The following is a 51,235-nucleotide window of genomic DNA, read 5'->3' on the forward strand; positions in this document are numbered from 1 at the left end:
TCGGGTCCTCCCGGGAACTTAATTTTATTTTATAAAACGATTTCAATAAATTTAGTAATAAATTTACATGAACAGAATATTAATATTCTTTTCACACAAAACATAGAGTAAAAATTTTGACAATAAAAAGGTCAATTTTTCATTATCTTCTCAGGAATGATACAAAGATTTAGAGTCTAAAAACGCAAAACTGGCAGGGGTATATGTTTTAATTTTTCATTTGCTAGGAAACTAAATTTCGATCTGTTTATACAAAAAAATCGATTATTTTAAACATTTTTGTTTTACCCAGCTTTTGGGACCGGGTAATTTCCCAATATTGTTTGTTTATCCGTGGGTTTTCTACGAAATTGGAAACCACGAGGGGGCCATAGCGACAGGAGAATGTTTCAATTTTCTGTAACAGCACGGATGAATACTAAATTTAAAGGGGTAAAAGCTTATTTGGCCTCATTATCATTCACTTTTTTTCGTCACTATGCGTTCTATGAAGTACTATGAAAAAAGAAATCGACTATGAGGGGAATTTCGATTAGATCGCCTTTTGTTCGTCTTAAAATTTAACGCACAGAAAAATACAGCTGTTTTTTGGATGACAAAAAAAATTTGGGAACTAATAAAACAGAGTGTAGATTGGCTTTGAAAGGGAGGGTTTTTCAAGTTTCCTCTAAAAGCAACATTAAATATATAAACGTATTGACCTGTTCATGCTTTATTGGACAAATGTGTTGAGTACTTAAAACATCAAATATAAAGTCTCCATTTTCGTACGTAATTACACTGGTTTGATTTTAAAGTGATCAAAAAAGAAAAGAAACTTACAAGATAAGTCCATGTTTTTCTTATATCGACGTACAAGTTATTGATTGCGGCAGTATTTTATAACTTAAGAAGAGTTAATTTAATAATAGGTATAATAAGAACATTTATATTCTTCCTTAGCTGGATTTAAAATTTGGGGGTTAAAAGGGCCCAAAAATATGTTCCGTGATAATATGATGGGGATAAAAATAGGGGACTCGGGGTTATTTACGGCGCCAAATAATGTTAAAATTTATTTGAATGAACATTTGCTGATAGGAAAAGGCTACAGCAGGGGCCCTAAGAAAGGGTTTGAAAACACGTATTGGGAGGTGATATATAATTTTCTAAATAAAAATTTACATATAAACCCTGAAAAAAAAAAAAAAAATGAGCAAATACTTTAAAAAAATACAAAATTGGGGGCTGTCAGTAGCCCCAAAGCTTAAAAACCCTAACCCAATTAAGAAATAAAAAAATGGCGTTAGTTTATTTTTTGCCATTTTTTGAAATTTAACTAAACGTTTTTACTTCAGTTTAAAAATAAAAAAAACTTCTGATCCGTGCAAAAGAAAAACTTTGCTTCTTTCCAATTAAATGCACACTCATTTAATTGGGGAGGGAAGTGAGATAGCAGTTTTTTTTAATTTCCGTAAAAAATGTATTTTGAGAGACAAAAACACCACTTATACCTTTTTCCATCTGAAGCAATAAGATTTGAGTTTTAAGGTTTAGCAGTTAGAGACACCATATCTCTTAGACAGGTAAACATGTATTATGAGGGACGATCTGGCTTGTCAACAGTTTAATGGTCCACAGCTTTAAATAAATTGATATCGAATCCCCGCAAGATGGTGGCAAGAAACAGACCAACAGCTGTAAGAGCCACATAGGTAAATCACTACTGACTGAGAAGTAAATGTAAATAATTAAGATTAGAACCAGTTTTCTAAACTCCTTGGTATGTTTGGCTATCATATAAATGGTTTAATCAATCATATGTTATAGAATACTATCGCAACACCCTTAGATTTATCATTTTGATTTTTTACTCACATCAGATTAACATAAATGTGTCACATTTACTTGAGAAAGTTACAGTATATTTGCCAACAATTACAATCACTGCAAATATCAAAGTAAAACTATTTCACTTCGTATGTTTATTTGGTAAGCTGTGATATAGCTTTAAGCAGCTATATGGTTAATTTTCAGTAGTTGTCTTTTGTCTGTAATTATTTTTAGATTTCACTGAAATTCTAATGCTCATTGCATAAATGTGTTACTTTTTTGATTTACAAAATAGTAGTAATTTAACATGAATGTATATATATTAACTTAGCCATAGCTTCTGAATATTTGTATTATATGCACCGCAAACAAAATTGTCTCTTAATGTATAAAGTTGATTAAGTTCTAACAATATTAGTGTTTTAGCCATGCCACTATTGCTTTAATGGGTATGTTATCTTTATTTGTGAATAAGTTATATTATAGTATTTATATTATAATATTATAAAAAGTAATATCTTTGTACTCGCACTTAATATAGGAGCGTATGGGACAGAAGTTTATTATGGGTGACATAATAAGACGAACGTAATGCGAATTGAGTGAGCAGCACTTTATGAATACTTTTCACAAAATAAAGATGGTGTATCACCAAAAGTCATTGCCTGGGATATCAATTATTTAGGACAGGTAACTAACCTTCAATCAGAACGATAATTTCTGGGCAATGTCTATATTTGCATTATAATTAATTTTTTTATAGATTTTTTCCATTCTGATTATATCTTGTTCCTGTTTTTGGAGTAGTGGACCGAACATTTACTGTTTATTTAAAACATAAAGTATATACTGTATTTAAATTATGGTAAATACAGAAAATACACAGATTGTAATTAGTATTGAGTTATATTAATCATTTGACACAGAGTTATAATAAACACTATCATTATTAGATATTTTCAAATTACAGTCGAGGATACGAAATTCAACCCCTAACAAAAATATATTGCGCAGAAAAATGATTGTAGAAGCGTTTATATGATTTAGTTGAAGGCCGATTACTGAAACATAGTGAGCATTGATTAATAAAAATATTTTTTTTTCAACAAAAAACAGTAAAAGGGATGCGCTTGGCATCACTTCCAGTCGCTGCACATAGCATTGCTATACTAAATATCACTTTCTATTATTTACTATTATTGTATATAACACCCGGGTGAATTAATAAAGTATGATTGGAAAATACAACATTTCACATGTAGTTGCTATTTAATTCGACTATGAAACTTTAAGTTTTCTTTCTGCTATCACTAATTTTTCAAGAACACTATCCTCTCTATCAAATACACTATGTTGAGAGACGAAATCTACAGGAATAACACACTTTCCTGTTAACAACACTAATTCTAAAATCGACCGAGAAAACACTATAATAAACGAGCAATGTTTACACTTATCAAAATTGTAAATTAAAATACCTAAAATGAGTATGCGAATCATATTGAAAAGATTTTTCTGAGTAAAAACTTGTTATTTTAAGATCATACATGTATATACATCCTGATAAATATATAGGTCTGGGTCATAGGAATATTGCCAAAATTGTGTAAAACCTAATATCCAGAAACAACGAGAGAAATTAATTTTAGATTTTTACAATTCATAATTTCATAACAGGTCAGTGAAAGAACACAAGTCAGAATCTAATTGATTGGTAACTACTGACAGAATGGCGGAGAGAGTATGATAAGGTGTATTTGTGGGCTCATACTGGGAGAAAAATATGTGGCAGAATACAAGTCGAATTAAATTCTTGTTTGTCCCTAGCGGTGTCCTATTCTACTTCTACATGATTATATGATTACAATAGCGATAGATGAGCAGAGATATGAAAAAAAGGGTCTATTAATAAATATTTGCAAAAAGAATATGTATGTGTGAATGAATATTTGATTTTACATTATATAATGTTATTGCATTTGACCTCTCTTGATTTTCATGATCAATAATAGAACACTATCTTTACTTACACGAGCGAATGACATATATTATTAAATGCTATATACATATGAGTTATAAGCTGATTAATATAGACGTGTTGCTGAGCTGTCTAAAATAAAAATTATTTCTTTTTACATTTTCTTTTGTATTATTAGTCCTATTGTTTCTGTTCTTTTATTGTTGTTATTTAGATAGGATAAACCAAAACATCATATTATCGGAGCTTGTAGCAAGTGTATGTCACAGAGTTTTCTGCTTTACAGACAAAGCGATTGATAAAAAAAAACTGGGAATAAAGGAGAATTCCTAGCACGAACAATTAATCCACAACAAAGGAGTTGGTTTACAAATGAAAGCTGTAGATCTCTGTGTTGCGATTTGTGACCACTTAAACACGAAAAGCCGAAATTAGCATCCTCTGCACAAGTACAGATATATAATTCAAGTACACACCTAATTTTCTAGATGGACTGTTTCAAACTGAATGCAGGACAAATCTAAATTTCGGACTATAAGCGAAGTATTTGGGAGTATCGTCTTGGCCAACAGCACTGATCAGGGGGGACCATCCATATATGTCTCTGGACGATATTCTTGTCCTTAAGCTATCCGAGCATATAATAATCTTTATACAAAAACGTATTACACTTTCACTAATTTCCAGTTTTGAGAGAAACGATTACCTTTGTCGATCGTTGGAGTAGAAAAAACATAATTCGAGTCAGACTTTAAAAAAAAAAGTAACAATATTTCAGAGCTGCGACTTATAAATACGTGTTTACATCTACATGTATATCATTTCATCTCAGTGCAATGGTATTTTTATGTATATTTTAAAGAAAGTCATGGGAATTGAATTTGCTTTATTTATAAGTTTTTTACACATATATTTAAAATCTTTTAAAAAAGGAAACTTTCTGTCATAAGATTTTGTCTGAAAAACAAGTCATTATAACAAGCATAATAACATTGCTCAATACGTCAATCAAACACAAACATTCACGTCTTTATCTCTTGGGATAGTAATACAATCCATTTGGATTAAAATTGACACTTTCCCTCATTAACTTAATAATCCAAAAAGTAACGGTTATTTGTAAATGGAAAAAATGCCCAATCATTCCTAGTTTTCCTATACAGCAAATGCGATTATATTTGGTCTTTTTTAGTTCAGAGTACATCGGAATAAAATGTCATTAATTTAACAGTAGTCTGCCGCAGTACTATTTATTATTTGACGTCTAGGAGTAACGTATTGTTGTAATCGAGTTTTAAACGGATCGAGCGATTTGTAAGAGATAAACTACAGTCTGTTATTCGATTCACATTGTGAGGCGAGAACTAACGTGATATAATATTTAACATAATGTTTAAGTTTACTGGGCACAAAGACTACAGAAAAAGTGACAATCAATCATACAACACATTCAGGGTGGTTATTGTTTACAACCATATAATTTATATATACAAGTCGGAGGAAAAAATTTCATAGGCTAAAAAGAACTACAAATACCTTCACAGAACAATTAAGAATGGTGGAGTCACCAAGTGGTTAACCGCAGTCGGAACCAGTAATCTAAGGATTGCTTTACCGATATTGCATTATTTGGTGTTCAATACTCTTCATGTCAGAGTGGGACTAGACCGAGGTTATCGCTATTGAAACAAGAAACTTTATTATCAGTGCTAGTACTAAGAGGTATGGATTCAGGAACGAGATTCCGAGAGATGGAGTTTCTCATTCTGGGTTGCACTTGGACATGCTTCCAAACACTATCGAAACTAAAATAAATATTTTGATAATAAACTAAAGAACAGCCTAAACGCGAAAATTGAAGAAATGGTTGCACTCATGGTTTAATTCGAGTTCTGTTGCCATTATACACAGTAAATGGTAAGTGCAAGCTTTTTCGCCCACAGCTCCCTAGCACACCAACTTATAACTAAGTGTAATCAGATTATTTACACAAAAACAAGAACAAGTGGGAGAGATAAATTATTGAATTTAGCAACATTCCAGCAGGTGACTTACTCATGGATCCCAAAAATCAAGGCAAAATTCAAAACTGTTGCATGTTACATCGATGATTGGGTTGAGTATATTTACTGGACCCTAATGCGTTATAGTTGTATATGGTGTTAAAGCTAACATGAATCCCGCCCCACGAAGCCCGGGCAAATATGGTGGTGACAAGCTAGATCGTATTGCTTTATGATGTTGCCTTGTGAGGTAAAATCAATTTTTAAAACTAAAGGGTAATTTTTCAAGGATAATACCTATTAATCGTAGTCATTTTATTTCTATTATACTAGACAATTGTTATTGATGAAATACGTAATAGTAAATGTATCAAAATGAAAAAGCATTAACCAAATAGTTAGTTAATTTATTATCATCCCGTTCTACTGTTTTTTAGATGTAAGCCAACTCAAATAATCAAAATAAAATCAATAACAAAATTCAATAGATATTTAACACGGTTAATAAAAGTTATAAAAAATATTACAAATATGCATTTCAATAAACTCACTGGAGTATAAGTATGTGTCGAAACAAATCATAAATACATACATGTTTCAAAAATGATCACAAAAATATTTATCATGATGAATATACGGATGATGATATTGCTTTTATACTATTATGCTTTTGGTGATGAAATTTCGCCTATTCTTACTAATGCTTATAAAAAATAATCTGTTTGACACCGCAGAAATTATATCATATGATAAAACTTTTCCTGTTATGGATATTGCTGTAGTAATTTACAACTTATCAATTGCGTCGAGGAGAGTAAAGGTCCTACTTTTATGATAAACTAAATATAAAGAGGTACCCTGCGTTTGAACAGAGATTCAGTTGAAACTTGGCGGGCACGATTTGATATTGTTAACTATGTAAAATAAATTTTAGCATTCAACATAGATAACTCTCAGTAGAGAATCTAAATATGGCTTTTCACAGTATCTGTAAAAACACATATAACACACTAGACATGAGCTTAAGAGAACATTCTATAAACTCACAATATCTCTCGTAATCCTTGAGAATGATATTAATTATTATAATAGATACTGTTGCGTCAAACATATTCAGAAAAGGTTATAGTATTGTTGTTTATTAATCAATCATATAACTCAATGAAGGTATTTCAGATTACACTTGGCAGACTTCAATAAGCTCCTTCCCAATCTGACGCAAATATAAGTTTCTTTATCTGTCGCAGATAGTCCATCATACATTCGCATCTCTCCTCCTGTAAAAATAAATTAAAAACATATTTAAAACTGTACGTTTGTAACGTCGATTGCCATTGGATAACCGGCTACTGTCAAATTATGAACAGACTTGAAGAATTTCCATGTGTTTTTCTCTAAAAGAAGGAAGTTTGGTGTATTATAGATTCGTTTTAAAGATTCTCAACAGGTTATATGGCCTCAATATAAACGGTTACTTGCAATATAACCCTTGCCTAGCTGGTCGGGATTAATTTACAAATAGCAGTTTATATAGGGCCATATAACCAATCAAAATCTTCAAAACTTATGATATATCAGAGTTTATTACCCTTCCAGATCCTCTCCGCCTTTTTGATTGGATATTGATCACCCGAAAGAAATTGATATTACCGAGCCAGACGGTAATAATACACTAAATGTCGGCACCTAGTTGGTACCGAGTCCGACGTTTGTTAAACAACATGCGCTGTAGCGATGTGCGTACGGTTTGAGATTTTATCGATTGTCAAAATTTCTCTGATTTATCAATAGCCATTCTTTTTATATAGACTTCGAACAAATGACAGAATATTTACAAAATAGACGATATAAGTAGATATTTAATATTTCTCTAATACAAGATAATATGACTATAAAAATTACATAAGGATTAAACGAAGAATAGTTGGTGGATGACTAGAGGTATTAATGACAACGTTGTGAAAGCTGACTTAACTATTAATTCTCACAAAATAATATATAGAATGGAAAATAGGGGGCTATCTCCAAACAGACAATGGAATACTACTCCTTTTCTCTTGTTTATAACAATTCGTTAGGTTCGAAAGAAATATCTAAGAGTATGTTGATTCTATGTGATCGATCTAGTCGTTGATGGTGAAAGGAGGGTTACCATAAATAGGACGTCTTCTTATTTTTTCTGACGTGGAGACTGGGTTACTGTGGGATAAGAATAGGGCGAATGATTTGTTTAAAATAGTCTAGAACTTGGGCAGGGAGGTAAGGGAAATTAAAATTATTAATATTGTTTTGGAGTGAATATAAAACTAATTATGTGGAAAATATACCTGTCAAAGATTATCTTTATAATCACTCCGAGCCGTGACAAACATATATATCACAATCCAAAACCAAAAATAAACAATAAATAATCAAACGTGATAGCCAAAATCAGAATATAATAGACCTTTTTAACGTTATATAATCATAGACATAAAAGTTCCATGATGGATTTAAAGAACTGAGTATATATCGTTACAATTAATATACATGTAAAAACGTTGACATGTATAAAATGAAAACAGCAAAATATGGCATTCTGGTATATTTTATAATTTTAAGGAGATATTCAGTGTATCAAGAACCAATGATATTTCCTATACATACAAGTAAACGCGGTATTTTGTTACGTAAACCTTAGTGGCTGATTCTATCCTGTTTCATTAAACTATACATGTCAAAAGTTGATGTCCGGGGCTTTATTTGTGTCAACACCATCGAATATGTGAATGATTGAAAAAGCAAATGCAATCTAACTACGCTATATGATTCCCATGAACGAAATCTTTCTCACCTGTTATAAATGTAACAAAACTGTACTTTATATTTTATTCGGTATAATTTAGAGTAAATAGTTAGTGTGTGATACTCAATATACCTTTATTTAGTATATTTTCACTAAAACAGTCAATAAATTCTACTTCATCAGATGGGACTTAATAATGGTTTTTAGCTAGGTTTTTGTCATCACTTCACAAGGTAAATGGGTGAATAAAAAGACAACCTCAAAGAATGGAATAGATTGAGGAGCGCAGTTCTTCCACACTGCAAATAATTATGGATTGAATAAAAGTGTTGTGTGTCCACAGAACTACTATTCTCCATTACTATGTATCAAAAGCGAATGTTAATTATTGCTAATCTGTAATATTATTATTTTATGTCACAGAGAACTATTTTAATCATTGCTACCAGCTGAGTATTTATCGACAGAGAACCTTTAACTAATTATTACTGCTTATTTATATTTAATCACTAGCGAACTTTAATCATTGCTAAGATATTTTATCACAGGAACTCTAACATTGCTAACGATATATATTTTCTATAACAAAACAGAATAACTTGAAAATTACTCACCGAGAATATCAGAAAAACTTTCTAAGATCTTACTACACAGCAGTAGCGTATCAACTTCGTCGTCACTTTTACCACAATTCCATGTTTCTTAGTTACTATCTTCTGATAAGACCTAGACTGCTACTTCATTTATAAAGTGTGTTAGACATAGAGGTACATCTCAAACAAGTTGACCAACATATCGTCCCAGTAGAAACATATCCACTGAGTGTGATAATGTCACCCTGAAACGAAAAAAATGTAAGTCTACAGTTTAAAATAAACCCCCCCTTTGGGTCCCCAATGTTAAACGTAACAATTATGTATGGAAATCTTGAATTGCTCAGTGGGGTCCCTGTTTGCTGCGGTTCTGGTGGGGAAAAGTTGCGTCTTATGAATCCAGCCCTACCTTGGTGATATTTTTTCATATAACTGGTTTTGGTACACTAGTCGTCCAAACGTTATGCATCCATTGATATACAAGTATACGTATACGGAGGGCTATGGAAGCTAAATCGTCAACCTTAATGCAATAACGGGTTAATTTTCTAATATATTTGAATAGAAGTTAACCCGTTACTGCTCGGGAAGTGGACGAAAAATAAATTAAGGCATATGGCACACGAAACAGGAGGGATGATGTTGGCTAACCTCGGGTGTCATAGACTTAAAGCAACACCAGGGGTCAAAACAAGCACTCCAGTAATTTGAATCCATTTAGTCGCCTCGGAAGATCGCGCAGGGTGGCTGCAACCTCTTATTCTCAAGGGGAAACATATAAACTTAAAAAGATAAATTTCGATTTAATTTAATAGAAAACTTACCAATAGGTGCGGTTCTCCAGCCATTTCTGAATCTCTGTGGCTTTTTTCTGTCTCAACCATAGACAGATGTACATTCATATCTTTATTTAGAGTACTCGATAGATACTTTTTGTTATCGACGTCATTGGTTGCTGTGCTCAGCTCTTTTATCATTTTATTTCTATTCATTGTTAATGCAGGTAATCACCTATTGGGAACCCATTTTTTAGACTGGCTTGCGTCAAGCTGGAATAAGACCGATTTATATCCAGTACAAGTTTGAAAGCAAGTCATTAAAAATCGTATGTAAATATTAATTGTAGTGTTTTAATCATTAGAGGTAATAACAGTCTCCTTCTAGCTATGAACTTGAACTTCAAAAAATGATATGTCAAATTATTTATCTATCAAGCTTATTAAATATGATTGAGTATCGGAATATTATTTTTAGGTGCGACGGACACATGAGCAAAAGTGACTTGTAAACTTGAACATCTGGTTCCCATATATTTACCTATAAAGATTAAGATATAAACTAATTACCCTTATGTACGGGATGTTCTTAATTAGCTACTCAGATACGTTTTCTACCTTCAAGAGAAAGAGTCCATCTGCGGTATAGTAATTTCATCGTGCATGTGTGCACTGATAACCGTATCCGAGGAAAGTATAACCACCATTTCTACGCTGTGAAATAACAAGTAGTGATGATTATAAAATTATTATATTCTTTCCCATTCATTTTACAACATCAAATTCATTTTTTTAGACTTTATAGGATAATTTATCCGAGGTAAAAATGCATTATATACTAGAATATTTGATATTATGCTCTAATTATATGAATTTATAAATCTAAATATTCTAAAATTGAAAGTGCACCTTGATTAACTGAACAGCGCATATCGTCAACAATCAAGCAAAATTAATTTCAATAACATATAAACTTGACAAAGATCAACATACCGTATTCACTGAATGCGTTAATATCGAATATATATGCTTATCTAATTCGATCTCAGAGTGGCTGTTTTAAAATTATCTTTCTGTCTCAGATTGACACGTTTGTTAGAGTCTTTATTAGGTGTAGGCTACTAGACGTAAATATTTATAACTTAACATTATTTATTATCGATGTTTTACGTTTAAGAACTTTAAAGAGGCGACTAAATGTAATATTAATTATTGCAACTTGACAAAGGACGCATCATACGATGACACCGTAAGGACTTAAGGTACGTGACCTGGACTCATGACCCTATTTGCTTTTAACCCGATCCATCATTATTGTCTTTGTATGAGTAACCAATGTGTATGTACACTACTTCCCGAACACAAAAAATATTCTTTAGACTTCGTATAGATTCTGGAACAACAAGTATATAGTTCCTTTTGCCCTAACTAGGTCCGATAACCCCGATGAACATAATTCTAGATATATTTCATAAGCGGATTATAGTTAAACACAACCTATAGTAATATCTATGACCTTAACCTTATTCTGTGGTTTTGGGATCTGAGTGGTCCTTGGCACTTAAACTTTTTAGATATGGTACTCCATTCGTGGTGTTTTCCTTAATCAAAATTTATATTTGACTTTCTTAAACGATATTTGTTATATCTGAGTTTTTTAGAATATAGATTTAATCATATATTTCTTTTAGAATCAATGATTTTCCATACATGTAGGGAACCAATAAATTATCTGAAACATATGTATTTAAATACTGTAGTTATTTTAAAATTAAAGTCTATGCCAAGGCTAGTCCAATTGCCAATGTTCCATTTAATGACAAAAATCTTCTCACTCCCGACTTGCAAGTTAAATTTTTGTGGTCACACATCAAACCGACTACAAAGTAGTCAAGCTGAGCGAAAATAAAATATGAGACTAATATTACGGAGAGAGTGTACGGAATTCCGTAACTCATTCATTAATATACGGGTAGAAATACTTTTCGGGAATTCCCGAACCACAAATATAACATTCTATCCTTGTTGATTCCTGAAACACACAGTATTTAGTAGCCCCCTTACCTATCGGAGATCACCGCACTGCCAGTACTCTTTTGAGGTTGGTTTTAAACTCTATCACATTCATTTTCAGAATTCTAGTAGCCTATTGTAAGATTCTATTGATATTATTACACATTTAGTTTGGTAAAAATAATAATTATGAGGTACATGTATGGTTCAATGATAATAAGACTTCTCGATTGTATGAGTATATGTTATGTGAGTTTTAATTGATGTAATAGACTAATTGTAAATACTATATTATAATAATATCACTTCAATCAGCTGTATTATTACTATAAATTTGGTGTTGTTGCATAGAAGCGTTATAAGGTATATATATTATTTATGTACACCGACCAATATAGCATAAGATCGGCACCTCGATTAGTTAGCGCGAACACGTTTAATTATATAACTACTCATTTAAAGGTAGTAGAAAATACTCTATTCACCTTTACAACTATCAGGTCTAAGTATGAATATACCACACCACGTCCTACACAAGCGGTAGAAACGCTCAAATCTAAAAAGTTAAAAAATATCCAACCCTTCATGGGGCACCTTATAAATGCATTATCCACGGGGAACGGTTTATATAAGAGCATAACATAGCACACACGCCGTATAGGGTATATAATAGGTAGTCTATTTTTTAGGAGAATATTAATTAACAATTCAATGATAATACCACATCTCTTTGTAAATTATTACCCAACCTTGTACATTATCTCAGTTATTTTCGTAGACCGCTCTGAGGATCAGAGGACTGCTCAAACAGAACAAAATATAAAGTTTTTGATGTTTGGTCTAGATGCCATGTATGTATAGTTGTTAGCTGTATAATCATATTTTCCATCTTAGACAAGCTGTACTGATTGGCACTCGAGCAGCATGCTTGGTCTGGATCTCTCCTTGTCGCAGTCTGATGATAGAGAGCAATAATATATGTAGGCCAATTCCCCAACTTCATTTGTTCTATATTAATTCTGATAAAAATTCAATTAATTCCGCGCGTTAGGTAAGAGGTCCATGGTTACACATTTTTATGTTGAGTTACCCGTTTTAATAATTCTTACTAAAGATATAAGATAGATCCTAATATAAAGAGCATATTAATCAATATTGTAAGTTGCCGGTCAAGAATTATTCACTTAAAGAATACTAACCAATGAATATCACAATAGGGAAAAAATATAGTAAGATAAAATCTATGTGGTAAACAAGAAACTCTCATGTTTTAGGAGATAATAAGAGAGATTCTTTATAGTAAATAAGGTGTATACTTGAGATTACTAGACTTGGAATAAACTATTTTTTGGCGTTCAAATGCCATTGAATCCCAAGCTGTTTTTACACAACTACAGATCTCATATAAAACGCTGTTAAGTTATATAATGTTTAATTTGCGTACTTCGACTTGAAAAAGTATAAATGTTATACATATACTAACATGTAAAAGATGATGTCAATCACGTGGTGAATTGTTGTGTGTGGGTCGCTGGCTTGGTGTATTGGTTGGGTCAATTCCCTTTAAATTTAATCATAGTTGGCCGTTGCTGCGCTGGACTGAATGATACGTGCTATACTGCCCTGTGTATATATTATAGGTACACTATACTATCATGTGTAATGTACTATATAATCATGTATTTATGTGCTATGCAATCATTTGAATATGTGCTATACAATCATTTGTATATGTAATTTGGAACTGTATAATCTTTTATGTTTAAGTTGTATACTCATTTATATATGTACTATAAAATCATTTACATGTGATGTATAATCATATAATACATTATTGCTTATGTACTGTACACAGTAACCTTTTTTTTTTTTTCTCACACAATCTCAAATAAAAATTGTGATTATATACAAAAGTATACAAAAAAGCTTGGTTCAGGATACAACTATATTATAACCAGTCATCTGTTTATCACACTTATATTATGGAACACCTACAAAATTAGAATTTGATGATATTTATTTAAAAGATGTATTGGTGTTGCACATAATATCATATTATAGACTATAGAAGACAATTCTTCGCAATTCTAGTTGCAACATCATTAACTATATAACTTTTTTTTTCTTCTTTTTTTTCTCTTTAGTTTTAAATTCATTGTTTTAAAGACATTTTAAAATTTTCTTTTAATCAGTGATTAAAGTCATGTTCATATCAATTTTGGTTCAAAAATTAAAAGGTGTCATAAATAAATAACTAAAAATGCCTAACTTATATATTCTAACATAATTAACACATGAAATAAATTATCATTGACTTTCTTAAAAGCTGATTTCATTATCTTGTATGTAAAGATTTTTTCTTTATTTTTTCCCCTTTTTTGTATGAGAACTTGTCTTCTGTTCTTTTTTCCATATGTAATTTTTTGCATAATGGATGTTGTTGCAAGTTCCTTTTTTCTTTCTTTATTTTTTCTTAGTTTATTCATGCTAAACTATATTTTTACTTTATTGAGGCCATATTATTTAGAGTTGGTTCACTGGGATTATGTATTAATTTCAGTCAAGTGTAGTTATTTTGTACAATGGATATATAATGATGAATGTATTAAAATAACAATTGTCAATGAGTAATCTTAAGATTTTCTCTTATAATTGCCGAGGTTTAAATGATAGCATTAAGAGGCGTGATATTTTTAACTTATTCCATACCAAAAAAGCTGATATACTCTGTCTACAAGAAACACATTTTATTAAAGAAATTGAAAAAAAAAGTTTACTCCGATTGGGTTGGATTATGTTTTTTTAGTCATGGAAGGTCAAATGCTAAGGGTGTAGCCATTTTATGTAGGAAAAATTTAGGTATTAAAACTAATTCAGTTAAAACTGATGACTCTGGAAATTTTATAATTTTACAAGTATCAGTTGATTCAATAAATTTTCTACTAGTTAATGTATATGCTCCAAACATTGATAGTCCTAATTTCTTTAAAAATATTTTTGATGTTTTAGATTCTTTTAGTGATAATGATTCATTAATTTTTTGTGGAGACTTTAATCTTGTTCAGAATCCAGACTTAGATTACCATAATTATAAATCAAAGGTTCATAATATTAAGGCTAGAAATTTTTTATTAGAAGCTATTGAAGATAAAGACCTAATAGAACCCTTTTAGAGAATTACATGGTGATGTCAGAAAAATAATACATGGAGACGAAACTAACCCTATACAACAAGGCAGATTAGATTTTTTTCTTGTAACAAGTAATCTGTATCAGTTTGTACGTAAATGTGACATAGATGTTAGTTATAGATCTGATCATTCTATTATATATTTAGATTTTTGTTTTGTTCCTGTTAGTCATGGAAAAGGTTTATGGAAATTTAACAATGCTCTTTTACATGATATTGAGTTCCTTGATATAATAAATAAGAAAATAGATGAAATAAAATTACAATATTGTTTACCAGTTTATGAAATAGATTATATTTTAGATATACAAAATACAGAAATGGATTTTGTTATTAATGCTGAACTTTTTTTGGAGACACTTTTAATGGAAATCAGAGGTAAAACTATTTCTTATAGCTCGTTTAAGGCAAAGGAAAGAAATGTTTATGAAAAACAACTAATGGAAGAAATTATTCATATTGAACAAAATTTAACAATTGAAAATAAAGACAAACTTTTACATTTACAAAATGAATTGAATGAACTTAGATGCAATAAAATTAAAGGTGCTATGATCAGGTCTAGGTCACAGTGGATTGAATTAGGAGAAAAACCTTCTAACTATTTTTTGAATTTAGAAAAATCACATTGTTTAGCTAAAACAATTCCTTTCTTAGAACTTGATGACGGAACTTTTATATATGATCAAAAAGATATACTTACAGAAACTTGTTCTTATTATGAAAATTTGTATAAAAATGTTGTTTTGACTGATGACTCTGATATTGATAAAGAATTAGAGAATTGTGATATTACTATGTTGTCTCAGGATCAATCAGCAAAACTAGAAGGTCTCCTTTCGTACGATGAAGTCTCTTTTACATTAAAAAATATGAAAAATGATAAAAGTCCTGGATGTGATGGATTTACAGTTAACTTTTTTAAAACCTTTTGGAATAGAATTGGACATTTTGTTGTGAAAGCTATTAATTATGCATATAATGCTAATTCATTTTCTAGAAATCAGAAATTAGGAACCATAACATGTATTCCGAAAGAAAACAGGCCAAAACAATTTCTAAAAAATTGGAGACCAATTACCTTATTAAATGTAGTATATAAATTAGCTTCAGGTAGTATAGCAAATAGATTAAAAACTGTTTTAGATATTTTAGTGTCAAAATATCAAACTGGATTTGTTAAGAATAGATATATTGGTGAAAATACTAGATTATTATATGATATAATGAAATTTACTGAAGATAATAATATGCCAGGTTTAATTATGATGATAGATTTTGAAAAAGCTTTTGATACTCTGTCTTTTACATTTATTGAGAAATGTCTTTCGTTATTCTGTTTTGGTCCTATGTTTAGAAAGTGGATATCTCTGTTTTTATATAATACTGAAACTTGTGTCATATTAAATGGTTTTTTATCCATTTTTTTTAAAGTTAGACGAGGTTGTAGGTAAGGCGATCCAATTTCACCGTATATTTTCATTTTATGTGCAGAGATATTAGCAGTAAAAATAAGACAATGTAAGGATGTTAAAGGCATAATTATAGATGGGGAAGAATATAAAGTTAATCAATTTGCAGATGATACATCACTTCTATTAGATGGTTCAGAAAAATCTCTCAATACTGCTTTAAAGTTATTAAGTAAGTTTACAGAATTTTCTAGATTAAAGATAAATTTTGACAAAACTAAGGTTATTTGGATAGGCTCTCTTAAATATAGTACTAGGTCAATTAAGACAAGATGGAAATTAACTTGGGGTGATACTCAGTTCAAATTGTTAGGTTTAATATTTGATGTTGATTTAGAAAAAATGATTGACTTAAATTTTAATGAAAAACTTCAAAAAGTAAAAAATAGTATAATTCACTGGAAAAAGAGAATATTAACTCCAATAGGAAAAATTGCTGTTATTAAGTCAATATTGCTTCCTTTATTTACTCATTGTTTCACAAGCCTACCAACACCAAATACTGTATTTTTGAAAACACTTAATGACTTATTTTATGATTTCATTTGGGAAGGCAAGGCAAAAATAAAACAATCAGTACTTATTAAAACATACATAGAAGGTGGTTTAAACATGGTTGATATTTATAGTTATATACATAGTTTAAAGATAAAATGGTTTAAAAGATATTATGTTAGTAATAGCAAAAGTAAATGTTATAAGCTAGTAAACACATTGTTTAATATTGATAACATTTTTAACACTGGAAAGATGTTTTGTAATTTGATTATTAGTAAAATAACAAATTCTTTCTGGATTGATGTTTTAAAAGCTTATATGGTGTTTGTAGATAAACTTTGTATAGATAATATAGAGCAAGTATTACATATGCCACTTTTTTACAATCACAACTTTTTAGCAGGAAATAGATATATTTACATTCAGACATTATATGATAAAGGAATCAGATTTGTAAAAGATATTATAAATGAACAGGGTAACTTTGTAGATTTGATATATTTAGAACAGGTCACAGGTAAACCTGTGAACTTTTTACAGTATCATAGTTTAAAACAGGCAATAAAAATGTACATGCAAAAGTTAAATATTTCTATTAGTAACAATTTGCTTAATGTTCAATATCCTATAATAAATTGTTATGTTAAACCTATTTTAACTATGAATAACAATAAGAAATATGTTTATGAAATTATAGCTAAAAATTCAGACATACCTACAAGTCAAGAAAGGTGGAACACATGTTTTAAAGATAATAACATTAATTGGCAGTTAATATATAGTTATGTTTTCAAATGTTCTAAAGATTCATATATTCAGTGGTTCCAAACAAGAATTATTCATAGAACTTTAGCTACAAACTCACTTTTGTTTAAAATGAAAATTGTTGATAATAAAATGTGTACTTTTTGTAAATGCTGTGAAGAAACACTTTTACATTTATTTTGGGAATGTCAGAAAATTCAAAGCCTATTTCAATACCTTAGAGAAAACTTACATAATTTTGACGATGTTCTTTGTTGTAAATCATTCATATTAGGTACAGAAAATAAAGATTTTAAATATGACATATTGTTTCTAGAATTGAAAAGATATATTTATTTGTCTAAGAGAAAAAACTTTTTACCTACATGTATTGGTTTTAAAAATAGTTTGAAATTAGCATGGAATATCTATAGAAATACACATTTGACAAATGATGAAAATAATAGATGGTCAATTATAAGATCCTTAATTGCTTAAACTACACTTAATATGTGAAACAAAACTTTACCTCGTAACAGATTGTTTAATTGTTTATTAATAAGTAGTAATTTTTATTGGTAAAATATTTTTGGAAAATAAATGGGTTTATTGTATGCATGTTGTTTATATTTATATGCAAAATATATACTGTAGATGTATTTGACAATATTTACATGAATATATTTATTTTGCAACATGTATATTGTATATTAACAATGTAAAGTATGATGGAGGATGACCCCGACCCCCTCATACCTATTACGGGGTGAATAAACGGGGTTACCCAGATGGGGCCTCAAAAAAAAAAAAAAAAAAAAAAAAAAAAGATATTACCGAACTTAACATTTCATGTAAATAAAGAGAAGTAATAAAAAATCATTCTCTATAAAGTCTACGTCACCTTTTTTCAATAAGAAATGAATGCACATATTTTAATGATAACATATAATATGTACAATTATTTGCAGAACATATTTTACATATTCTTCACTTATTTTTGAAAATTGTTTTAGAAACATAATTATATGCATATATAAAATTTCACTTAATTGAGGTAACAACCTTAATTAAAACAGGACTTTAACCTAATGAAAATTTCCTTCTTATTTTAAATACCCGATATTGCTGCTGCTGCACTTACCTTATGATATCGATTTTGATGTTTTATAGAAACAGATAAATGAAGGTCAGGTCTATATTTTCTTGATTTATATTATTAAAAAATCACAATTATCATTATCTACCATAAAATGATCACTCCATGTCCTCGTGAGTATCTGTACTTGTTTAAATGAAACTGACAGCAAATATTTTGCCATGATTTTTATACAATATACAATGTAAATGTATACATTCGAGGCGTATGAACATAAATAATTTAGAACGGCGATAAGATTTCTAAAGTGCTTTAGAGTAAAGAAAGTGTACAAATTTAAGAAAATTATTATTCAATACATTCTAGCATTGATAATCTGATTTCTAAACATCGAGCTTATTATCAACTTTAGACTCCCTAGACCAAATACTGAACAATTTCTTAAGTCTTTTATTTATTCTGGATCTTGTATTTGGAACGGTCTTTCTGATTATATCAAGTCTGCTACATCTGTGAACTATTTTAAAACTTTATACTTGAGATATTATCACACGTCGATGCATTGTATACACACCGGTCTCTCAATAATCGACAGTAAGACCGGTGTACACAATGCACATCGATGTGTACAAATTGATAATCTCTTGAATATATTTACATACATGTATTTTAAAAGTTTGAATATGTTAAATTTATAGTATACCTTGTTGAAGGCCTCATGGAAGTCGTTTGTTATTATTATTATTATTATTATTATTATTATTATTATCAATGAATAACGAATAATTTACAAATGATTTTACCAATTGATGCAAAAAAAAAAAACAAAAAAAAACACTATTTTCCTCTTCAAGGAGCAGGAAATTTCCCGTTTCACAGAGATGAGACCTTTCGTTTTGGTGTATTTAATTCAAGGAATATCGCACCTTTTTGAAAGGAAAAAAATATCACATTAAAATAAAGTTAACCTTTAACCTTCTGGGACCATTAGGGATCAGGCATTGCCACCAGCATAGAACCAGGTCATCCTGCACGTCCTTGCAGTCTGGTCAGGCTCTATACTGCCCATAGCTCAATTTTTTTTATTTTGATATTAAAATCCCTTGACTTTTGAATGGACTGATTCATATTTAAAGCTGGACAGATCCATTATAGAAATATATCAAGTTAAGTGTAAACATTCAAAATAAACTCTAGGTGCGTTCTGTGTAAATCTATTGGCATATATTGAAAATAAGACTTACCATTGCCTTACCAGTGAAACAAAAATGCCATTGGTTATCGATTGGTGCTATGATAGAGCTAGTGGGTGAGTTTAGAGTACTTCCAGTGATACCAATACTTATACGAGTATACCATTGGTAACATTAATTATCATTGGTACCATTTGTTAACAATTTATTCTGAACGGATTTCATCTCGCTTGAATAGACTCGACCAATGCGAGTCTGAATTTTTTATATAATATTGTTACTTATAAACACTATCCGGAAAAAAAACTGTATATGTTTATGATGTCCTTGATTTGTTCAGTTTTTTATTGACATTTTTATTAATATTAATACATTTTAACGGGATTATTTTATTCATTTCAATGCTTCAGTTTTTCTACATTTTAAAATTGTGAAATATCATTTCAAGAAAGTTTCATGTAACAATGAAAATCAGAATCGCCAATTTGAATGACGTTTTAAGTAAGACTTGTCAACACTAATTAACATAGCACTAGTTTGTTTCTGCATATTAATCTGCCAATGGCAAATTTTGTCCGGAAATGTTAATATCATTGATATGCCAGTGGTAAATGAATTAAATGTACCATTGGATACCTATAAATTTACTCCCAGAGCACCCTCTGTCTGTAATTTTTCTAACTATGACAAATTTTGTCCATAAACATTTGTACCGTGGTGATACTATGATATTTAGGTAAACCTACCAATGGTATGGAGTGACTCTGAGAACACCCAGTTTTGGTCGTATCTGATTTTTATTGTCAGTTGCATACAATTTACATTGATTGTATTAGATTAATAATGTACATGTTGTAGCGCATACAAAGAATGTCAAAAAGTGCTGAATTTGCAAAGAAACATTTTTGGGATGGGGGATTAAAGTTTATATTACCTGTACAATAAAATCTGAGTAAATAGAGAAAATAAGAATCCCTAAAGAAAAACCCAACATGGCAAAAATGAAAATGTTGCAGGCTCGGTTTGATTGAGCCTGTTCATGGACAGTACTGTCAAGTGCAAACTACCGTCAACGCCCCCTAGCACCGGCTTAAGCAGAATTCAACATTTAACATTTTGAATTTTGAAACATCCGCAGATGTGTTCAACTTATATTTAAGAACAGATAGCTCGGAGCGCCATTGGTTATATTTGTTAGGATTAGATATTAAGCATTGGTAATAAAAAATGGTTATATAATTTTATCGATGGTATAAATTACTGGGACCATTGGGAATACTCTGAACGCACCAAATGTGTTATAAATACATGTATATAAAAAGTATCCTTTACTTCGAGTACAATAAACTGTAGATTTCATCTTGAATATTTTAACTCGCAAAGTAAAATGAGATATTGCTTATCTATGTACTTGGTGATGCAAGGGACACAACTTGTATAGTCTTGTATTACATGTCCTCTAGAGTTATCAATACAACATTACATGCGTGAATCTATAAATAACGTTAGTTACCCACCAACAAGCATCATGTTGTAAGAATGGTTAAATTCACTTTGCCGGAATAATAAACCTATGATAATATATTAGTTATTTAGTTATGTGTTCAACAAACATCTTAATTGTAAACTTGACTGATTAAACATAAATATATATGTTGTTTATAGCAGCAAAATGTTTTAAGAATTCATTGGAATTTAAACCATTAGATACTATAACTATAAACAAAACCATAATAATCTCTAACATACATCTGATCACCATTGCAAGTCAGACCATGACAAGTATGATCTGTACCAATGGATCTTATCAGTGTCATACTACGTTTAGTTTCAACAAACTGAAGTTTCGCCCCTAACAGTGCTACAACAGCTACATTATCCCCGAAATTGCAAACATCATATGGATTATCAGGAAGATCACACACACTGATTACTATATACATGCTATCAAGTTACTTTAATGTTTTATTCCATTGAGTAAGCAGAATTTCTCCTGAAGGTAGTATACAACTTCCTTTAATGAAACAATCCATAACATCACTATTGATTCTGATGAGTTTCTCTTCGACTGACAATAAACCTGACTCCCTTGCCATCGATCTCTTTACACTCAAATCGTTTTAGTCTGTATTTCCCTGAAATAGAAGTCTACATTATGGTCATAGAAACGATAAAACTTTTTCTGTTAATTGAAAAAAAAATGTAAACAGAAGTGAATGGTAAAATATTCAAATATTGACCGCTGTATTTTTTTATTTAAACAGTTTTCACTAGAAATGTTTTTATTAATGATTGTAGATTTATAAGATGATAGTGATATAAAGAGCAAATATTTAATGATTTATAGATACAACTGCACTAATTTATAACAAGAGGGCCATGATGGCCCCGAGTCGCTCAACAGAATCAACTGCTTTTCAGTGATGGAATGTCAATATATTCTAATATTAAATTTGAGCATAGAATACTTTTAAAACAATAATTTGAAGAAATGCGATGACCTGGGGTATTTATTAAGCTTTTGCTTAAATGGGGATAATCAAATTAATATGGGCAAACGTGATAAAAGACTACCTTAAGAATGCTACAAAGTTTGGTGATCATCTATGAATTATTTCAAAAGGAAATGATGTTCGAAGGTTTTCTCTATTTTTAGCTTTAGTGGCCCCTGAAAGGGGCTAATCAAATTAATATAAGCAAACTTGATAAAAGAGTACCCAAGAATGCTACAAAGTTTGGTGATCATCTATCAATTATTTCAAAAGGAAATGATGTTCGAAGGTTTTCTCTATTTCTAGCTTTAGTGGCCCCTTGAAGGGGCCAATCAAATTAATGTGAGCAAACTTGATAAAAGATTACCCAAAAATGCTACAGACAAAGTTTGGTGATCATCCATTAATTAGTTCTGTAGAAGAAGATGTTTAAACGTATTTCTATCTTTAATTCTAGCGGCCCCTAACAGGGGCAAATCAAATTAATATGAGCAAACAGGATAAAAGACTACACAATGATGCTACATACAAAGTTTGGTGATCATCCATCTATTAGTTCTGTAGGAGAATATGTTTAAAGGTTTTTCTATTTTTAGCCCTAGAGACCCCTAAAAAGGGCTAATCAAATTAATGTGAGCAAACTTGATATAAGACTACCTAAGAATTCATTTAAAATGAAGTAAATTTGCTTAGTAGTTTCAGAGAAGAAGATGATTGTTGACGCATGACGACGGACGACTGACGCTGGAGCATCCCCCTTTGATACTAATAGCTCACCCAGAGCCTTCGGCTCTGGTGAGCTAATAAATAATAGTAATTAAAACTGACGGCTTTATCATAAAACAAGAGGGCCAAGATGTCCCTAGATCGCTCACCTGACCCATCAAACTCATCTGAACAAATACCAAGACAAGCATTTTAACCAAGTTTCATGACAGGTGAGTCAAAAATGTGACCACTAGAGTGTTGGATTTTACATATTTGAGCAGTGTGACCTAGTTTTTGACCCCAGATGACCCATATTCAATCTTAACCTAGAAATCATTAAAAAAAACTTTCAGAATTATTTCCAGGATATTTGGCTTAAAGCAGTAGCCACTAGAGTGTTATAACAATATTTTTCTTTTTTTAGCTCCTGTGACCAAGTTTTTCATCCGAGATGACCCATGTTCAAACTCATCCTAGTAAATTACCTAGACAAGCATCCTCACCAAGTTTGATGACAATTGAGTCAAAAATCTGACTACTTGAGTGTTAACAAGGTTTTTCTATTTTTAGCTCCTGTGACCTAGTTTTTCATCTGAGATGACCCATGTTCGATCTTATCCAAGCCATCACCTAGTCAAGCATCCTGACAAAGTTTGATAATGATTGAGGCAAAGATGTGACCGCTTGAGTGTTAAGGAACTAATGTTGACGGACGACGGACATTCAACGATCCTTAAAGCTCACCCTGAGCTATCTCAGATGTGCTAAAAAAGGCAAGCATTGCCTTTCCTTACTCACACAATCAAAAACTGTATTGTATCAATCTTTTACCTCAAGGGCACATAACTGTTAGCATGATTTTATGATATAAGATCAAAATTTTGAGTGCTACGTGCTCAGGTGAGCTATTTATTTTCTCAAAAACTCAAAATATGATTAAGAATAATTTAAAGCTTGTTCAGCAGAAATCAAAAAAAATTTTAAAGCATGTAATCAACATTAATGAATACTCTCCAGCAGGCAGTAATTAAGGAAATCTCAGATCCAAACTTATCAAATAAATTATCAACATATTCTACAAATATTTTAATTAGTATTGTAACAAAAATATACAGGAAAACTTGCTTCAAGCTCTTGCAGAAGAAAAAATAAAACGACAACTGCATCATGGGTTATTCTCTTCAAACAATATACAATTATAATAGTGCATGTTTGTAATGTCTGTTTTCATTGGATAACTATAACAGTTATATTATCTATATACAAGACTTATTTAAATGAATAAATAAATTTTCATTTTTTTCCCAAAAAGTAGCAATTATAGTAGTATTGTAATTTTTCATCAAGATTTTTTGACTGCTTCTATGGTTACATGGTCATGACTAAATGGTTGTTTGCTTTATAATCCTTGGATAACTATAACAGTTATATTATCTAATACAAGACTTATTTAAATGAATAAATAAAGTTTCATTTTTTTCCCAAAAAGTAGCAATTGTGCTGTATTATAATTTTTCATCAAGATTTTTTGACTGCTTATATGGTTACATGGTCATGACTAAATGGTTGTTTGCTTTATAACCCTTGCCTAGTAGGTTGGGTTATATAAGTTTACAACAATATAAACAGGGCCATATAACATTTTAGTCTGGTTTACCAAAATACCAGAACTTAACATAATAACCAATATAACCCTTGCCTAGTAGGTTGGGTTATATAAGTTTACAACAATATAAACAGGGCCATATAACATTTTAGTCTGGTTTACCAAAATACCAGAACTTTACATAATAACCAATCCTTTGCCTATCAAGCTGGGTTATATGAGATCACAACAATATAAACTTGGTCATATAACTTTTACAGTTCGGTTTATCAAAATACATGTACCAGAACTTAACAAGAGCTGTCGGAGGAGCATTGTGATCCACTTTTCTCAATGCTGGATTATAAACTTAAACTTTTCTAAATAAATAGAAAACTTGAATAAGTGAATTCACATTGACATTTTGACATGAAAATGGGTGTGGCTCATGTATCCACATAATCAAGTTTCAATGTCAGAAATGAAAGTATTGACCATAAACAAAAACGTTGAAAATTATTAATTATATCTCACATTTAAATTTAACAATATCCAAGAAGTATTGTTAAATCACTATCAATCATACAATTTCACAGGTCATCGTCCCGTGAAAATTTAGATTTTAATATATGGTTACCATGGCAACAAGAGACAAAATCTGTAAATTTCTTTCTTTTTTTAAATCTGCTCACATGATATATGTATATCATTGTATGTCCTGGACAGATCATGCATAATGACTGTGTTAACTGACGTGACCCACTCCAAATCAGTTAACTAAGTCATTATGCATGATCTGTCCGTCTTACACCTGAAATCAATTTGAATAATTAAAACAAACCTGTAAATTCTTTTAACCTGCTGAAACAGCAAGTGACTAACCTTTGCCACCAGTATAGAGCCAGACCAGCCTACACATTCGTGTTGTCTGACCAGACTCTATACTTAAGACTGGCCAACTTTAATTTTTTATTATCTTTTGGGTATTGTATATTAGCAGAGACATAGATACATTATCCATATTTCTGGTATAAGCAAGTTAGTATGATTTAACTGCCTGGTAAAATTTTAATTATTAAGAATCTAACGAAAATGGTAATCATGATCAGTTATCCAGGAATATGGTTTACTTTAAAAACAAATCTTAACATATTTATTCATTTCACCATCCATTTTATGTAATATCTTATTCAATTACACAAAATTTTGGCAATTTCAATCTGGCAATCTTACAAGAGAAAGGATAAAGATCTTTATATCCCTCTATGGTTTTCTTAATCGTATCGGTATTGTCCACCGTATCCCCCAATGACGTCATCCCGTCATCCAGTCTTTTCAGATGTCCAATAGATTGAAGGTTATGTCATAGGTAGGGATGTCATGTTTATCCGTTTTAAAGACTATGATCGGTTTTCAGCTAAAAACTGACTTTAACTGAAAACCGACCAAAACCTTTAAAATTAGAAAATTCAAAAACCAGTAAGCAAGGTTAGTATTTGAATAAAAGCTGACACAGAAAGTGACAAATGCCCCCGAAGGATTCTAGTTATAAACTACCTATTTCATGCTATGTGTGGTGGTAAAAATTGACAAAATTCGTACTCCAGCAATGACCTTTAAGACAAAGAAACCTGGGTCTTGTTAACAACAAATTGTCCAGCATGGTGACTTAATATTTTTTTAGATAAAAATTGAAACTTTCATGTAAATGGAAGTTACAGAGCAGACACAACAACCACCATTTATATGTATATAACATAAATATTGAAAAAAGTTTAAATCCCAGCAGTGACCTTGAACTAAAGAATAGGAACATGGGTCTTAAGGGCAACACATCATACATTTATGATAATTTCATATGTGAAATAAAAAATAAAATCCTTTCATGCATATTAGTTTCAGAGCAGACAAGAGAATTTCTGCCTATATGTATATCAACATCACAATTGACGAAGTTTGAACACCCAGAGTGACCTTGACCTAAGTCATAGAAACCAGAGTCTTGTTCGCAACACACCATACATCTATGGTTATTTCATATATGAAAGAAAAATTAAAATCCTTTCTTGCATACTGAAGTTTCAGAGCGGACACGACCACCACCATCTATATATATAACATGTTTGAACCTCAACAGTGACCTTGACCTTAGTGGTTGAAACCCGAGTCTTGTTCAAGACACACCATACAACTATGATTATTTCATTTGTGACAGAAAAATTACAATCCTTCTTTAAATACTGAAGTTTCAGAGCGGAAATGACAACCACCTTCTATATTTATATAACACAAAAAATGACAAAGTTTGAACTCCCATAGTGACCTTGACCTTAGTCGTAGAAACCCAAGTCTTGTTCACGACAATCCATACATCTATGGTTATTTCATATATGAAAGAAAACTTAAATCCTTTCATGCATATTGAAGTTTCAGAGCAGACACGACCAACACTGTCTATATGTATAAAACATTTTGAGGTAAGGGGCTATTTTCTTTGTTATTTTCTTTGTTATCTAAGGGTTACTAGCTAAGGGCTACTAGCACATAAACCCTTTGATTACTGAATGAACCTATTGTTCTCTTTTGTTCTCTTTACTGTTACATAGCCCCTAAACCCAAAATGTTTGCTCGGACGGACTGACAGACGGACGGTTCGATTTTAATATGCCAACCTTTAGGAGCATAAAAAGGGGCGGAAAAGTTTTAAATTGATTCTAAATATGACCTTAGTATTTTATGACAACATATGACAATTGTTTGTAGTTTAGTTGTACTCAATAATGTATTTTTTCTGTGATATGGCAGAATAAGGTACGACCCTAGCGGAAAATAGGTACTCCATATTTGGATATGTATTGTAATTATTTTGATTACAACAAAATGGCATATCTTGTCATAAAGGAGCAACATAAAGGACGTTCATATAGACATATAGGCAAAATTAAAACTGTTCAATAGAATTTCTTAAAAATTGGCATATTGTTAGGATATGATAACAGAAACATTTTAAGCAAAACAAATTGGGGTCACCGTTCTTATTTTTAGTTATCTGCCCTTGAATTGGAATTTTTCGTTAAATTAAAGGGCAGATAATTTGCAATGAAAAAAAAAACATTACATTTTTTTCTTTTATTTTCATGAAGCTTACCTTCGTTTTAGTCGATATGCAAAATTTCAAGAAGGAATTTAGAGTGGATAATTTTTCTTCCACTTCTTCTACATCTGTGCATATTTTTCTTAAAAATGGCCTTTATAAAGAATGTAAAGTATCTCTATTTTCATTGAAAAAAAATTAAAAGAAATGATATAAGGAATTGTATGTTAATATGTATCGTACTCAACAGTAAAAAGAAAAATATAATTCAGAAGTAAAAACAAGAATTCATTTAAGTATGTATAAGTTATCTGCCCTTGAACTGACCTCAAATAAGTAGAAAATTCTGATTCAGGGGCAGATAACTCAAAAACGAGGATGGTGACCCCAATTTTTTTTTCGCTTAAAATGTTTCTTTTATCATATTCTAAGAACATGCCAAGTTTAAAGAAATTCTATTGAACAGTTTTAATTTTGCCTATATGTCTATATGAAAACTCCCGAAAACGTCCTTAATGTTGAAAATCTAAGGATTTTATTAATACAGTCAGTTAAGTGTTAACACAGTTATTACATCATCGTTAAAACAGTTAGCATTTTTTCTAACCTTGACACCCCTAGTCATAGGCACTGTTAATAACAGGTTATATGGCCCTCAGGTGCCTGTTAGTTTATTTTTTAAGGTGGTAAGGCGGCCACCTGAGTAGAACCATCGATATTCTGTAACCTGGCTGGACATGAAAAACTTCTGATGTTAGAGGCCAGCAGACATTTTATTTCTAATCTTTTACATGTTTTGTTGAAAGAAAATTATACTTTTACACCTGAAAAGAATTATATTTCTATAATAGAAATATATTTTACTTAAAAACCTATTACAGCTTCAGATTAATCTTGCAAGTCAAACTTTAACCGGGAATTTCTTTAAGTTAACGAAGGGGCTATATTTCATTCAAAATTCACACACTAGGAGATAGGGATCTTGAATAATTACCTATAATTTCAATACAGAAAACATACGTGAAGTTTTAAAAGAATACTTTCAATTGTTTGAAAGATTTTTTTTACCATGCATAAACAAAAGGGCCATGATGGCCCTGATGTCGCTCACCTGTATATAGGGCCCCGGAGCGGGGCAAGTTTAAACCTCAGGGCTTTCATTTGAACAAACTTGGAAGACACCCATTAGAAGATGTTTCATGATGTTAAGTTTTAACTACACACATATAATGAAAAACAATGACCTCTCCCCCCACCCGGCAGGGCCAATTTTAGCACAAGGGCTTTTATTTGAACAAACTTGGTTGACACCCATAAGATGATGTTTCATGCTAAACATCTAAGCTCTAGCTCATTGGGTTTATTAAAAGAAGTTTTTTAACTTTTTACTATCCACATAATTAGTTAAAAACCATGACACCCCTGGAGCGGGGCCAGTTTTGACCCAAGGGCTTTTATTTGAACAAACTTTGTATACACTTACAAGAATCATGCTTAATATCTAAACTCTAGCTATTTGGGTCTTTTCAAAGAAGATTTTAAAGTTTTTGCTATACACATATAAGGAAAATCAATGACCCCTGGGGCTGGGCCAATTTTGACCCCAGGGATTTTATTTGAAAAAACTTGGTAGACACCCATTAGAAGATGTTTCATGCTAAATATCTTAGCTCTAGCTCTTTGATTTCTTTAAAAGAAGATTTTTTAAGTTTTTACTATATGCATACAGGGAAAAACAATGACCCCTTGGGCGGGGCCAATTTTGACCCCAGGGCTTTTATTTGAACAAATTTGGTAGACACTCATTACAAGATGTTTCATGTTAAATATCTTAGCTAGCTCTTTGCGTTCTTTAAAAGAAGATTTTTTAAGTTTTAACTATATGTATATAGGGAAAATCAATGACCCCTGGGGCTGGACAAATTTTGACCCCAGGGCTTTTATTTGAACAAACTTGGTAGACACTCACTCCAAATATCTAAGCTCTAGCTCTTTGGGTTTTTTTAAAAGAAGATATTTTAAGTTTTTTTTCTTTCGGTTGCTATGGCAACCAGAGTTCTGCATGGAATTAAATTCTTCGATCAATATTCAAAGGTGAACACCAAAAGAACATTCATGTGAAGTTTGGATGAAATTGACTTAGTGGTTTATGACGAGATGTCATTTAAAGTAAAAGTTAACGGACGGACGGCCGGACGGACGGACGCCGGAGGGCCGGACGTCGGCCGAAAAGCGATCACAAAAGCTCACCCTGTCACTTTGTGACAGGTGAGCTAAAACTTAAACAGGCATTCCTTATGTTACAAAGAGCTTTAACTGTTTGAGATTTTTGTTTGTTGCTAAGTTTTTTTTGTTTTTATATGGGAGGGAGAGAGAGGGGACAAATGGATTTTAAGTTTTTTCCCAGTTAAATGATGGAGGAAAACCTTAGGTGCCCCTAAAGTGCATTATTTCTGACACAAGCCGGCACCTGAGTAGATCTACCAGCATCAAGCCTTGAACAGAAACACACAACAAGAGGGTCATGATGGCCCTGGATCGCTCACCTGACACAATCGCATCCAAGCAATGTCTAAAAAAAACATCATGGCCAAGTTTAATGACAACTGAGTCAAACATGTGACCTCTAGTGTGTTATAAAGATTTTTCCATATTTGGGCAATGTGACCTAATTTTTGACCGGACACGACCCATATTCAAACTTGACCTAGAAATCCCCAAAACAACCTTCCTGACCAATTTCCAGGAAATTTGGATCAAAACTGCAGCCACTAGAGTGTTAAAAAAGATTTTTCTATTTTTAGCTTCTGTGACCTAGTTTTTGACCGGACATGGCCAATCTTTGCACTTGACCCAGAAATCATCAAAACAACCTTCCTGAAAAATTTCCAGTATATTTGAATCAAAACTACAGCCACTAGAGTGTAAACAAGCTTTTTCTATTTTTAGCTCCTGTGACATAGTTTTTGACCTGAGATGACCCATCTTCGAACTTAACCTATAAATCATCAAAACAATCTTCCTGACAAATTTCCAGAATATTTAGATGAAAACTGCAGCCCCTAATGTGTTAACAAGCTTTTCTATTTTTAGCTCCTGTGACCTTGTTTTTGACCGGAGATGACACATCTTCGAACTTAACTTAGATATCCTCAAAACAACCTTCTTGACAAAATTCCAGAATATTTAGATGAAAACTGCAGCCACTAGAGTGTTAACAACCTTTTTCTATTTTTAGCTCCTTTTACCTAGTTTTTGACCGGAGATGACCCATCTTCAAGCTTGACCTAGATATCATCGAAACAACTTTCCTGACAAATTTCCAGAATATTTGGATAAAAACTACAGCCACTAGAGTGTTAACAAGCTTTTTCTATTTTTAGCTCCTGTGACCTAGTTTTTGATCGGAGATGACCCATCTTCAAAGTTGACCTAGATATCATTTAAACAACCTTCCTGACAAATTTCCAGGAAATTTGGATCAAAACTGCAGCCACTAGAGTGTTAAAAAGATTTTTCTATTTTTAGCTTCTGTGACCTAGTTTTTGACCGAAGATGACCCATCTTCAAGCTTGACCTAGATATCATCGAAACAACTTTCCTGACAAATTTCCAGAATATTTGGATGAAAACTACAGCCACTAGAGTGTTAACAAGCTTTTTCTATTTTTAGCTCCTGTGACCTAGTTTTTGATCGGAGATGACCCATCTTCAAAGTTGACCTAGATATCATTTAAACAACCTTCCTGACAAATTTCCAGAATATTTGAATGAAAACTGCAGCCTCTAGAGTGTTAACAAGCTTTTTTCTATTTTTGGATTCTGTGACCTAGTTTTTGACCCGAGATAACCCATCTTCGAACTCGATCTGTATTTCATTGAGACAAACATTCTGACAAAGTTTGATGATGATCCAATCAAAACTGTGACTGCTAGACTGTTCACAACCCAATTGTTGACGACGCACGACGACGGACGCCGGACATAGCCCCATCACTATATCTCACCTTGACCACTTCGTGGTCAGGTGAGCTAAAAATGATCTCAAAGACATGATGTGTGAACTTGTAGGTAAATATATCTTTTATAGCTGATGACATATAAAGTTGCAAGCAAAATGTTAAACCAAGTGATAGGCCAATACAAAGATATTTAAGAAAGTTACACTATTCTTCAAACAGTCAAATATAAAAGAGCTGTCAGTGGAACAGCATGCTCGACTATTCACAGTGCTCAATGGTAAAACAACAGCCTGGTCAGACTGCACAGAGTGATGAGTTTTTCATTTTTGTTTCCAGTATTCCAAATTTTCAGAGATATTATAGCTTTATACAATGTAAACAATTGTATTTAACATTACCTATATCGAATCTTTCCCATGCTCGTTTCCGACTGTACCCATTCACTTTCTTGAATGCAAACACCACTGCCTGAAATTTTGAACATAAAATTAAAACATCAAATTATATACACTGAAACATAACAAACATGTTTGTTACAGGAATTTCATGTACTTTCCCCCCGCGTTTATGCCGGTATTTGTTTCAGACACCTCATTAGCTCCTACATTTGATTACGACTATGACAATCTTCGAGTTGTCCATTAATCACTTTGTGGGATTGCTGGAGTTTCCGGTTTTTCATTATCAAAATTAGCATCTTAAATGATTATTTGTTCCTGAAGCTTGTAAACAAATTTGTTACAATGATATCCTCGACTATATAGTGAAACTTTTAGATGGAAATATTTGAGTATCATATATGAACATTTATTTGATACATTTTATATCTTTACTTAGTAAGATGCAAATCTCAACCATTGTATTGTTACGTTATTTAATGTTCATTATTACAATACAATTTATTACACGCAAACATGTAAGTATTTTTTCATACATTTTGTAATCATAATACTAACGATATAAAGCCCAATCAATTTATGTCATGTTTATTAAAAGTCCATTATTTTCTTACTGTAAAACACATTCATGCCAAAAAAACTTATAAAATCATGTACCGGTACATTATATATTATGTATAATAGTATAGGGATTGGTTTAAATTTTCCTTTAATAATGCCTATCTATATTTTACAATGGACTGCAACATGAAAATGCACAGTGAGATTTAAACAGACCTGTACGAAATGTTACGTCAGGAATTGGGGCGGAATTTCGGCACTGATTACGCCCAGAAAGTTAAAATTCCTTTAAAATTTTCAGTATATGATAAGGGTTAATTTTACGGGCGGATTTTGGGCGAAAATAGCACGGAATTTGGCACGAAATATGTAAATGAGCAGGAAAAAATTCCGTGCGGATTTTTGAACGGAATTTTAGGCATGGAACTATTGGCACGGAATTCCTGGCACGGATTCTGGGCGGAAATGGCACGGAATTTGGCACGAAATATGTAAATGAGCAGAAAAAAAGGCCGAGCGAAAAACTGGCACAGATCAAGGCACAGAACTGGGCACGGAATCTGAGCACGGAATTTTGGCATGGAATAATCAGAGAAAAATACAATAAACAGTTTGTTTTTTTTTAATTTAGGATGACCATTTTGTCATGTACTTTGGACCATTGATAATTAAATAACTGGCTAAACAATTGTATTTAAACAATCTTAATTAAAAATATGCATCTAAAATTATAGTTTATATGTAATGATTAATTCAATATTCATGAAGTAAACTTCTCTATAAGCTTATGAGTAAACATACATGTATGCTTATATGATTATTCTCTTAAAATCACATAATCACATCTAATTGTATTTCAATAATCCAAGTTAAGATATGAAAATTATCACAGTTTGTTTTTCTTCACAAATAAAAGATATCCTTTTTGTCTACATACAGAATACATCCTACATTAACTTGAAGTGTCACAAACAACTTTTTTAAAGTGCAAGTATCTGTACATGACTTTTGTAGGTACTGCTGCTTTCTTTGATCACCTTTATTTCAACTATTATGTTGTCTGTCACAAACCAAAACTTTCTTTCAAACTGATTATCAAACCACAATGTTTCCCCATTATGTCAGCTACCGTCCTGTGCAAGTGTATCCTAGTGGCACGTCTTGTAGTTGCGTTCACCTTTAAGGACAAAAATTACAATTAATTTAAAAAGAATGGAAACAAATTCTGTTCTATGGTAAAATACAATTGTGTTCCATTATAATATTTCATCTGGAGTGTTAAAACACTGTACTCAAGCAAATGCAGTTTCAAAAATACTATAGCAACATCAGTTCACAGTAAGCAGATGATGTAACCATTTGCCCATTTATATAATGAGTACTTTAGTAATTACACTTTTGATGTCAAAATTGATAATCTTTACATTATCTGGGAAACAATTGTACTCTAAAAATGGTTTGTTCAGATATTTAAAAATACATGTTATTACCTTTTCAGACTCCAAGGTAGTGAACTATTGCTGATACTATAAACACTAAGTTGGCAAATTTTCAGTCTGCAATGGCCCAGTCTGCAATTATATATTCTCATAATTTAAATTATATGTATATTATAACATGTGAGATCTTATAGAAATTTAGCACTGTAAAACATAAGCTCAGAGGCCAGTCTATGGACCATGACCTTTAAACAAATAATTTTGGTAATACATCTAGATTTAATAATCAGAAAATTATTCACAGCATGTAAATGTAGTTTGAATAATAATTTTATCAACATTACTTTATAGTTATCAACCTTTTTTTATAGAAACAATTTTTGCTTACTGCCACAATATATTTTGATTGTTTATAATTTTTTGCATAAATGTATCTGAAAGTTGTTTACCTGAAACTTTTTACTATGATTCTTTTGTATAATCTTCCTTTCTCAGTTCACTCTTAGTTCATTTACAACAACCAAACATTTCCACAATCTTGTCACATTTAGATAAATGTTTTCTTTGAAAATTCCAAAATATGTACACAACATTCAAAAACAAGATGTAATCTCCAAAATTTTGCATGAAATTCCTTTGTGGTGGCATTCAATAAGCAGCTGACCCATATATCTGAGAATTCAAATTGTTCAACAGTTTAACTGGTTGGACAGATCCATCATTATGTGAAACAGGGATTATCCAAAAATATCAAAACAGTCCCACCATCTTTTTATTTTTTATTTTTTTGAGTGTAAAAACATATCAAATGATAAGTAAATGTAGAATTTGAAAATCATAATAAGTTTTTGAAAAAAATCAATCAATTACCTTCTTAACTGATTGTTTTGAAATGTATACTGCATAGACTACAAATGTACTTTAATAATCACATGGAACAGTCTGATCAATATACCAGAATGCCCCATCAGAAGATTAGTCATGCATAGATAGAGGGAAACACAAGTGTTTATCATTAGTCTTATCTGATCTTAACCTTAGTGTAATATTTATTTATCCTGACTTATAAGAAATTATCAAGCACACAGTGGTTATTATATTTAACACGTACATAATTGGCAATAATGATTATATATGTGTTTATTGTACGCAATCATAAATTTAATGGAAATAATTAAAATATATGTGTTTATTGTACACATAAACTAAGTGGCAGAGTAAAGTGTAAATAATATAAATGTATGTCTACAAATTTCCAAACAAACTTGCTAGTTGATTATGAACTATTTTATATGGCATTTAAAATATAAATTAAAGTTTAAAATATCATTCTTAAATTATTTAACAATTAGTTGCTTAAAAGTCATGCTAAAATATATAGATACACACTGCAGGGAAGAATTACTCATGCATTAAGATATGTAATAATTTAATTAATTAGCATACAATATACATTTAACTTCAGTATCTTTAGTAATGTATATATTACTCGAAATAAGCTATATGATATAGAAAATTAAATAAAATTTAGCATTAGATTTTTAAGCTCTTTTGAAAATTAATAACGTTTGACAAAATCTGTTTAAATAACAGATATAAATAACACTTCAATTATTTCACCAATTATCTTTTAATTGTTTAATTTCCATTCTTGTGTACTAATTTAATAAAGTATTCAGTGAAAACTTCCAAACAAAAAATTCTAAGTGTAAAATAATTCCACCTCAAATGACTAAGATTGAAATTACGCCCGACAGAAAAATCAAAGTTCTGAATTCCGCCCCATTCTATCTCAAGAAAAAGTTAAGTTTGAAATTCCAGCCAAGGTACAAAATTCCGCCCGTAATAAAATTCCGCCCGGAATGGTTCTTGTTTTACGCCCAGAAATGTTTTCCGTGTGGGGCGGACTGACACGGAATTTGCTTTTCCGTGCTTAGTCCGCCCAGAAAGCAATGATTCCATCCCAATTCCGTGCCATTTACGCCCAGAATCCGTGCCAAAATTTCGTACAGGGTATATGATGAGCATCATTTCCATATAACGATATGTTTTATAACAATCCAATTGACCAGCTAAATATGGCTAAGAATGGGTAACTTTCGTTAAAAAAACCCAACAACAACAACATAGTATATGATCTTCTTAGTAGTCACTGATGCAGGGACAGATATTCTGTACATGATACCTAAATTCTGTACTTTGATCACCTATGAATATGTTACGACTGTATGTGGAAGTACACCAGATTCAACAGCGTATTCAACAGAGTCAAAACAAAATCAAAGAAAATTATCAGAGGACAAAAAAATTATTTTTCTAACTTTTTTGATCTCAGTTTGATTTTAATTTTATCTTTACACGTGCCAGATATAGCATATGTTCAGGTATCAACAAAAAATTTGATATACTTCATGTACATAATAACCCTTGCTCACAGATGGAATTGTTTCCCCAAGAACCAAGAACTAAAGGTAGTTGACTGTGTACTAATGTGAAAAACAGCGTTGTCTGAGAAAAAACATTTTAGTTCTTTGACTATACTCAGATCAGTATGATCACAATGCTTGATTTACACAGTACATTAAAAATTAAAATTTAATACTATACCCATTACACTGACATGTGCAATTTTCATAGCTGTTGAAGTCAAATGTTTGTCTATTTTACTAAATGTTTTGTCACCTTAGTGCAGTAACGGAGTAAGTTCTTCTAAATTTAATAGGAGGTAATCAGTTATTGCACTCAGGTGACAAAATTTTATTTTGTATGTGAGGTTTGAGAAATCAGCCGATTCAGAATTTTTATTTTTCAACGAGACTGATAAGAAACTGATTTTTTTTAATAATTTCTCCAATGCCAGGGACTTTTGTCAATAAGTACATTAAATCTTGAATGTTTTTGTTGATACTTGAACATATTTCACATCTGGCATATATCAATGAAACTATCAACTCAAACCTAGATCAAATAAATGTCATATGCACTGATAAATAAAATTGTTTTTACATCATGTATTTTCCTTCGATTTTGTTTTGACTGAAAACACGTATACTGTAAAGGTGTTGTGAAGTGACGTGAGTGACGTGAAAATATTGACGAATTTCACAAATTGACAAAAATCACTGAAAATTTCTCTAGCTTAGATTTTAACCAACCTGTTTTCAGTTTTAACTCTACTCTAAGATTGGTGATTCGCTAATATTTCCTAGTGCAAGATTTCGGGAATTTCCTATTTTTCGACACGCGGAAATATCCGATTATACATTTCATGTATATCTGTAATATGTCCGTTAACATTACATTTCATCTCTAATTACCACTACTGACACTATCATTACTGACTTGGTAATATGATGACGATATTATCAAAGAAATGATAATTACGTTTTATAAGACATTGACATTTGTTTCCCATTATTATCACTGTCTTGTAAATCATGCTGTGAAATTAACAAGTCAATAGTATAGCAAGCAGAACAATGCCCCCTTCAGGAGTACTATACAGTGCATGCCAATCTATCAATTCATTATCATACTTCATGGATACGTTAAAGAATTCTAATTCAGTCATGAAAATTATTTTAAAAAATGTTTAAGTTCTGATCTCACTTATACAACTCAAAATCTATGCATTTGTGGCTTTTATAAAAAACAAGAGAGCCATTACAGGCCTTATATCGCTCACCTAATTAAAAATATTCTACATGACAAAGAATAAATTATAAGGAATTAATAATAATACTATGAAGAAAAGGCAGATATAAGGTCAAAATCTAAATCTGATATTACAATGTTTATATCTGCATCTAAAAAATTGAACAAGCCAAAGAAAAAACACTAACTACTCAGTAGCTAATGTGGAAGTCAGTGGTTGTAATAAGAAGTTAATAGCTGATTCACTTGTTGCTATGGACCATTACTGGTTAATGACAGTCAAGGTCAAATAAATGTCATGGTTACATTTGAACTAATCACCATACAGCTTTTGTCATAAGAGTTTCTTTATCCAATCATAAATCAAAGCCATAAAAGAATCAACAACTTTTGACTGACTAAATTCCATATTTGACTAATGACTACGGTCATTTATAGGTCAATGTCAATTTTGTGATCAGGTAAGCTAAATATGCAAACATATATACTGAATAAAAACTCAAATCTACATACCAAAATAAAAGCAACTGTGCCATTAACACCAAAACTCCAAAACAGAGAACACTTACCTCTGGTACCCATACATCAAACACATAGTTCACATCATCTAAATGTATGTTCTTATTTATCTGTTTAATCCATGTCAAGTATGTGCTCAGTAGTAACTCTATCTACAAAGTAAGAATTGGTATGAAAAAACATGTATGTACTATTTTCATTGCCATTACAAACCATTCAAATTGCCACTAATACAATATTTATTGCCATTTTAAACCAATCAAATTGCCATTAATACATTGCCATTGTAAACCATTCAAATTGCCTTTAATACAATATTTATTGCCATTATAAACCATTTAAATTGACATTATTACAATATTTATTGTCAATATAAACGATTCAATTGCCATTAACCCTTTACCTCATAAATACGCGAAACAACGCACTTTTGACCCCCCCCCTCCCTTATTTAGGCCTGAAATAGTGAAAAAATGTCCTATTTGACCCCCAACACATGTTTTCGTTCGAGAAATGTTGCTCAAAAGTGAGCGATTTTTCGGGCCCGCTCCCCATTCAAAAGATACATCAGGGGGTTGCCAGAAGGGGGATGTGCCCCCTTTTATTTGGGGGGGTTGAAGGGGGCGGAGTCCCCCTCATTGCCAAAAAAATTTTGGACTTGTGAGAGGCTAAAAATGACCCAAGATCGATCATAAGGTAACGTGTAACCAACGCTGAAAAGCCTTTTACTCTATCTCAATCCCTTGAGAAGTTGCAGCACTTTGAAATAAATTTTGATAGAATACATCGAGGCAAAATAGTGATTTTTGGCAATTTTGAGATGTCCCTTCGTTGCCATGGTAACAGGAAATTTCAGACTGAGCATGTCGTTACAAAGGCAATGGTCCAGTTAACATTTGTGCCAAATTTGATTAGTATTGAACCTTTTTTATAGTTTCATAGCAGTTTGAACATGTAACAGGAGGCTTTTCAGTGAAAACGGCCATTTTTCACAATATGCTCATGAGGGAAAGGGTTAATACAAAATCTATTGTCATTGTAAAACATTCAAATTGCCATTAATACAATATTTATTGCCATTGTAAACCATTCAACTTGCCACTAATACAATATTTATTGCCATTATAAACCATTCAAATTGACATTAATATAATATTTATTGCAATAAAATACCACTATTATTGCCATTAAAGATAATCTATATTGCCATTAAACACTATTTATATATTTCCAGTAAATACTATTTTCATTACCTTACTGTATTCTCTATCAATAAAGAACATTTTGGAATGATATACCACATTTATAACTATATACCAATTATGTTGCCATAAAATACCATATACTCTGTACACATATTGCCATAGAACGCTTTTTTCATCTTTATAATGTACCATTTATAATATTGCCATCATATACCATATAATATCATTCATTATGCCATGAAGCTATCAAAGAACCAGAGTTTTACCAGACGTAAAAACCCACATTTTACATGCACAAAATGACTCAAGTGACCCCTTCAAAATGAAAGAAAATAATTATAATTTAAAAAAGAGGGCAATCATGAACATATTATGGACAGTTTAAGAGTCAAAACAGAACAAATCCATTTTCTCCTTTTTTTGGTTGGGTTTTATGTCGCACCAAAACAGTAGGTCATAAAGCAACTTTGGAGGAAGACCCCTCCGTGCATTACCTCAGACAAGAAAGGGCCACCCAGGTAGAACCACCAGCTTTCTGTTAGCTTGCTTGATAGTTTTCTCCCATGAGAAAATCCAAATTCCAATGTCTCATGCAGAATTCAAAGGCATGTGATGTGAACTTTTTAGCCAATGAAAATACAACCATTTGACTACTGACGTCCCACAAAGCAAGGATACATATATCATTATAAATCAGAATTTTCAATGCAATTCAAAATATCCAGCTACAATTATGACTAAAATAATGCAAGAACCCATATCCTTCTGCATCATTTGTTGTCGGTTAATATTTACCTGTTCATCATCGTCAATCGGACCAAATCCACGATGTTTCATTTTAGCTCGCTCTCTAATGGTACCGGTTAAAAACTTATCATGCAGTTCACTTTTTGTCGTACCATTAAAAATCTTTTCTAAGAAATCCTGAAAAAAATATAAAAAATACAAGTTTCAACACTTTGCCTGTACAGGTGCTACTAGTGTAGATCAAAATCAGCGGGCACATCTATGCCGTCTGATTATGGTCTGCACCGTTTGCTATTCAGTCAGTACTTAATTTATTTTTTTTTTTTAAATTCCCTAAAAATGATGAATGGTTTTGGTCTACGCATTAAGATGGACAAGACCATTTAATATATGTAGTGTGTATGTAGTGTAGAGTACAAAAGTAAAAAGGATCGGTCACATATTTGTCTTCGAAACTGGATTTAAGTGGCTAAATCTAGAGACAACAAGTCAACTGAAAACTTTAGACTTATGCCTTGATTTACTGACCTCAACTGGTCCTGTTAGAATTTAGAAAACAACTGTACATTATCCAAGCTTTTTTTTTACTATTAATCACTGTGATTAGTCTAGCAAGCTGTCCTACTGACAGCTCTAGTTTTAAATCCTCTTTTTGCATATTAGAAATCAGAAATTCTTTAACATGTATCACACAAAAAAGTTGGAAAAATTTAACTTCTTTTTTTCAATTTATTTTCTCTCTATAACACACAGAAATAAAGGTTTTTTTTTTCAAAAAGCAATAGCTCTCTCTTCAAATAGTCGAGCTAAATATTAGAGTAACCACTGCCTTTTCAAGTAGGAAAATCATTCATGACCAAAGAATAACATAACAGAAGATGTCCCATAATGCACTTAAAACCTGGTAATTTCAACTCAAAGAAAATTAAATTGTTGTACAGGCTTTATAAATTTACATCATAACTTAGATCTTTTTATCAAAGTGATTTTATTTATAAAATCTTGAATCGACCAGTCAATGAAACGCAGCTCCTTAACCCCTGAAGAATAGCAGAGACTTTGACTTTTTTTTAATTACCTAATCCATTGTAAAGGTCCCTGCCGTTGAAAGACAGTGTGATGGTAATATTGGTTAACATATTTAATATTCAATTACTCTGAAAATATAATATAATTTCTATTTTTTGTGATCTAGAAAGACTGGTGTGTCCAGTTAGTTCAGAAATTCAGAGATGATGAACACTTATCTTCATAAATGCCTGTTAAATGCAATTAAAACATCCTTGCAGATGGTGTGAAAATGACATGATAAGTTTAACTAAGAAATCAACAGTTTGACAGTCGCATGGGATAGAACACCGGTGTCGCTTGCCTCATTTAGCCTCTTTTGATATTTTATTACCTTTTATTGTGTAACAATTTGTAGTCGAAACTTGTTTTAAGGTTACTTTTTTGAAAATGTCAAAGAACCGGGTTGCTATTATGTATGTTAGGTTGAAGGTAGTAATTAGACACGATTAAACATTTGTTGTTCTTAAATCCCTTTTCTCCTTCACTCATATAAATTCAGATAATATGCATTTGTTAAAACGCTTTTAAATATAATGTTGTTGATTTAATTTCAATTAATTTGTTTATTGGTTATTTTGATTTACTTCCCTTCTTCCCTTCCTATTTATAGTAACAAATTCTATTGATTTAAATAGAAATCGAAAGTAGCATGCAGACGGTGGTAATATTGTGTGCTAAATCTTTGGAAATCATCAGAGTAACCAAATACTCAATCGGGAAAATGACCAAGTACTCAAGTATTGATTTTGGTATTAAATTTTGATGCCATCCCTAAATTTTGGAGATCACATCTGGAACGCAAACATCTAGGCGAGTACAATAGAACCCCCTATTCTCTGAATAGTTGAGTTAAAAACTCCGGGCCTTCGTTACGAAATGCTGGTGTATAAAGTCATAACCTACCTTTGTAGTATCAGATATAAGGAAATCTATCAGTGGTCTGGTTTTTAATTTCCTCTTCTCTACGCTGTAAATATAACAATATTTCATTAAACGTAATACTTTCCAATGATTTTTAACTTTAAAGGAACTCCACTGGGGTCGACAAGCCTAAAAATATTAAATCTGAAATTCTGAAATAGACCAACTGGAGCACCTGAAACAGCAAGATATGCAAAAGATAAATAAGATACAGTCTCAGAAATGTAGAAAATTGTACATTTGTGCTATTCCTAACTTTTCAATTTCTGGCCATTTTTAGAAGCAGCGAAAAACTTTAAAAAAAAAAAATTAAAAAGTAAAGAGGAAATTTCAACATTATTTTGGGGAAAATATGGCACCATTCCTGCAAATAGGATTGAGTGTCATATCCAAACATGTCTAAAAAAATGTTGTGATTTGTGTAACTGAATTATTTTACTTTTTCTAAATAAAAAATCCCCATAAAAGTATAATTACTTTTTTGCTGGGTTTACAGTAAAATGAACACTGAAATGGTCATATGACCACTTTCCACAGTTACTTACACAGTAAAATCATAAGGGGTCACTCCCTGCATTATTTCAGGCACAGGCCTGCGCTTGAGTAGAACCATAGACACACCATAAGCTAGCAAGAGAGCTTCCTAACATGAAAGAATTTTAAGTCTGTAACTGCGTTTAATCCCACAGTAGTTAGGGTCAAGTTACTTGAAGTCACTTGCCCATGGATGCCCCAGATTCAAAACAGGGATAGAATAAAACAATCATACCGTTCTTGCCCTTGTTTGGAGAGACCATTGTTCTCAACCTTTGTCACAATACAGTCGGACATTTTACGTCGTTTCCTGCATGGAGTTATCTTCTCTTCATTCTCCTCTTCACAGTTATCATCTTTTATGTCTTCAGGCTCTTCTTCTTGTGTTATATTTTCTTAAAATAAATCAATCATAATGTCTTATTTTCTGAGAAAAAATACCCTATAAGTGGTTAATTTTGCGATGTGGAAACTTTTGAGATTTTTGCAAAATTGAAATTATTCGCAAAAACATTCGATCACGCAAAAATTATTATTTCACGCAAACTTTCTTCTTTCATTTGAAAACGCGTTTTCATACAGCATCTTACATGAATAAGTTTGACTGTTCAGCTACTGAGATTTATTTTTCTCATTTCTTGTTTGTCTTAACAGGTAACGAAAATGTTTTAATGAAACAAAATGTCAATAACATTAAGGTTATTCATTTAACAAAAGAATGGTTTAGAATATGACAAAGAAATGTGTGGTCAGGTCTTAACAAACTAACAATGGATATTTCAAACAATATTATAAATAATAAAGGTATTAAACAACTGAATAGAACGATTAGAATAATGGCATATTCTTAACATGTACCTGTAATTAATGATATCATAAAAACAGTATAAAGTTCAAGAAATCATATTTTAGCAAATATTTCCACACACAAAAAGTCGACTTTTTGACATTCGCAAAATTTTTGTGACGTAAATATATCCATTAAAAAATCTATTCACGATTCATTTGTTCTTAAAGCTTAACCATTCTTATGGCACATATTCTGTAACAATTCTTGATTTCAAATCACTAAATGTCAAGTTAATTCAAAATAAATTATTATTTGTAAACAAAACCATTTAAATGTTATAATTGGGGTTGATCAAGTAACAGATCACACCTTCCCTTAATCGATAATCGCAACCTCAAGTAAAAGATCAAAGATTTCCCTATATCAATAATCGCAACCTCAAGTAAAATATCAAAGATTCCCTTAATCGATAATCGCAATCTCAAGTAAAATATCAAAGATTCCCTTAATCGATAATCGCAACCTCAAGTAAAAGATCAAAGATTTCCCTATATCTATAATCACAATCTCAAGGAAAAGATCAAAGATTTCCCTATATCAATAATCACAACCTCAAGTAAAAGATCACAGATTCCCTTAATCGATAATCGCAACCTCAAGTAAAAGATCAAAGATTTCCTTAATCGACAATCGCAATTTCAAGTAAAAGATCAAAGATTCCCTTAATCGATAATCGCAACCTCAAGTAAAAGATCAAAGATTTCCCTTTATCAATAATCACAACCTCAAGTAAAAGATCACAGATTCCCTTAATCGATAATCGCAACCTCAAGTAAAATCACAGATTCCCTTAATCGATAATCGCAACCTCATGTAAAAGAATAAAGATTTCCCTATATCAATAATCACAACTTCAAGTAAAAGATCACAGATTCCCTTAATCGATAATCGCAACCTCAAGTAAAAGATCAAATATTTCCCTATATCAATAATCACAACCTCAAGTAAAAGATCAAAGATTCCCTTAATCGATAATCGCAACCTCAAGTAAAATATCACAGATTCCCTTAATCGATAATCGCAACCTCAAGTAAAAGATCAAAGATTTCCTTAATCGATAATCGCAACCTCAAGTAAAAGATCACAGATTCCCTTAATCGATAATCGCAACCTCAAGTAAAAGATCAAAGATTTCCCTATATCAATAATCACAACCTCAAGTAAAAGATCAAAGATTCCCTTAATCGATAATCGCAACCTCAAGTTAAAGATCAAAGATTTCCCTATATCAATAATTGCAATCTCAAGTAAAAGATCACAGATTTCCCTATATCAAAAAACTCAACATCAAGTAAAATATCACATATTTTCCTATTAATCGATAATCAATAATCACAACTTCAAGTAGATACCCATGTAGAGCCACAGACCTTTCTAGCAGTGACCTAAATGAGAAACCTTAGTTACTTATCAATGTAAACCCAGTCTTTATAAATACATTATGTTCCAATCTTCAATGAAGTGAGATAAAATAAGGAAATCCTAAAGCAAAGAAGATGAATTACCTTTTAAGGGTTCCGGCTTTCTTAGGCCTTTTAACGCCTCCTTTGTCATATAATTTTGAGCTTCAGCTAAGCAGGCCCTGAAGAAAGTCCGGTCAACAGATGACAGGTCCTTGGCACTTTCCTACAAATATTTAAGCATTTCTTTACAAAGTTAATTACTAAATACACAAAGTAAACTAGTATAACACTATACGAGCCAATTGGATTAAAACAAAATTTCCAGTTAATTCTTTTCTAAACTATAACAATTACTAAAGCTGAATAATATCTGAATGCAAATTACTTTGACCAAATAAAGCCAAAAAGACATGAAAAGATAAGTAACAGTGCTCGGTAGTAAAAGAGGCTGAATGTATGACAGTAATAAAAAGGGGTACAAAGGTAATGAAACAACACTGACAAACACAAGCATATATATCTTATTTATTGTGATCATTTCATACTTACCAAAATTTCGTCCTTTTTAGGATCACAGTAAGGTATGACCGCCCCTTGGTTACCGTAGCTCAACGTAAAACTGAAATAACATTATTATTATTAATTTTACATCCACATGAATACCATTGTGATCGGTTGCCTTATCCCAATGTCAATTAAGAAATAATATATACTTTATTAATATATATTGCTCAATAACATCACAGTTTGTAGTTCGGACGCGAGGAATTATATCAAGAGGGCATGGCCCGAGTGATATAATGATGCGCATCCGAACGACAAACAATGATGTTATCCAGCGATAAAATCACTGATTTGGATATATTATTTTGATTCTAACATTGCATAAACAAATAAATGCTGCCGTACCTGCTATTAAGTAAAATTGCGTCTGATTTGTTTCCGTACTTATTGCCAGCGCGTTGGATTATATAGTGGTTACGTCACATGTATAGTGATTACGTCACATGTCTAAATATAAAACGTCAAACAGTGACTCTATTGCATAATAACACACACTTTCGGTTCTTCTATGTTCAATAGGGAAAAATGCGGGTCGTGTTAGAATCTGAAATAACAGATAAACACTCACACATTATTTATTTTACATCCAATTTTACGCACTAACACCTATGTCAGCGCGAGTCGAGGCCTATTTTTGTAGATACAGCCACAGATCCCAAGGAACAATGAATTTAAACACTTTTTGGGTCAGTATCATGTTTCCATAAATGACAACTCACAAGGCTTAGCGATAAATTTCAAAGGCAAGAACTTGTCTCAATTTTTTCCAGCTATTCTAGGAAAAGGCCCCTTGCCTATATATATCATCAGGTGCATATTTGTGCCCATAAATAATGCAAGGAGGGGCACCTGAGGTCTTCCACAACCAGTCAAGCTGTTAAGTCACCATATGGAATTATGATTTATCCGTTGGTGCAACATAAAACCCAACAAAAACAAGAACGTGTTTGTTAAACACAAATGCCCCCGGCTCAGATTCCTGTCAGTAGCAATATTTCAAAAAATGTTACCCATTCACTCAGTTATGGACAGAAAAATTGCCAAAAAATTGTAAACACAAGTTATATAGCTTGACAAAGTCATGGCATTTTGTAATTGTGAAAAATATAAGTTGCCAAGTCATTGCTCTGACTTGTGAAGTTGAAAGATATTCAACTTCATACAAGTTATCTTCCTACCAAATATGAAATACATCTGTCAATAAATAAAGGCTGTATGGACAAAAGTGTCAAAATCTATTTTTAGCACTGGTGACCTTGACCCAACTGACCCCTTACTCCATCCAAAGGAAGAATACCATGCTAGTTATCTTCCTACCAAATATGAAATACATCTGTCAATAAATAAAAGCTGTATGGGCAAAAGTGTAAAAATCTATTTTTAGTACAAGTGACCTTGACCCACTGATCCCTACCCCAATCAAAAGGATGAATACCATGCAAGTTATCTTCCTACCAAATATAAAATATATCTGTCACTTAATAAAGGCTGTATGAGCAAATGTATAAAAATGTATTTTTAGCACTGGTGACCTTGACCCAACTGACCACTAACTCTATCATAGTTTATAATTCTATCAATTATAAATGACATCTGTCTATAGAATAAGGTCAATACACCTGTAAAAATGTAAAAATGTATTTTTAACATTGGTGACCTTGACATTGGTAACATTGACCTTGACCCAAATGACCCCTTACTACACCCAAAGAAAGAGGACCTCACTTGGCATGTTTGTATTAAACTAAGACATCAACTAAAAAATAAAGGCTGAATGAGCAAAAATGTTTATATTTATTTCTTAAACCAGTGACCTTGACCTTGACCCTAGAGACCGTTTACTCCACAAAAAATTAGAGGACCATCAAAGGTATCCACCTACTAAATATGAAGACATCATTAAAGTAATTAAGCAATAAGGAGAAATTTAAGATAAATCCAACTTGCCGAAATAGGTTTACCAGACAAGGCCCTATTTTCAAAGTGAAAAAAGGGAAATAACTGGGAAATATTGATGACACAGTTATATAACTTGGCAATATCATATACTTTGTATTGATAAGTAAGTGTGGAAATTATAAAGCCATTAGTATAGATAGAACTTAAGATATTTCCAACTTGCCGTTTTAGGTTAACCTCGTACGGACAGACGGACGGACGGTTCAATTACTATATGCCCGGGGGCATAAAAACATTCAAGTTACATAAGTCCTCATAGAAAAAAGTTCAGTTAATCTTACGATGTTCTTAAATTGTCAAACGTTGTTTTTTTTTCAGTCCTTGGCAAAGCATTAAAGAAAAGACTGTATTTCAAAGAATTTTAGAAAAAAGCTTTCAAACGTGGGAATTATAAACACATAATATGGTACTTATTCAAATATAATATTGTAATATAAAACTTACTCCTCTTCAAAACCAGTTGGGAAAAACACGGCACATGTGACACGCTTTTTTTTCTTGTACACTTTCCGTACCTGAAGAACATAATCATATTCAATGCACAAGTCAACATATGCTTTCTGCACAACAAGAGAGCCCTAAGGGCCTTGGTTTGCTCACCTAAGAAACCAGGTTAAAAACTAATACTTCAGTCAAAATTGAAAAGGTTTTTTTAGCTCAGCAGTACATCTTAGCAAATGTACAGATTTTTCTTTTTGCAAAACAAGAGAGCCATAAGGCCCTTGGATTGCTCACCTAAGAAAGCAGGCTATAAAATAATGGTCTACTAAGTATTTCGTCATAAGTCATAATGAATCTTTTTTTAAATTATTTTTCACTTTATCTCTGCATGACATCTTAGTCAGTAACATGACTGTTTTCAGACTTTTTGGAAAAGTACTATTCTATAAACGGTCATCAAAATCTGTACTGCAGTCAAAGAAGTGATGTCATTGGTGATGTCATTTAACTCTTAGTCTGCTGGCAAAAACTGATTCACCCGTGCAAGCAATGCAGACTGAGATCAGCCTGCACATTTGTTGCGTCTATGCCCAAGCTAGCATGGCTCTATCCTGGTGGCAATGCCAGTCTATTTTGGTTCTTGCAGGTAAAGGTATAAATGGATGATGCTTATCTTGAACTTGTGGACAAGGACAAAGTTTTAAGTAAAACTATGTCTGAATTATTGACACATGTGACAGCTTGTAAATTAATATGTTTCACTCATTAACAGATTTCTATATATCAAATACATGTACATTGTACATACTAAAAACTGACTTTGAAAAACCTTAATTCAAGCTGGGTTTTACTTTTATATCTACTGAATGAAATTCTGTCTCATTTTTACTTTTCTATTTCATGAATTGAAATCCTGACACATTTTGTCATTCACACATTTACATATTATTTTAAAATTCTTATTCATTTTTTTCCTTTATTTGTTTTAAAATTCTCAGTCATTTCTCATTTACATGACTGTACATGTAGGTTAAATGCTGCTAAGTAAATTTTAGAAACAATTTGTTTAAAGTGATCAAAAAATCAGTCTGGAAATTATGGCATATCTGCTTGAACATAGATGTATAATGAAACATCATCTTACCAGAGCTGGTAAATGGGGCCACTTTTTCCACTTTACCCATACTATGTCATTCTCAGATGGCGTCTTTTCTACAAGACATGAAAATAAATATATAAACTGTATACTGGTACAGTACAGTACTTATAACTACAGATTAAACTTTACATATTAATTTTGTGCACTCTTAAATAAAAAATTAAAAATGATGATAATAAAGTCATAAACTTTTCTCCAGCTGATTTTGTGTACAGGATTTGCCCTGCTTTAAATTTGGAACAGTCCATTTGAAAACTAAGGGGATTTCAAAATCAAAATGAAACTAGAAATGTGTCCATAGGACACGGGTGCCCCCATCGCGCCACTGTTCTGTCAATCTTATGACTCTAGGTCAAATATTTTTTGAAAACTAAAAATCTTTTACTTAGTAAAGGGCAAGAATTTTACAAATACTGAATAAATTCACAAGCAAACCCCAAGGTGCATAAGTTCACATGCTGACCAACATTCTTGTAAACTTTCAGGCCTACAAGTGAAATACTTTTTGAGCTATGCATGAACAAGTTGACATAATAACTCTACAAATACTGGATAAATCCACAAGCGAAACCCCAGGTGCAAAACTAAATATGCTGAGCAACATTCCCGTAAGGTTTAATGACTCTGTGTCAAATCATTTTCGAGTTACATGCGACACAAGTTGAAAATTTCAAAAATTTTCTAAGTCAAAGGCAATAACTCTGAAAATACTAAATAATTCCAGACAAAAATACCCAGGTGCACAACTACACATGCTGATCAATATTCCTGTAAAGTTTCGTGACTCTATGTCAAATCCTTTTTGAGTTACATGCGACACAAGTTGAAAATTGCAAAAAATTTACCAAGTCAAGGGCAATTACTCTAAAAATACTAAATAAATCCAGACGAAAATACACAGGTGCACAACTACACATGCTGATCAACATTCCTGTAAAGTTTCATGACTCTAGGTCAAATACTTTTTGAGTTACATGCGACACAAGTTGAAAATTGCAAAAAAATTACCAAGTCAAGGGCAATTACTCTAAAAATACTAAAAATATCGAGACGAAAATACACAGGTGTAAAACTACACATGCTGATCAACATTCCTGTATAGTTTCATGACTCTAGGTCAAACACCTTTTGAGTTACGTGCAACACAAAAGAGAACGGACGGACGGACGGACGGAAGGACGTTCCAACATTTGGGGTTTAGTGGCTATTTTCTTTGTCATTTTCTTTGTTTTCCTAAGGGCAACTAGCCCATAAACCCTTTGATCATGGAATGAACCTATTGCTCTCTTTTGTTCTCTTTACTGTTATATAGCCCCTAAACCAAAATGTTTGCTCGGACGGACGGACGGACAAGGGTAAATCTAAATGCCCGCCACGAAAGTGGGGCACAAATACCATGCTACCAACAGTATAGAGCCAGTGGTTCTACTGCATCGATTAAACGACTGGCCTGACTCTATACCAGTTGGCAAAGACTTATTTGTCACCAGTAGAGCTGTCCTTGTTTCATTGTAAAGCATATTGAAGATGCATCCATATCAGATGACAAATATCTGCTATTTACTGATATATTGTTAACTACTTCAATATCTTGTATATAATTCACTTTCATACCTGTTTTATTGATTTTAGTAAAATACATGTTACATTGAATGTTCATACAAATATGTTGGGTCCTGTTAATAAATGTCCTTCAATTGATTTTTTTCCAACCATTTTTTGTCATCACTGCTATATTATAAAATGTGTTCATTATGTAAAAACATCTTAGTGTAAGACATGGCCACCAGTTTTTGTATATGTTTTGGATGAATTC

General features: G+C 31.7%; 1 protein-coding gene across 1 annotated transcript; it reads right to left on the reverse strand.

Moving 5' to 3' along the window:
* Positions 1-21,730: 21,730 nt before the first annotated feature.
* On the reverse strand, positions 21,731-49,472 carry LOC132724966 (uncharacterized; the record flags this gene model as incomplete). The annotated part of the gene is given in 10 exon segments (XM_060709952.1): positions 21,731-22,288; positions 32,393-32,462; positions 38,616-38,717; positions 40,566-40,694; positions 42,492-42,555; positions 43,279-43,438; positions 45,399-45,519; positions 45,846-45,915; positions 48,264-48,334; positions 49,405-49,472. Coding segments are annotated over 10 exon segments (950 nt in total), but the record flags the coding sequence as incomplete, so codon positions are not given.
* Between the last annotated feature and the right edge of the window lie 1,763 nt (positions 49,473-51,235).

The sequence above is a fragment of the Ruditapes philippinarum genome, unplaced genomic scaffold, assembly GCF_026571515.1.
Source record: "Ruditapes philippinarum isolate M1 unplaced genomic scaffold, ASM2657151v2 ctg6069_1_1_1_1, whole genome shotgun sequence".
NCBI lineage: Eukaryota > Metazoa > Mollusca > Bivalvia > Venerida > Veneridae > Ruditapes > Ruditapes philippinarum.